This window comes from Cryptomeria japonica, chromosome 3 (genome assembly GCF_030272615.1).
Source record: "Cryptomeria japonica chromosome 3, Sugi_1.0, whole genome shotgun sequence".
Classification (NCBI taxonomy): Eukaryota; Viridiplantae; Streptophyta; class Pinopsida; order Cupressales; family Cupressaceae; genus Cryptomeria; species Cryptomeria japonica.
The window spans coordinates 773,248,209-773,320,297 of NC_081407.1; the positions used below are offsets into that span (position 1 = coordinate 773,248,209).

General features: G+C 37.7%; 1 protein-coding gene across 3 annotated transcripts; it reads left to right on the top strand.

The window, feature by feature from the left end:
• The first annotated feature begins 18,872 nt into the window (after window positions 1–18,872).
• LOC131033901 (pentatricopeptide repeat-containing protein At2g15630, mitochondrial) lies at window positions 18,873–35,861 on the top strand. 3 transcript variants are annotated; one of them, XR_009103703.2, is made up of 4 exons: window positions 18,873–20,818; window positions 20,918–21,074; window positions 35,319–35,418; window positions 35,535–35,861. XR_009103703.2 is itself a non-coding variant. In XM_057965208.2 (2 exons), exons 1-2 carry the CDS (start codon window positions 18,988–18,990, stop codon window positions 20,950–20,952), a joined length of 1,866 nt encoding a protein of 621 aa, XP_057821191.1. In that variant the 5' UTR covers window positions 18,873–18,987; the 3' UTR covers window positions 20,953–21,501. The 3 variants fall into 3 exon arrangements, 1 of the variants encoding a protein (XP_057821191.1); XR_009103702.1 differs by lacking the exon at window positions 35,319–35,418 and having other exon boundaries at window positions 18,874–20,818; XM_057965208.2 differs by lacking the exons at window positions 35,319–35,418; window positions 35,535–35,861 and having other exon boundaries at window positions 20,918–21,501.
• Window positions 35,862–72,089: the final 36,228 nt, after the last annotated feature.

The following is a 72,089-nucleotide window of genomic DNA, read 5'->3' on the forward strand; positions in this document are numbered from 1 at the left end:
TGAGGTATACCCTGCTGACGACTAAACTGTCTCAAAACTCTGGTCACCACAAACCTCTCTATAACAAATGGGGTCCTCCCGATCAGATATCTCATCATAAATACAAAAGGCATCTTCAGCCCGTCCTCTGCCCACACCTCACATCCTATATACGGTCGCCATGTGACCATATCGATATCATCCAACACTCTCCTCCAATGCTCTAGTTTGCCCAGCTTCCGCTGGACAACTAGACCCCTGTATCCATAAGCATATGCGCATCCCACAGGCCTATCTCTATCTGCTAATGGCCTCACAGCTAGAATGTGCTCCCAGCACCATACCTGTAACAGTGTCACGCCAGCTGACAAACTGTCGTAACCAAGGTATACCACCTCATGCAGGCCCCTGTACAGATGGGCCAGCATAGCTGATCCCCATGAAAACCTCCAGCCCTGTGTAACCATCTCCTCTAATACCAGCCCCCATCCCACAGAGAATCCCTTTGACCTGCGATCAAGACAAAGGAATCCACCAATGAACCCTGCTAGTACGGATGGAAGGGGTGCATAATCCAGGTCTAAGAACTCCTACCATGGGATCTCATATCCATAGACTATCTCATCGTGAAAGATGCAGCGAAGTGCCTTTGTACCACCATCCTCTGACTGCTCATATGGTAGTAGTGCACCTACTACGGGAATGCGCAGGATCCTGTAAAAGTCCTCTGGTGTGACTGTCATCTCTCCAGTGGCAAAATGAAAGGTGTTCGTGTCGTTGTGCCACCTCTCTGCCAATGTTGTAAGTAGCCCCTGGTTCACAGTGAACCGAGGCATATCTAATAGGGACGTCAAACCGCATCTCTCAATAATGTCCAAGTCAGCCTGGGTCAACCACGGTATTAATGTCCACGGCCTCAGAAATCGCTCCCGCAACTGAACCACACCCAAACGCTCCTGTCAACAAGCAAAACAAATCCAATATCAGTTTTCACATCAAAACAACGATATCAAAATCAAACTCACATCAACAACATGAAACAATTTGCTCATCTACATCAAGTTCAAAATCCTATCATTTCATATCAACTTGTAACACAACTCAAGTTCTCAAAAACCATATCAAAACTTGTAACACAACTCAAGTCTCCAAATCACATAAACTTGTAAAACAACTCAAGTTTCCCACCCATATCAGCTTGTAAAACAACTCAAGTTTCGAACCCATATCAGCTTGTAACACAAATCAGGCTTCACACATTGAACTTGAAACAGAGTGCAAACACAATTCATATTTTGATCCACACAACACATTGATATCTATGCATAACTTGACATATCACAAATCAAAACAAGTTATATCAACACTCATATTGGACAAATCCATAAAAATCATGACAGCACGACACAACAATTTCACAAATCAACTCATCTCGCAAATTTTTTTTGGATGCGCTAAAACAGATTCTCGCTGTGCTAAAATCCACCCACACGCTAAGTTGTTTTTCCTACGTGCTAATATATTCACCCTATGCACTAGACTGACTCTACGCACTAATCTTTCCCCCCATGTGCCACCTAACCTACCCTATGCGCTAACAAAAAACCGACGCGCTAATCTATACCTCGTTGGCGCTACCTATTTGACCCTATGCGCTAGGTCTACCTTACATGCTAAAACCCCTTACCCATGCGAACCCCTGCGGCCTCTATGCGCTAGGTCTACCCTATGCGCTACCCTGTTGACCTGACGCGCTACCCTACGTGCTGCATGCGCTATTTTCACTCGATTCGCTAACCTAGATTTCCTATGCGCTACCCTATTTTATTTCAGACGCAGCCCTAAAAATTGACTTGATGTGCTACTTCATTTTTTGTATGCGCTACTTTGCGACTTTAACACGCTAAAACGCTAAAACCGAGTTTCAAAAATTAAAAAATGACCAAAAACGACCAAATCAAAAATCCAAAAGGGGTCAAAAGTGATGACTTACTAGTGGTCCATACGCGGCAGGCCTCCGATACCTCCGAACGTGCTCAAAACAGTGCCTGGAATACAGAATAGGCATTTTGACTTTAGACCAAATTCTCTTTCTCCAAAGTCAACAATGCACAAATGAATCAAATTAAACCACTTTTCCCCTTTTATAAGAGGGAAAATGAAATTAGGGTTAGCCAACCGGACATGTAATGTGGTCGCGGTCTCCCTTATACCCTAAAATCTGTAACTTATCGGGAGATGAATCAATTCAAACATTTCACATAGACAAAATCATACACACCAAACACAAATCGCCAAATCAAATCAAAATTTTCAAAATATTGATTCATCTCCCGAGGGGGCATCACACATCAAATCAAATCTGGGACACGATTTGCAGATCATAAAAGCGACACAAAAATTGCATTTGATCATAAATCACGATAACGCATCATTTTCTTTGAAATAACATGTGCACACACGTCACTTCAAAGAGGGGCAAAATGTAGACGTATAAAAATGACCATATTCCTAAATGAATATTTTATGTTCATTTCTCTATTTAATTAAATCCAATTTAATTAAATTACCCACATTCCTCTATTTAATTAAATAAATTACTCAATTTATTTAAATTAAATTCACTATACCCATTTAATGAATAAATCATTTTATTCAATTAAATCCCCCCTATCCACTTTTAATTAAATTCAAATTTAATTAAATAGTTGTCCTAAATTAAATAAATCTAATTTATTTAATTGCAACCAAATTGAATGAAATTCATTAAATTCAATTAAATTCTATTATCCCTCCATCCACTTGCATTCTCCTACATTTCCCACTTGCATTCTAAAACCTATTTCTAATCCCTTCTAGACTCTTCTAATCGCTTCTAATTAGCCTTACCCATCTTCTAAACTTTGTCACATCCCTAAGCAAGGGAAGGTCACTTCTCAAAACCTTAAAGTCTTTGATAACCATTAAAAGCTTCAAATCTTCAACCACTTAATATCCCCAAAGTCTCCCAAACCATTAATAGTTAATTCAACCCTCTTACATGGTTAGAGACTTTTTGCCTAACTTAACCTTCATCCAACCCAAGGGTCTTATCAAGCCTTTAATGCTTTGACCATGATTATCTCTTAATCATTTGCACAAGGGTTTATCCTTGGATTAACTCTTAATCCAATGGGTAATCTTAACTTAAGCTTAACTTACCCTCTAGATAACCATAAGGTCTTCTCAAGCATTTAATGCCTCCAACCCCTTCTCTCAACCCAACCCTATGTTGACATTTGTCACCATTTCATTGGTGCAAATTGCAAACATGGATCCCCAACTTTCAAATTCAACCCTTGATTAACTCTTTCAATCCTGGCCATCCATTGCCCTATTTTTGCTATAAATAGAGCTCTCATTCCTCCATTTAAAAAAATGAATCCAAGTCTTTAGTATAATACTTATGCTCAAATACATTCAAGCTTTCATATATCATGTTTATGCTCACCATTTTAGCCTCTTTTAAATCAGGAATTAGTCTAAATATGCATGTTTAGAATACTTTCTATTATCATTAGCTTAAATCATTAAACTAATATAGTATGCTAGGATAGTATTCATACTAACCTTGTCATCTTATAAATCTAGTTTATTGCATTTGTAGAATCATGCATAGTTTAGGATTCATTTCATTCTAAATTCTATCAAAGCATCCCTCGTTCTTACATTTGCCATCCCTAAACCATTTTGCTCAGTGATCTGAGAGCAAAAACATTGGTTTGAGGGACATTGTAGGATAGAGAACCATGGGACCCACCTTGGGAAGCTGAGTGATACTTCATTACTCCATAACTTGCACCAAGAAGTCCTGTGTGTGTGTGTGGACAAGTCTTTTGGAATATTTTCACATATTGAGTTCTATCAACCCACTTTTCCCGCATACAGATCTAACCAAGCAATCTGTGCTATCTGATAGATCACACACTTGTTGATTACTTAGCTCTTTGAAAAGTCTGTAGCCCTTGACCGGGTAGGCTCAAAGTAGCCTTTGTAAAATCCTCTAACAAGGTGGTTCACCTCTGTGAATCTAAAATCCTCTAGCAAGGTAGTCCTTGATCGGACTTATCTCCTAATAGAGATTGAGATTCCTAACAGGATCTGTTCTGGTGAAGAACATTGTAAGACCTTAACCGATCTGGTTTCTATTCTGCAGATAGCGACTTGTGAGTTCCATCTCACCGTAGTTTTTCCCATTTGGGTTTCCACGTCAAATATCTTGTGTTATGGTTGTATTGCTTTTGTGGGTGAATGCTTTATTTGCATTTTGGTTTGCTTGTGTGATAACCGGTCTGTCTGTTAAGTTGTCTTACCAGTTTATCTTTAGACTATTTAAGTGTTTAAGTGTAGTGTTTTTTGGTATACTAATTCACCCCCCCTCTTAGTATTCATCATTTGCTTCATCCAGACTACCTGAGTGCAATTACCAACAACAACAATGTACTCACCTTCAGCAGTAGATAAGGACACTGAATCTTGTTTCTTACTAGCCCATGAAACTAATTTCTTTCCCAAAAAGAATACTCCACCAGTAGTTCTTCTCCGGTCATCTGCATCACCAACCCAATCTACATTAGTGTAGGCACATATAATGAAATCATCATTCCTCAGATACCACAAACCATAGTCCACAGTCCCTTTTAGGTATCTGAATATCCTCTTAACAACAGTGATATGACTCTCTTTCAGATCAACTTGATATCTAGCATCCATGCACACAACATGCATGGTGTCCAACCCAGTCTGAGTAAGATCTGTACAAACTTTGATTAGCTTTCGGAGATTCATCATTCTTAGACAATCTACAACTAGTCACCATAGGAGTTCCAACCAGTTTGGAGTCATCTAACCCAAACTTCCTTAGTAATTCATTCACATACTTAGTTTGAGATATAAATATACCTTTTCTAGTCTGTGAAATTTGCAAACCTAAGAAAAAATTCATCTCTCCTATCATAGACATCTCAAATTCTTTCTGCATATCATCATCAAACTTTATTCTCAAGTCATCATCACCTCCAAAGATAATATTATCGACAAAGAGTTCAATAATAAAAATATATTATCATTCTTTATCTTAAAGTACAATTTACTATCAACAACACCTTTACTAAATCCCAATTTTAACAAATATTTATCTAGTCTAGCATACTAGGCTCTAGGGGCTTGCTTCAATCCATAAAGAGATTTCTTCAATTTATATACCATGTCTCCATCATCTGATAATGAAAATCCATCAAGTTTCTCAATGTAGACTTCTTCCTCAAGATCACCATTCAAAAAGGTAGATTTGACATCCATATGATATACCTTGAAATCTTTATAAGTAGCATATGCAAGCAACATTCTAATAGCTTCAAGTTTGGCCACCGGAGCAAAAGTCTCCTCATAATCAATTCTTTCTTTCTGAGAATACCCTTTGCAAACCATTCTAGCTTTATTTTTGACAACTTCACTAGCTTCATTCAATTTGTTTCCGAATACCCATTTAGTACCAATAACATTCTTATCCTTAGGTCTAGGCACAATTTCCCATGTGTTATTCTTTTCAACCTGATCTAGTTCTTCTTCCATAGCTCTCATCCAATTTTCATCTTTACAAGCTTCAACAACATTTTTAGGTTTAAATTTTGAAATCAGACACACTTCTTCAGCAACTAACCTTCTTCTAGTCATTACACCTTTATTCCTATCACTAATAATCTGATTTTTAAAATGGTTCAATCTTACATACCTCGGAGTCTTCTGATTGTTCTAATTATCAGGTTCCTGCACCCCTTCACTGTCAGCAGCAACATCTGGATTAATTGTCTCTACTGGATCACTCTGTTTAGGTTCTTCAGTCTGAACAAGAGCTAAAACAATATGTTGTCCATCATCATAACAACATGCTCTGATCTCTTTCACAAGGTTCTCATCCACCTTCACATTTGCACTTTCCACTATCTTTCTCAGTGTCTTATTGTAGCACCAGTAGGATTTGCTCTTTGTGGAATATCCCAAGAAAATTCCTTCATCACTTCTAGCATCAAACTTTCCTATATCCTCATCTCTCTTTATATAACATTTTCTACCAAATACTCTGAAGTATCTCACATTAAGAACATGACCAAACCATAACTCCCAAGGATTCTTACCAGTATCACCTTTGATGTGAACTCTATTGAATGTGTAAACAACAGTGCTAATAACTTCTCTCTAGTAGATCTTTAGAACATTCCCTTCAATCAATATAGTCCTTGTAGCATCCAAGACAATTTTGATCTTCCTTTCAACAACTCCATTTTGCTGAGGGGTTTTAGGAGCAGATAATTGTCTTCTAATCCCATGCTTCTCACAAAATGAATTGAACTTACCAGAACAAAATTCTCCACCTATATCAGATCTCAAATACTTTACCTTCAAACAACTCAGTCTCCATCTTAGCTTTGATTATCTTGAATTTGTCCAATGCTTCTGATTTCTCCTTCAAAAAGACAACCCACATCATCCTGGAATAATCATCATTTAGAAGCATAAAGTATCTATCACCCTACATGCTTCTAACATTTGTAGGTCCACATAGGTCAGTATGCACAAGATCCAGTAATCCATCTTATGTATACTGGTTGCTCTTGAAATAAATCCTTGTTTGCTTACCTAACTAACATTCCTTACATACCAGATTAGTGGGCTTAACAATCTTAGGCATATCTCTGACAACTTGTGTAGAACATATCTTAATCATTGAATCAAAATTAACATGAAACATTATCCTATGCCACAACCATCTCTCATCAATCTGAGAAATCAAACAAATTTTCTCACCGACATTCAAATAAAAAATGTTACCCTCAGTCTTAGTTCCAGATACAATCTCTATACCGGAGGCATTTAGGATCTTGTATTTTCTATTCTTGAATTGTAGATCATAACCTTTATCAATAATTTTTCTAGCACTCAAAATATTATGCTTCAAACCTTCAACATACAAGACATCATCGGTGTTATGCTTACCATCAAAAGAAATAGAACCTCTTCCATGGATCACACATGCTTTGTCATTTCCAAATCTTACTATTCTACCATCATACATTTCCATACTCACAAATTTGATTTTATCACCATTCATATGATATGAACAACCATTGTCAATCACCCATTCATATTTCTCTTCAACTTTAGCAGCTAAAGTTTTCTCCTCAATAGTGCAGCTTCTGGAATCAACAGGTACCGGTCCATCTTCCTTAATGGCAATAAACACAACTTCATCTCCTTCTGATTTTACATATGTAACACCTTCATCAAAAACATAATAACAGTTCTTCTTATTCTTATACTTCTAGTTAGGCTTGTAGGGCTTATCATACTTCTCATGCTTCTCATATCTATCATTCCTATCATGCTTATCAAACTTATCATGTCTTTCATACTTAATCATTCTCTCTGAGCACCTAGAAGCAAAATGTCCTATCTTATTGCAAGAGAAACATTTCAAAGGCAGTTTTCCATCATACTTACAGACTCCTTTAGGCAATCTCCAGGCAATCAATTCTTTAAGCTCATCCAACTTTTTTTTCTTGCTCTTCCATATCTCTTCTATCTCTTTCATATCTAGATATTCTGCACTCATTAGGATCATATTTCTTCTTTCTAGATATAGATGCTAATGCTCTAAATGTTGTCTTAGACTTTCCATGTGATTCTCCTAATTCGCTTAGCTCAAATGCAGCAATCTTTTGATGCAATAACATCCCCAGTCTATGAGCAATCTTGCATCAACCAAAAATATTTCTCTTTTAGTTAGTTCTTGTTTAGTTCAGTGTGTAGTTTTATGTGTTCCTGTTGATGTGTTCTGGTAGTTGCATGCTTTTCGTTGTAGATTAGATTTTTGGTTTCTAGGATTGTTCATGTGCTTAATTCCAGATTCCCAATCTGTTTGGATTCTTTTCCGACAAGATATTACTTCTGGTTTGTTTGTTTTTGGGTTCCGAAGCAGTTTTTAGGCTTATCGTCTAAGTTGGAGATTTTGTCTTTTCCAAAGCGGTTTCTTGGCGTGTGGATCTATTTTGGGTCTTGCTCGATGTTCCTAAGTCCTTGGCCAACCTTCCTGTTCATCCACACATCTTGGTTCTTTTCCGAAGGGATTTCCTTTCATTCTTGAGGACGACCTATTTACATGTTTCATTTTCCTGTCTTGGTAAATGTGATCTTTTGTGGCCGACCCAATATGTTTCGAAGGGTATATATATGGTTTTATGTGATCATTTGTGAGGAAATCAATTAGTATGAGATTCTAGATTCAAGATTAGAGATCCGGATGACTCTGAGAGTTCCAGATGGATTGTAATCTGGCATGTTATCTTGCATGTAACTAGTTGATTACCGGATGTTCTATGATGAATATATGATGTAACCGGTTGATTATTGAATGTTCTATGATGAATATATGATGATGCAGATGTCTAATTATGTAATATTTCTATGTGTTGTTATTTCTTTTATTATGTTACCTTAGCTGCATGATCCAGTCAGTTCTATTTGAAGATCCACCGCGACATGGTTGCATCAAGTGGTATCAGAGCTAGTTATGAACCTGTTGTTGGAGGAAGAGCCAGTTACAAACCTTGAGGCATTCCTTTGGGTAAACATATCATCGATTGGAGGCAGGCTACGAGTGTGTTCAATAGATCACTGAGTGTGAGGCAATCAGAAGCGGTAGTCAGATCGTCGAGCTGAGGAAGTTCATCGAAGCAAAGGAGGAGATGCTACCTAGAAGGATGAACCCCCAGAGGGTAGAGTAGATGATGGCGAACTTCAAGAATTAGATGAGGAACGAGATCTGGAACACATTAGTTGGTTTGCGAAGGAATCCAAAGTTTTGAGGATGAATATGAAGAAGCTGGAGAGGAGCATGAGGTCGAAGAGGTCGATGTATCAGAAGATGGAAGAGAGAAAAGATTTCTTAGAGCAGTGGCACAAGTGAGTAAAGTTCATAAAGTAGAGGTTTCAAACTTTTTCAGGGCGTTGAATCTAGAAGATCTGATTGATTGGATCGAAGAGTTAGAGGACTACTTTGAGTTTAAGGATATCAAGGACCCACAGAGAGTCTGGTTGGCATATAATAAGTTGAAATGGCATGTTTCCTTATGTTGGAAAGAACTGCAAAAAGATAGAGTGGAGAATGGTGAAATAAAGATCACCCGATGGAGACAGATGGTAACAAGATTGAAGGCCAAGTTCATTCCAGGAGACCATGAGCTGGAATTATTCAAGAAGTTGCAGAACCTGAAGTAGAGAAACATGATTGTGAAAGAGTATGCCGAGGAATTCTACAAAGTGATGATTAGACCTAGACACAAGGAGATGGATAGAGAAAAGGTGGCGAGGTACATAAATGGACTTGCATTTAACATTCAGGATGAGATGAGTATGTTGAGGATTTCCACAATTGAGGAAGCTTACCAGTATGCTTTGAAGGCTGAGGAGAAGGTGAGAAGAAGAAAGCAAAATAACCCTAGAGGGAAGGAGAGATATAAGGGACAAATGAGTGACGGTTTATAGAAGCAAAATGTTGAAGAAGAATCAAAACCTAAGTGGAGTAAATAACCGAATCAGAAAACACAGAGGAAAGGGAGTGGCAGTAGCAACAAAGAATTTCCAGGTAGATGTTTCAAGTGTGGAGAAACTGAACATAGATTTTATGAATGTAAGAAAGGAATGACAAGAAGCTGTGTGGCAAATGAGGATCTGGAAGGTGGAGTTACCAGAACTGAATGTAAACTAGAGCAAGGTGAATCTCTTATGTTCAGAAGGGTCATGATGGAGCAGAGCAGTGAAGATACCAAACCTACTTAGAGAAGGAGTCTTTTCTGAACTATGTGCAAATCAGGTGGTAAGTGTTGCAAGGTTATTGTGGACAGTGGAAGTACTGATAATTTGGTATCTGAGGAGATAGTAGTGAAGCTTGGATTGAAGATGCTTAAGCATCCTTGTCCTTACAAGGTGAGTTGGTTACAAGATGATTAGAAGTTAGAGGTGAAAGATAAATGTTTGGTGAGTTTTAATATTGGGCCTTTTAGGGATGAGGTCTTATGTGATGTTTTATCTATGAGTGTTTGTCATGTCTTGTTGGGAAGACTATGTTAGTTTGGTAGAAGAGCTATTTATGATTGTAGAAGAAACCTAATCACTATTGAGGAGGGGCAGAAGTTCACATTGGCTTCTTTGAAGGAGAAAGAGAAGGAAGTGAAGAATTCGAGTCTTGAGAGAATTTGCAGTGTTGAGAAACTAGTTATAGAGGTTATACCGGAGGGTCGCATGAATTTGCAGAAGGGCCTAGTTGATAAGTTTGATAACAAGATGGAATCGGATGACCGAGAGCTTATGGTGATAAATCAGATGAAGTCTTGTTGTAGAAATAAGTCATTATTGCAGAAGAAAGAAAGCAGTAAACAGAGACAGTGTGTTGGTAAGAATTAGGGACATAAGAATAAAGAGAATCAGAAGTTAGAGAATCTGGTTGAGGTTCTGGAGAAGCCAAGGAAGAGATTTGCAGACAAGGAAGATGTTTGGATCAGAAATGAGCATGGGATCTGCATCTTGAATTCTTTAAATGCTCAGGAGTTTCCTCTCATGGAACATCTCTTTCTACCTAGGGTGTCTCATGCAGGAGCATCCCCGGTCTATGAGCAATCTTGCATCAACCAAAAATATTTCCCTTTCAGTTAGTTCTTGTTCAGTTCAGTGTACAATTTTATGTGTTCCTGTTGGTGTGTTCCAATAGTTACTTATTTTTTGTTGCAAATCATTTTTTTTTGTTTCTAGGCTTGTTCATGTGCTTAATTCCAAATTCTTAGTCCATTTGGATTATTTTTCGGCAAGATATTGCTTCCGGTTTGGCTATTTCTGGGTTCCAAAGCAGTTTTTGGGCTTATTGTCTAAGTTGGAGATTTCTTCTTTTCTAGAGTGGTTTCTTGGTGTGTGAATTTATTTTAGGTCTTTCTCGATGTTCCTAAGTCCTTGGTTGACCTTCCTGTTGATCCACGCATCTTGGTCATTCTTTTCCGGAGGGATTTCCTTTCATTCTTGAGGCCAACCTATTTACACGTTTCATTTTCTTGTCTTGGTAAATTTGATCTTTTGTGGCCAACCTGGATATGTTTTAGAGGGTATACATATGGTTTTATGTGATCATTTGTGAGGAAATCAATCAATATGAGGTTCTAGATTCAAGATTAGAGATCCAGATGACTCTGAGAGTTCCAAATGGATTGTAATTTGGCATGTTAGCCTACATGTAACCAGTTGATTACCAGATGCTCTATGATGAATATATGATGATGCGAATGTTTGATTCCGTAATATTTCTTTGTGCTATTGTTTCTTCCATTATATTATCTTAGCTGCATGATTTGGTCAGTTCTCTTTGAGGATCCACCGAGTCATGGTTGCATCATCAAGTTCCAACTTGCATATCTCTTGCCACTGTAGTCACACTCCAGATCTCATCAATAGCAACAACCTTATGTTTGTAGGCAGGAGGCAAAGATATCAACACCTTAGCAACAATTTAATCTTCCTCAATGGTTCCACCAGCACATCTAATACCTAGGAAAAGGTCATTCACCTTAGCCATGAAAGAGTGTATGTTCTCATCATCTCCCATCTTTAGCGTCTCATACTTTTCTTTCAAACTCTGTAACTTAGCAACTTTCACTTGTTTATCACCTTCATACAATATTTAAAGCTTCTCCCAGATCTCATGTGTGGTTTGAAGTCCCATTATATTTGTCATCTCAGAATCAGTCAAGGCACTAAGCAATGCTTCCTTCGCTCTAATGTTATGTTCAGCTTCCTTGACCTCATTAGGAGTGGTTGGTCCATTAGGAGGAGCAGAATAGACAATCTTTGTAATCTTCTAGTAATCTTCTACAAGACATTTCAGGTGCACTTCCATCCGGTTCTTCCATATAAAATAGTTACTTCCATCAAACCTCAAACTGTCCTTAAAGATAACACCTTGAGCTTCCATTTTGGATCTCCTCAAGTGGTTAAGCTCCTTCCAGAGGATCTAGATTTGATACCAATTGTTAGCAACAAAGAGGAGGAAGACTAAGAAGGGTGGGGGGGATTAGTTTTCATGGGATCTACAAAATTAACCACAAATACATATTTGATAAGCTACATAAACAACAAAGATAATCAAATTGATAGCACAACACACAACACCAAGATTTTGACATGGAAAACCCAGTTAAGGGAAAAACCACAGTGGGAACCTACCCATAATAAGATGATACTCTGCAGTAGTATGTGAAAATATTACAATGGGGAATGCACATGCATTCAGGCACACTACCTAGAGCTCACTGCTCAAAATATAATGACCCAGAGGGCTACAACCCTCAGGGAAGTCTCATTCACTTACAACAAGATTTAGACTACAATTCGGAAGAAATGAACTGAAGGAATATCATCTCCAAAATGTCTGATTACTGTTCTGGTTAAGCACAGTTATCTGATCAACAACACTAATCTCCACACAATCACAATACCGAAGGATAAATTACTTGTTCGCACATACACCACTCTTTGATAATGCAGACACAATATCGACGCCTAAATTACATGAATATATCGCCTATATACAATTCATCAACCTTGATAGCAAGGTCGGCTAAACCCTTAACCCTCAATTACAAAATTACATCACATGATACAAATATCGACCACTGGAGAAATATAATGATTTGCATGACATAACATGGTCCTAAAACAAATTCTCAAATGCTCAACTCTACCGAAAATCTCTCTAAGATCAACCACAACATGCTACACCACCAGAAATACTGCATAACACGAAAATCATCACCGATTCATAGGAACCATCAAAAAATCACACAACGATCAATGTGGATCACCAAAACAAATAGGACACGACTAGGAAACACCAACAAGCATGTTAGAACCAACAGGAACAACTGCACCAACACCACTTATCAAATCTTCATCTATCAACAACTGAAGCTCAAGAATACAACTAATCAACAACTGTCACAAAGAAAGATAACTTGCGAAGCACCAAATCACAATCCATCTGAAATGAAGATAGACAAGACCATCCCAAACAATATCCCAAAATCTCAGCACAAGATTTGATCACACCGAAATATACCGGAGGAAAGACTAAACTCTGGAATACAGTGATCAGTAAAACAACATTGCAAACCGGATCATAAGATCTTCCCAATCAGCACACACCAGAGCAAATCACAGGAATATGTTGACATCAATGACAACAAAATATCCTAGCAACAACAATGACCAACAATATCCAACAACCTACATATTCTTCTAGCTATGATATGCTTTTATATTATAATTCTTTTTGCGTATGAAATTATATGAATTCTATTATAGTAACTAATTTTGATGTAGATTGCAATATTAATGTAGATTATAATTCATGCCAATAAAGTAGTCTTAAAATGACACATTTTTTAATCTCGTTGAACCAATAGAAGTGAAAGTTCACAACTAATATAATTGAACTATTACTTAAAAAAAATAAGTAAAATTATTTCAATCAAAACCACTTTTACCTATGTAGTCATTTAAGTCTTTAATAAAATTTTCACCAAAAGCCACTGTTACACAATTTTTTCACCCAAAACAATAAGCCACATACCTTAAATTTACATCACAAAACTTAAATTGAATTTTGGATGAATAAATTTCAAGTGAAATATTTAGATTGAAATTATCCTACTAGCAACATATGTGGCACTTTTACCCATTCTTTTATAAAATTTTAGAAACCCTTACTTTGAGTCACCTTTTCTTCAATTATAAACAATTTTAGAATTTTTTTAAAATACTCTTTAGTGGATCTCACAATCTAGGTTTTGAAAACGTAACTTTTTTAAAATTTAGTAAAATATAAGGCTGATTGAAAATTCAAAAACTATAAAGAATTCATTTTTTTAAAATATGATGTCTTGAAGGAGAGATTAATTGTTTGACTTGAATATAATTTTTTTATTTATGATTAATAGTTGAGACATAAAATGAAGACTTGTCAAAATTGCTATATTTTCAATACATTCAATTTTAAATTTTTTTAATTTTTTAATTAAAATTTATTTATTTTCTTCTATACACTAAAATTTCAAGATTGAATGGTATACAAAATTTTTGATAAAAATAATTAAAAAAATGGAGCTTCGTCAACTTGATTTTCTATACTTTTTCCCAACAATTAAATTCTTGTGTCAGTTTTATTAAAAATCGATATCTAAATAATTAAAAAAATCACAAACATAAATTACACTAAAAATTTAAAATTTAATTAGTTTATATTATTTTAAAATTCAAAACATTTATGTCATTTTCATGTACTTCAAGCTAAAAAGCTAGATTTATGTTGTCCATTTCTCTATAAAAGTGACATACTACTTACATTTCACTCTAGGGGAATGCTCTCTGCATTGTTGACAAGATCATCATTTATTTGCTTTCTTGTGATATATCCCCCAATTGAAGCCAAAGACATGACTACTTACATTCCTCTTGGCACAATCTTATTATTGATAGGGGGGCTTTAATTTGTTGCTAGTTGGACAACCTTTTGGTTGGACTCTTCTAGATAGTTGCTAAGGTAGATGGTCACCATATGTTTACTACTCTTTGTTATCCTCTCATAGGTGTGGGTGAGCCCTTTACTGATCAAAGCAAATTTTACTACCTAGTGCTTAACATGTCCCCTTAGAGGAGTGCTTGTATAAAATTTGGGGTATACAACTCACAACTATAGGAGGGCCCCAATTATGGAGAAGACAATACTCTCATTAATTAGGAGTTAATGAAAGAACACAAAGACTTGCCTGAGAAGGGGTGGGATAGTCTAGACAATTGAGCCTTAGACACCAATCCACTCCATTACGATTTTTATTGCATTTAGTACTTAATTTTTTATTTATTGATGACTTTATTATGAACATATTACTTAGATCACAATTTTTGAAGATTTTGTGGATTTTGTTACTCCTTTGAAATCGTGTCTTCTAATTTAACCAGTTTAATTTTGGAAGGTGATCCATACTAATCACTTTTTGATGAATAGGTGTGTTTGATTTTGTTAATTATAAAATATGCACATATTCACAAAAAAAAAGTTAGGACACAAGATCACTCCCTAGAGTCACATGGGCAATGCTCATAAAGATAATAAACAACAATAACAATAAAAGTCACTGAGCGATGAGACCAACACTAGTGGGAAGTAGAGGGGGGTCTCGGTCATCTAATTTGCCCCATACATTAGTGAGGTCTAGGGTGATGATAGGAACAAACCACCCCTCATCTGTCTTATCTTCTCCCTCCTCTTTATTTGTTTTCATCCCACGTTAGAGGAATAGCCAAAGTCAGTTTTGAGGGACCCACTTTGAAGACTCTAGCCAACCACTACCACCACCAATCAACGAACAACTATTGCCACCACCATTGGTTGATTCTACCCCACTTGAGGGCCACCCTATGGTAGCATATCCAAGTGGAAGTGAGGCAGAGTAACACCGAGTCGAATTGCTCCTATCACTTGAGTTGCAACAAGGTGCATGAGATCCAAGGGATTGCGAGCACCGAGTCAAGAAGCTTCAATATCTAGGTAGAGAACGATTGTGAGAAGAAGAACTATCCGAAGGCATCCTAGCCATAGTACATGGGGCATTACCCCAATGATCCAACAATTCATGGAGGTGGGAAACTTCCAATGCATTTGTTGGTTTGAACTTGAATTTGGAACTAATAGAAGCTTTAATGAAAAGTGAAACAACAATAACAATAGATAAGTGAGAAAAAATACATCATTTCTTTCCATAAGTAAAATAAAATCTCCAGCCTGAAAGCATTCTAGGTTTAGGTATACTTGAAAGAGATGCAAGGCCAATACCCCAAAAGAGCCATATGCCAAGAGAAAAGTTCTAGGTGAAAGAGATGAAAAAATCATGAATCCAACTCCAGAGTTATTAAGCATGGTGACAAAACCAGAAGAGGTTCTTCGAGAACTCAGGTTGTCCACAAAATGGACAATGAGGGTCCAAAATACCCATATGGTGAAGGAGAGAGCCCATAGGAAATCCTTGGAAAAGAATACACTAGGCAAAATGGGTGAGCTTAGGCTCAATGACAATTGAGTAAATGTTGTGAAATCGACATTGCCAAATTGACAAAGGTGACTGCAAATGTCACTATAAATTCAAAGAAAGCAACATACAAAGGTGAAAAAAGTCCAATGGTACCCCAACGTGGCTTGTAGTTGTAAAAAGTGGTGTTGGGAAACCAAAACTTGTTTTTCCACCAAGGTATGACTATATAAATGTTAATCTTGTGAATCATATCCAATGGAAGAGCCAATTGGACAATTTTGAATCTCTCAATCTAGTTGAGAGAGCTAATACTATTTTTTTTATCTTCCCAAGAGTGGAGATTCATGGTATCTCTAAAAAAAAATCATGGGGAGTGAAAATGACTTTTTTGTGAACTCATAGGGTATGAACGCAAGACTAACAAGCTAGAGGGAGCCCTTGAATTTGAATAAGTGGAGACCACCAAAGATTGTGATCGTTAAAAGGCAATCCATCTTGAAAGCCATAACCAACCCACCGAAGCTAGGGCTTAATGACTTCCTAGGCATGTCAAATGCTTTGGGCAACAAAAGTGTCCTCGATATGAACTGCATCCTTCATGACCAAAAGGATTTGAAAGCTAATCCCCTTCCAAGTAGGATAATAGACTAGGAAACTAGAGCAAATGTAATGCCTAAGGAGAATTTTCCAAGCTTCATTTCTAGAAATAACACACACAATCCATTTAACATAAATAACTCTTGCTGTTGTGTGGAAAGAAGCCCAAGACCACTTTGAATAAAGCACATGCGACAACAAAACTTCCAAGCAACATAGTGAAAATCCTCGTGGTCTTCTGAGGAGGGCCGCAAAAAATGCAAAGAAGAGCTTTAGATGGTTCCCAACAAGAAGAATAATACGCATGAGTGGCCACAACAATTTTAGAGCAAACTTGAAATTTACTGGCTAGTGAAAGTGGCTTGGTGATCCAATAAGAGAGCTTCTTTGCAATCCTGGCAAGGACTCCATTCCAAAGGTCAATTGGAAAAGCTTGAAATGCAAAGAGAATGTCTAGAAATTGAGAGATTTTCCTATTACTAATCCACTTCTAGCCATAACTAAGAAGCCAAGGAGGTGTAGGAAGAATGGATTGATGATAACGTTAGTTTTATGCCCATTGAATGGATGAACCAAAAGCTAGGCAAAAAGTATCAAGGCATTAAAGAGCCTCTTTGATATTTTGCTTCTAAGTAAGTGTGAGAAATGAGTTGTTTGCAAAATGATCATTAACCAACTGGTTAGATGACTCAGGTTGGCCAATTCCTCTAACTTGCCTAAAGGAGATAGAGTTTTCCAACAAATAACCAAAGCCTTCAACAATAAGCACATACAAAGAAGGAGCAAGGGGCACCCTTGCTGGATGGATTTTTGGAGCCTAAAAGCCTAAGATCGATGACTATTAATAGTAGAACATGTGGAGGTATTTGCAAAAAACATTTTAATAGGCCAAATAAAGTTAGGGCCAAACCCTAGAGTACTAAGCATAGGAAGAATAACGGGCCATTCTATGTGGTCATAAGCCTCAACGAAGTCAATTTTCAAAAAAGATAGCTTGTTGTTTAAAGTGTCAACACCATTTCATGCTTTCCTAGAAGAAAATGGTATTATCCGGGATGATCGTAGATTTGATGAATCTAATTTGTTGCGGTCGAATAATTTGGGGCAACATATGACGAACCTTCAGAGCCAAGGCCTTGGCAATAATTTTGTAGGAGACATTCAACAATGTAATTGGTTTCCATTTACAAATGTTGCAAGGGTCTCCCAGTTTAGGTATGAATTTGATATTTCCTTTATTGATCACTTTACCTAAAGATAGGTTATGAAATGCTTCCAGAAAGATCTTATGAAGGTCAGAGCCCACACAAAGGCCATAGGGCTTTTGTATAAATCACAAGGAAAACCATCACACCCTAGCCCTGTCATTTGCCATGGAGCTAACAACCTCTTTTAGATCCTCAATGGAGAGCAATTACTCACAAAAAGAATGTTGAGCCTCATAAAGCCTACATGGGACAACCCAAACATTCTGCTTAGGAGAAACATCTTGGGCAGTGAAAACCATTTTGTAATGACAAACAAAAGCTTGAAGAATATTTGGTAGCTCAGATATCATTGTCTAGTCTTAATTTTTTTATGCCTAGTGAGGAGTGGCAAGTACGAAGAGCCAAAACAAATTCCTCAAAAGCTCGGTCACCCACTTTAAGCCAATGCATTCTAGCCTTGATTTGAGCCATTCTGGTTGTATGATTGTCAACAATATGCTTATGTTGATGAAGTTGAGCCACATGGACTTGCAAATTGGGAGAGAATAGGTTTGAAAAGAGCGCCTTCATGGCATGTTGGAGATCCGAGGTGGTAGCCTCATAAGACCACTGACAAACATAAATGTAAAAAAAATGAAACGTGCATTAAATAACACGATTCCACCAAATAATCCACCCAAACTGCTGAGTCAGATGACACTCCACATTCCAAACCTTATGAATCTAGGCCAGCGTAGACTAGTGACTTAACAGATAAATATTTAAAAAATAACTAAACTTTTTTAACCATAATTTTATTGTGTCAATCTAATTCATCCTTAGAAAAATAGAGTTCCTTTCGTTCAAACGAGAGAAGCCCTTCAAAGCGTAATTTTATTTTATTATCAATCTAATTCATCCTTATAAAAATAAAGTTTCTGTCATTCAAAACGAGAGAAGCCCTTTAAAGTTTGAAAGAGGGTAGAAGGCTTCATTATAGATTTCCAGATGAAGCAAGTGAAAGCGCGGTGGGGAAAATAAGAGTATCAGGAAGCAAAATGAAACCTCAATGGTTGCTTCCATGGGGACTGTTTTCACATATTCGAGGCAAAAGAGACTTGGGTGTGTCTGTTTCATCCCAAGGACTACTTCAGAATTATCAGCACTGGCACAAACATTCACTCAGTCACAACAGAGCAATGCAATACAATGAAGTGGCAGCAGCACAAAGCACTGGTCAGTTACAACCACCTACGAATTCCTCTAGATTATCAAAAGTTTTTCATCTCAACAAATGCAAAACCATTTCCGCATCTAATTCCATGGCCCTACCCAATCTAAGATCTCTTAGCTCAGAAGATCAGGAAATTATCAATAAAATCTACAAGACCCTTACAGAAAATGATGATCTCGAAATGGGTCCAGAAGTAAGGCTTTCTCATGTTGTTCAAGTCCTGATAAGACTTCAAACACACCCTGAATTAGCCCTGAAAATTTTCAACTCTATAGAAATTCAACTGAAATTGAAGCCTGATATTCAGTCATTTTGTATTGCGATACATATACTAACAAAGGCCAGAATGCCTACATATGCTCAAGAGCTTCTGCAACAAGTTATACATGCAGATTTTGGGGCTACCCAGTTAATTTTTGATACCCTTGTTGCCACTTACAGGGCTTGCAATTCCACTCCATTTGTCTTTGATTTGTTGATCAAGACATTAGTACAATCTGAACTGGTTGGAAGTGCAGTTGAGATCTTTAGATTGATTAAAAAATATGGGTTCATCCCTGAAATTGAGACCTGCAATAGTCTCCTTAGTGCTCTGTCGAAGGAAAACCAAGGGGAAACTCTTTGGATAATTTATGCAGAAATGCTTGGGCTAAATATTGTTTCCAATACATACACATTTAATATAATGATTAATGCTCTGTGCAAGGAAGGAAAATTAAAGAAAGCAAGAGAGTTTTTGAAGGATATGGAGATCATGGGATGCAAACCTACGGTTGTATCATATAACTCTGTTATTCAGAGCTTTTGCCAAAAAGGTAAGGCGGATGAAGGTCTTAAGTTGCTTCTTTTAATGACTACTAAGGACATTTTTCCTGATGTTTATAGTTATAGTTCCATCATCAAAGGATTGTGTAAGGAAGGGAGAGTTGAAGAGGCAAGTGGGTATTTGTCTCAAATGATGGAGAAGGGATTGGCACCAAACAATGCCATCTACAATACACTCATAAATGGTTACTGTATCAAAGGGGATTCTAAAAAGGCTTTTGAACTTCAAGATGAAATGCTTCAAAGAGGAATAAGACCCAGCGTTTGCACTTATAATCCTCTTATTCATGCACTCTTTTCTGAGGGAAAAGTTGAAGAAGCCGAAAATCTTCTGTATGAAATGCTGGAGATGGATTTGGCTCCTGACGAAATCACCTACAATATTGCAATCAATGGCTATTGCAAAGAAGGGAAACTAGATGAAGCATTTAAGCTTCATGCAGAAATGTGGGAAAAAGGTATACTTCCGTCTATTGTCACTTACACCTCTCTCATCTCCGGACTCTGCAAGGGAGGTAAGTTGTCGGATGCAGACTGGTTGTTCCAAAAGATTACTGAATGGGGTTTGGTCCCTGAGAAAATTACGTACAATACTTTGATTGATGGACACTGTAATAGAGGGAACATTCAACGGGCCTTAGAGCTGAAGCATGAGATGGACCAGAAAAATATTCCTGTTGACGATGTTACATATAATACACTTATTTGTGGTCTTTGCCGGAATGGAAAAGCAGAGGCAGCACAACAAATTCTCAAAGAAATGCAGAGAAGGGGTCTAGAACCCGATCTTGTTACATATCGTACACTTATTGGAGGCTACAACAAGAAAGGTAACATACAAGAGGCTTTAGGGTACAAGAAAAAAATTTCAAGGACAGAGATTAATCCAACTATTCTTACTTATTTGTACTCCTTCATGAATTTTGCAGGAAAAGAGATGGAGAAGAGGCAGCAGAAATTTTGAAAGAAATAGTAAAAAGTTTCAATACTCACATCTCAATGATACAGGGGCTCTTGGGAAAGACAACTTACATGAGATTCTCAGTGTGCAACATTCATTGAATATTCAAGATCAGCATGTGCATTGTGAGTAATTTCAGTTGGTTTATAGATCCTTAACGTGTAAAAGTTCAACAAATTGCTTATCATAGACGGTTAGACCGATGACTACCAATAGACTACAGTGATCTCTTTCTATGCAGTCTGGCTTTAGAGAGAAACTGATAGTGCCATTCTTTTCTTGAGTCAATAGTTCGAATGCATTGCATATGTGATGATGAGTGAGCTGGGTCTTTAAAGTTCATCTTATATCGTCAAAGTTGTGAATCATAGTTGTATCTGCTTTAAGATGCCATATCATGGGAGCATTATAATCCTTCTTATAACATGAGAGGCTTTGGCTTCGACACATAATTTTTTTTGACTGCCAAGCTCCTTGTTATTGATGGCCTTTGAGTGCCATACCTGTATCTTGAGTTTCAATCGAGTGATTTGTGTCTTTTTTTCTTGTTGATATTTCTGCAAGAAATGAATTATTCAATATCGTTCAGAATCTATGCCTTTTAGATATTTCATAGGTCACTTGGTTCTAGTTTTGATAACTGGATTTGATCGAGTACTCTATTCTCTTTTTTGCCATTGTTTGTGTCTGCTTTCTATTAATATTCTGCTGCAAACTCTTTTTCTTCAGCTGCTATCCAATATACTTTGAGCTAGTTTTGAAAAACAATCTCCTGGGCTTCCCACAAGGGGTTCTCGTTCATGAATTTGGTGCCTTGGTTGGAGATAAACCTTTATATTTATTTAGATTTTTCTCCTTGCTTAATTACGCACTGCATAAATAAGCATTAGGTATCTTTCTCCTGCAACTTACAGTGGTAAAATCTATAAAAATATCTTGATCAACCAAATATTTTAGTATGAGTGACATTAACGAGACTGTTTTTGAGGCCCCCATACCCCTGCCTATACAGTTTCGGCTCCGATACAAGTCTGGGTATCACAGGGCATGCCTTGGATACTTATATTATCCCAGACCTTGTGTACCTCTAAGGTACAGGTTACAACAACGTGGACACAGCTGTCAAAGGATAGTTATAATAAAAAGATGAAAAGGCAATGTAGCCAATATTCTTCGAGATGTGAAAAAATTTGAAAATGTTAAAAAATTAGTTGGTTTAGGGATGTGAATTTTTGCAGAAGTATGGGAAACCACCCAGGGAAGCAGAGAAGAGGAGCACAAACACAGGACGCATAGGTTTTTGATCGTGGAAGGAGAGTCAACATTGACAGGTGGGGAAACATCTCGTCCGACACCCCTGCCTTCGCAACAGGAGGAAATGCAATTCCATTGGGTGGAAGAAGATTGAGCGGAAATCAAGGGCTCAAACCCCCCTCCCAGAACAAACAGCAAGTGCCCCATCAGTCAAAGAAAAATGGGAATGGGTGGTTTTGGTATAAGGAAAATCCTAGGAATGGAGCAAACAAAGATAAGGCCCAAAAAAAGTATTGCAGCCATGGTTATATGATCAAAACTCATTTCACCGATATCAGAGTGCTACAAAGATCGTGCTCTCTTTGCCAAATGGAGTGGGGAAGGAGATCAGGCAGACAAAATCAAGGAATGGTGGATTCAATGATTCAAAGGCCGGGTAAGTGTGAGAACTCTACAAAACGGGCTTTTCTTTATTGAATGCATTGATTCAATCTTGAAGGAAGAAATATTATGTGGAGAACCCCTTTTCTTCGAAGAATATGTTTTCCTCAAAACAAACAAGACATTGAACTTTAATCCAATGAATCATAAATTCAAGACAAAGCCCATATGGATTAATTTGGTTGGGCTTCCAACTGAGTACTAGAGTATTGAAGCCCTAGCAGTGATTGGGGATGCCCTAGGAACTTTTCTAGGTATAGAGGAGGATTTCATCAATGGGAAAGCGGGCCTTTGGCCTAGACTGCTGGTGGAAATTGACTCTGACATTGGAGCCTTGGAGGATTTGGAAATCATTACAGAGCATGGTAAATGTTTTCAAAGGACAGAGGTGGATAAGAAACAGATAGGGGGTAAATGCTGTTTTCATAGGCATCTTGAACCAAGTAGTTTTGGGACACAACAAACTATGTATGGGGAGAAAGACCACAATCCAATCTCACCAAAAGAACAATGAAGACTGAGGAAACCCTTTATCTCCATCTAAGAAAATGCAAGATGTAGGAAGGAAAGAGCTGGATGAGGGACTGGCAAGTAAGGGTGCGCTCTGTCGAGATGAAAATGTTGTAGGCTCCTTTAAAAGAAGAAAGCTAGATGTCGCCTTGGTCACAAACGATGGGGTACAGATAGAGGTGGGGGCTCAGGCTGGCAAGCTCTCCAATTTGATGGTGGAAGGGCAGAATCAATTAGACATTAGGGAAGAGAACAACTGCTCAATTAAGCAACAAGAAAAGGCTAGCATGGAAATGTCACAGGCAGGGGAAGATAGGCAAGATGCAAGAAACCTTGAGATGGAGAACCAGCAGGAGAATGTAGAAAAGCCTATGATTGACGATAGTGGCAGATTCCCATCCCAGGTTGAACAAGAACCATCTATAGAAGAATGGAGGAACAAATCATGGATGATGCTTGCGAGATGATAGACAATGTCATCTTAAATTAGGAGATTTTTGAAGATGGTGTCGCAGTCTCGGATATGGGTGTATTTCCATGGGAAGATCCTTTGTTGGAGGTTTTGGAGGATGAGGAAATGGTGGAGATATTGAGAAATTAGGTTTATGCCAGACTCCAACCACCAAAATTGTTGGTGTTGGAAATAAGCCACACCTGGACCGACGATGGACTGGTCCAAGAGGGGCCAGTAGCTCAGTGGTAGAGCACTCCAGCAGCGTATGAAAGGTCCTAGGTTCGAGTCCTAGCTGGTCCATGTCTCAACATGGTATCAGAGCTATAGGCTAGATCAACTTTTAGATTTTAGAATTTAGTACTCCTTTATTTCCAGATTGTTGTTGCATTTGCAAGTCAGGTCAATGGGGCTGAAAGTTGAAGATAGGCTTGATGGGAATCTCAATTTTACTGCATGGAAGGTTCGAATCAAGTTGGCTCTAGAGGAAGAAGATCTTCTCCAATTCATATAAGCGAAAGAGCTAACTGAACCTACGGATGCAACTGAGCTAAAACAATTCAAAAAGGATGCTGTCAAGGCCAGGAAGATTCTCATTGATTCAGTCAAAGACCACCTAGTCACCTCTATTGTCTCATTTACTACTACAAGGGAAATGTTCAGTCATCTACAAGATACATATGAAGTTAACAATCTCAGTAGGGCAATTACTTTAAGACAACAACTACTTAATATCAAAATGGCAAAAGAAGATTCTGTTATTTCCTATTTTATGAGAATTTCAGAACTAAAGAATCAACTAGGTTTAATTGGTCATAACATGGAAGACAAAGACCTTGTCATGATTGCCCTAAATGGTCTACCTCACTCATGGGAGTCATTTATCCAAACCATAAGTGGCAGAACTGAGTTACCTACCCTTGATCGCCTTAAGAATGATTGCATCCAAGAAGAGTCTCGCCTCATCACAAGAGGGCAAACCAAAAGTCCTCATGTAGATGATCAACACATGCTTGCAGCCCAATGCAAGAAAGGGGGAAATTGGAAGAAGCTTTATCCAAAAAGAAATAGGGAATTTAGACCATTTAGTTCCCAGCACCCTTGGAAGAAACCAAGAGGTACCTCGTGTGTCCGATGCTTTAGGTGTGACAAATTTGGTCACTATGCTAAAGAATGTCAGAATAACCCTACCCAAAGAGAAGCCAACCTAAATGAAGTCTCAGAACAAAATGATGACTTCTTATTCATCTTCGCTCTGTCTAGCAGTATTCCTACAAATAGTAATACATGGTTGATTGACAGTGGTGCTTCCAGACACATCACAGGCTACTGTGATCATCTTTCAGACTTAGTAGAAAATGATACCAGCCTTTACGTGGTAATTGGTGATGACGCTCGTTATTCGGTAAGAGGTTCTGACTCTACTTTAAATTTAGACTCTGGTATTTCTCTGCACCTTAGTGATATCTTGTTTGTTCCTGGAATTAAAAGAAACCTAATTTCCATTTCTGCTCTAGAAGATAAAGGTTATCAAATTGCATTTTCTGAGGGAAAAGTTCTTGCTTGGCCTAAGAAATCCAGTTTTAAATCTGCTCGTATAATCGGTTATAGATATGATAGTCTTTATAAGCTCTCTACTAACCCTATTCAAGCCCTCATTAATGAGGCTCCTGAATCCTGTGAGCTATGGCATAGAAGACTTGGACACTTGCATTATCAAGCTCTTCCCTCTCTTGAAAAGTTAGTCAAAGGTGTGCCCAAACTTAGTCAAATTCATGATAATACTTGCAAAGGTTGTGCTATAGGTAAAAATGTTAAAAGTCCTTTCCATAAAAGTGAAAATAGAGCTAAAGACAAACTAGAACTTGTTCACTCTGATTTATGTGGTCCTATGTCTATAGCATCTCCTAGTGGATTTCTTTATTACGTAATCTTCATAGATGGTTTCTTTAGGAAAACTTGGATCTACTTCTTGAAATCTAAAGAATCTGATGAAGTCTTAAGTAAATTTAAAGAGTTTAAGGTATTAACTGAAAACTCCTCTGGTAAAAGAATTAAATGTCTAAGATCTGACAATGGAGGTGAGTACACCTCCGGTAGCTTTTATGATTTTTGTGTTGAGTCAGGAATTAAGAGGGAGTTTTGTGTTCCATACAATCCTCAACAAAATGGAGTTGCTGAAAGAAAGAATAGGACTATTGTTGAGGCTGCAAAGGCTATGATTCACGATCAAGATTTGCAGACCTTCCTATGGGCTGAGGCTTCTAGAACAGCAGTGTATATCCAGAATAGATGTCCACACCGTGTTCTAAAGAACATGACCCCTGAAGAAGCCTTCACAGGATCCAAACTAGACATCAGTCACCTCAGAATCTTTGGAAGTCCCGTTTATGTTCATGTGCCCAAGGAAAAGCGATCCAAGTTGGAACCCTCCGGAAAGAAAGGCATGCTAATCGGCTATAGTGAATCCTCCAAGGCATTGAGGATATACATCCCGGGTCAAAGGTATGTTGAGGTAAGTAGGGATGTTACATTTGAAGAAGACATTGCTTTTAAGAAATCAAAAGGTTCTTGTGTTATTGATGAAGCTAATGACAATCAAGATATGAATGTTGATACTAACCTTGAGATTCAGAGGGAGCTGGTTGAACCTCCACCTCAAGAAGAACATAATGATCCACCAGAGCCCATTAATCCCACTGATATTCCTAGTGACATTGTCGTTACCAAAAAGAGGCCTCTTTGGGTAAGAAACACCATTCAAGAAGCCAAAAGATTTGCTGCTCCCGGTGGCACCTTCCGTGAAACTAAGAGACCTCAAGTATTCTCAAACTACGTTGCATTGATGTGCAATCTCATTGAAACTGAACTTTGCAATGTTGAAGAAGCCTTGAATCATCATGCCTGGAAGCTTGCTATGGATGAAGAGTATCAGTCAATCATCAAGAATGATGTTCGAGATATTGTGCCCCGACCCAAAGGTAAATCTGTTGTTTCTTCTAAATGGTTATTTAAAATTAAACATAATGCTGATGGTAGTATTGAAAGATATAAGGCTAGATTTGTAGCTCGTGGTTTTTCTCAAAAGGAAGGCATAGACTATGAAGAAACTTTTTCTCCTGTTGCTAGATATACTTCTATTAGAACGATAATAGCCATTGCTGCTGTTAGAGGTTGGAAACTACATCAGATGGATGTTAAGACTGCCTTCCTTAATGGTGTCATTGAAGAAGAGGTCTATATTGAACAACCCGAGGGTTATGAGATTCAAGATAGATTAACTCATGTGTGCAGGTTGAAGAAAACTCTGTATGGCCTTAAACAAGCTCCTCGTGCTTGGTATGAAAGAATTGATAAATACTTGTTAAGTCTAGGTTTTTGCAAAAATGATACTGACTCTAACATATACTTTAAGTTAGCCAATGATAAAATGCTAATTCTAGTTCTATATGTGGATGACTTATTTCTTACTGGTAAAGATGAACTTATTATTAGATGCAAGAAGGAACTAGCTTCAGAATTTGAAATGAAAGACTTAGGTCTAATGCATTATTTTCTAGGTCTAGAAGTATGGCAAAGATCTAACGAAATCTTTCTAAGTCAAGGAAAGTATACTATTGACATTTTGAAAAGATTTAAAGTGATGGATTGTAAACCTATGTCTACTCCTATGAAATCTAACTTAAAGAAATTAAGTGTTTCTGCAGCTAACTCTGATTTTGCAGATCCATCAGAGCACCGACAGTTGATTGGATCATTGATGTATCTAGTTAACACTAGACCAGACATATGTTTTGCTGTGAATGCTCTCAACCAGTTTATGAGCATGCCCAAACATGTTCATCTTGTTGCAGCCAAGCACATCCTAAGGTACTTGCGAAGCACAGTTGGTTTTGGGCTGAAGTATCCACTTAACACTTCAATAACCTTGGAAGGTTATTCAGATGCAGATTGGGCTGGAAGCGTCAAAGACAGGAAAAACACCTCCGGTATTTGTTTTAGCTTGGGATCCACAGTGATCTCTTGTGCTTGCAGAAAACAATCCTCACTGGCATTGAGTACTGCTGAAGCTGAGTATATTGCAGCAAGTGTAGCTTCTAGAGAAGCAGTGTGGCTTCGTAAGCTTCTTGCTGGGCTGTTTGGTCAGCCTTGGGATCCTACAGTTATTCACTGTGATAATCAAAGTTATATCAAAATGTCTATCAATCCAGTGTTTCATGACAGGTCAAAACATGTGGAAACCCATTATCATTTCATTCGGGATATGGTGCAAAGAGGTGCTATTCAGCTGAAGTATATCAACATTGATGAGCAGATTGCACATATTCTTACCAAGCCTCTATCCAAAGTGAAGTTTGTGTACTTCAAGGACAAACTTGGTATTGTGGAAAATGAAACCCTAATTGAGAGGGAGTCTCAATCTCAGTGATGCATTGTGTTGTATCAAACCACCCTCTGTGGGCAATGTAAGGTGGTATTGTATTCTTCTCAGGGAGAAGTGTAATTATTAACCATTCTCTACGGGCAATGTAAGATGGTATTGTAATCTTCTTAGGGAGAAGTGTAATTATTAACCATCCTCTGCGGGCAATGTAAGATGGTATTGTAATTTTCTCAGGGAGAAGTGCAATTGTTAACCATCCTCTGTGGGCAATGTAAGATGGTATTGTAATCTTCTCAGGGAGAAGTTTAATTGTTGACCATCCTCTGCGGGCAATGTAAGATGGTAGAAAAGATCCTTTCCACCCTCTGCGGGCAATGTAAGGTGGATCCAGTCTATGCTTGTGTGTGAGCTGGAAGATTATATTATGTAATTCCATTCTTTGCTTGTGTGCAAGATGGAAGATTATAGTTATGTTTCTCCTCCCTTATTAAGAGGGAGTGTTGATGTTAATTAGGGAATGGCGGATTCCAATTGCCTTGGGCAACATTGGAATCCACCCAAAAAAGGCTGGCCCCTTTCCTCAAACGTGGAGGGCAGAGCCCTATACCTCACGGCAACCTTAAAACCTCGCCTCACAAACTTAAACACTCAACGTGTTGATAAATAGGGCCGACCCTATTCATAAGGCATTTAAGGAAAAATATAATTAAGGTTAATTATAAAGAAAGCCGACCTATCTAAAAGGTTTCGCTCCTCATATAAGTAAAGGTAAGAACTCATTATTATTCATTCAATTTAGTCAGCTCATTCATTCATGTGAAACCTACATGCCTGCCTAAATGCGAACTTCAGGGAGACACATGACATCTGCACTTACAACAATTTACATCTGCCATTAGGAGGTGCGAAATCCATCATGAGGAGTCAGCGAATTCCTTGAAGGTCTGCAATCTAGGTTATACACAGCAAATTCCTTGAAGGTCTGCACAACGAATTCCTTGAAGGTCTGCTCAGCGAATTCCTTGAAGGTCTGCAATCTAGGTTAAGGGAGTAGCAACACCCATCTCTCATATGACAGCAAGCAAATGTTGAAGGCAGCCATCTCAATCTGCCATACCTCTTGTGACAACAACATCTGAACCTACAAATACATGAGATAAGTGTTGTAATGATTGCATAACTATAATCCATAATCAGATCTGAGGATCTTTTCTGGCTGGGTTTTTCCTCCGAGGAGGTTTTCCCAGGGTAATTGTGCCTTGTCTTTATTTCATTCTCTTTCTTTACTATGCTTAAATCTGAAACTATAAATCTCCAATCCAATTAATCTAATCAGTAAACAAATTCTGATTTTCTGAGTTTTAGTTAATCTGAATGTGTTAAAATCAACATGATATCAGAGCCAGGTCCAGGCTAGGAGCCCCAAGCACACGAGAGGTGTGGCTTAAGGGGGGGTGTTGGTGTTGGAAATAAGCCACACTTGGACCGACGACGGATTGATCCAAGACGGGCTAGTAGCTCAGTGGTAGAGCACTCCAACAGCGTATGGAAGGTCCTAGGTTCGAGTCCTAGCTGGTCCGTGTCTCAACAAAAATTACTCCTGGTTGTGGGAAAAAGAGGTCACAAGGAAGGAAGTCTTTTAAGGAGAAGCGTGCTTTGGATGTAGAAGCTAAGGGTCAAGTCAAGATTTCATAGTTGCTCAGATCAGGGAAGGGAGTCCCCCTTCCCCAAGGGCCATAAGGCTCTTAATGTGGAATGTTATGGGCCTCAACACCCCTAACAAACAACGCTCGGTCAAGTGCAAGCTTAAATTAAGTTAGGGAGCTATTGTGCTACTACTAGAGACTAAAATGACCAACTCTGATTGCAAATTGTTCAAAAGAAAGCTAAAGATATGATATGGATTCTTTGTTCAAGCACAGGGAGCCTTTGGAGGTTTAGCTATATTGTTGAACCTTTAAATCGTGGGCTTGGATAAGTTAGGTCAAGGAGTAAACTGGGTGAGTTGTCTAGTGAAGAGCTTCATTTCCAGGCTCACCTTTGTGCTGGTAAATGCCTACATCAAAAAAAGAGAATTGTGGATGGAATTGGACAAATTTGTTAATTCCTTGTCAAACCAACACTTCATTTTTGGAGGATATTTCAATGCAATTCTGCAAAGTGAGGACAAGTCTGGGGGAATCGGAAGGGAGAATCAAGCTCATAAAGACTTTGTTGACTAGGTTGAAAGAAATAACGTAATGGAAATTCTTTTTTCCAATGGTAATTATACCTGGACCAACAGATGGTTAGGTTACAGTCATATTGCAAAAAAGCTAGACTGATTCTTTTTCTGTGGTGATCTTGCAGACTTTCATTATGGTTTTGAGTGCCAAGTCCTTCCATGCTCTAAGTCGGACCATTTCCCACTCCATTTAGAGATTTCAGGTGACAAGAAACCATATAGGAGTCCATTCAAATTTGAGAGCATGTGGATGAAAGATGCAAATTTCTTTACAATGGTGAAAGATTGGTGGGTCCAGGACAAGATTGAGTGTTCAAAGATGTTCATTTTTATATCAAAATTAAAAAGGTTGAAGCAAAAACTGAAACCATGGAATAAGGATTATTTTAAAGACATTTTTGAGACTAAATGTGAGCTTGAGGCAGATCTGCAAAACCTTGAGGAGATGGTTATCAAGATGGTATGATTCAGGAGAATTTCTTGAAGGAGACAGAGCTCATGTCTACATATGAGGACATATTGGCCAAAGAGGAGATATTTTGGAAGCAGAAGTCAAGAGAAACCTAGATCAATGAGGGAGATAGAAATACTAAATATTTCCACAATATCACCAAGCAAAGAAGAATGGCAGATTGCATTGCTGCCCTCAAATTATCAGATGGTTCAAGAATTGAGGATCTAGAGATCTTCGCACAGGAGGCTGTCTCCTTTTTCAACAATCTCCTCAACAATAAGGATGGCTTGGATTTGATAGCACAAAGAAAGTTAGTGGATAATTTCCCCAGCTTGGTCACAGTAGTTCAAAGTCACGGAAGCTCAAAACAATTTCCTCAATGGGGATTTCTCCTCACTAGAAGTAAAAGTAGCACTGCTCCAACTTCATCCAGAGAAGTCCCCCAAACCAGATGGGATGCCGGCTAGCTCCTTGTAGAAATGATGGGACATTATAGGTCATGATCAGGCTGAAGCTATTAATGCCTCTTGGCAATCAGGTCATCAGTTGAGGGAGATAAACAACACCTTCATTGCTCTAATTCCTAAAAAGAACACATTTGAATCATTGGAGGACTTCCATCCATATCCCTTTGCAATACAGTGTATAAGGTAATGACAAAGGTTATGGCAAATAGAATGAAGCAAATTCTCCTCAATATCATATTTGATGAACAAACAGGTTTTGGGCCTGGTAGGTCCATTATGGTCGGGATAATCATTGCTCAAGAGGCTCTACATTCCATTCAAACAATTAAGAAGCTAGGGATGATAGTTGAACTGGATATCAAAAAAGCATACAACAAGGTTGACTAGAGATTCTTGCTTAAAACAATGGAAGCCTTTGGCTTCGACACATGGAGGATAAACTGGATCTTCAAATGCATTGCCACTTCAAGTTTTTCAATTTAAGTAAATGGATCATCGAAAGGTTTTTTGAAGTCTCTCATGGCCTGCGTCAAGGGGACCCCTTGTCTCCTTTCCTGTTCACATGATGACTGAAGCTTTGGGCAGAGCCTTTTCCATAGAAGTAGATAGAGGAAACATCTAGGGCTTGGAAGTCACAAGCTCTTTACCCTCGTCGTCACATCAACAATTTGTAGACAACACAATGCTATTTGGGACTGCAAAGCTCAGGGAGGCTTATCACATGCATAACATCCTTACCTTATACTCTAAGGCATCAGGTCAAGAGTTAAGTAGAGACAAATGATTGATTTTTTTCTTCAGCATTACACCCCAACAAGAGAGAGACATCCTTCAGATTATGGATTTCAAACAAGGATACTTACCTGCACCTATCTTGGGCTTTCGCTTACTAAGGGCCTTAGGACTAGCAAATTATGGGATACACTGAAACAGAAAATGAATGATAAAATGTCCTCCTGGAAGGGTAAATGGTTATCTTGGGCAGGTAGGATCACCATGCTTGAATCGGTCATTTCTGCTATGCCCATTTACTTAATGTCATGTGTGGCTCTTCCTACTGGGGTTCATTAGATGATGAGGAAATTTTTTTGGCAAGGCTTGGAAGACAAAGATACAATTGCTGTAGTAGCTTGGGACAAGATTTGTAAGTCTAGGGATGATGGTGGTGTGGGGCTTAGAAACCAAGCTATCCAAAACAAGTTTTTTGGGGCTAAATTGGTTTGGAGGATGTATAAGGAGCCACAGAGAAAATGGGCTCAAATTTTGCAGCGAAAATATTTGGATAACGATTGTCCATCTTGCATTTTGACTACCCCCAACCCTCTGAAAGGCTCAAGAGAGGAATTTAATGCAAAAATGCTAATCGGTCATCATAGATTACATTTCATGGGATGTTCATGATGGTAGCAGAGCTCTGTTTTGGGTTGATCCTTGGGCGGAGTGCCCTATCCTTGGCAGTTTCCTTGAGATCTCCAACATTAGAGCCATGCTTATTCAGGGGCCCATATGTGAGAGGCTATGTGCTCTTTGATGCAACAGATAAAACACTTGGATGGAAATGGAAGGACTTTACTACTTTTGGATTTGATGAAAGGGAGATGGACCAGCTAAGAAATGTCTTATCTGGAAGAACAATTGTCTTCAGACAAGGGACATATGAATTGGTTTGGTGTGTCTCAAAACCGGGTATCTACAATGTCAAAGATGGCTACACAATGATCACACAGAGCTTGGAAGGTGTGAACACTGCTCTCCCTCTTCAATTATGTTGGAACAACTTTGCCCTACCCAAAGCAGGTATCTTTACTTGGGCTGCCTTGCAAAAGAGAATTCTAACTACAGAGAGATTTAGAAGAATGGGTTTTCAGGGACCTTAAAGATGTGCCCTATGAAAAGAGCATGAGGAATCAGTGGACCATCTCCTTTTGGGATGCCCTTTCTCCCAAAAGTGTTGGGTATGGCTCTGTGCCAAATTGGGCTGGGTAAGTGCCCTCACAAATGATATTTTACGTTTATTTCAGTCATGGCCAATCATCAAGATGTCTGCAGCCTTTTGTTGTCCATGGAGTGTATGCCCCTCTACCTTTATTTGGGGACTATGGAAGGAAAGAAACAGGAGACTATTTCAAGATAAAGAAACGACTTTAGCCTCCTTTCAGAATAAGGTTGAGGCTACCATTGTGGAAATCATTAACAACAGGTTGGGCTAGATTGTTCCAAAGAATACATCTTTCATAGAGTGGGATGCGAAGATGAGATTTAGTTGGAATGGATTGCAGATTCCACCATGGATCAGAAATGGAAACAACAATGATCCATCTCTTAAAGACAATGTGTCTTGTTTTGCTCCTCAATTTGGGTGGTATAAGCTAAACTTTAATGGATCATCCATAGGGAATCCAGGGATCTCTGGTGCTGGTTGCATAATTAGAGATTGGAATGGGCGGATGATAAGATCCTCACCAAAACCTTTATCCCTTGGGCACCAACAATGAAGCAGAATTTAAAGCTTTAAATCATGGCCTAAACATTGGCAAGGAGTTGGGGATTAAAAATTTGGTGATTGTTAGTCATTAATGCAATCTGAGTTGGCCACACTTCGAATTGGAAGTTGAGCGCCTTATTGGAAAAGGCAATGCAGATGATCCCAAGTTTCGATAGTTATGTCATTAACCACATCTATAGGGAAGGGAACAGAGATGCAGATAATTTGGTCAATGAGGCCATGGATGGGGTAGACATTCTTTTTTAATTTTGGGCAGTATGAACACCATGTTTCATGTCATTTCCAATTGAATTACAATTAATGGCAAAATACTCTGCCAAATTGGGATGTTTTAGTACTTCGCCATCTGCTGTAATTTTGAGGCGGGGATGCATGGTTCCATCCTAGCTCGCGAGGACAAGAAATATGAATGTCGACATGGAGCAATTAATGATCACTTGGCTGTTAATTCATGTGGAAGGGTTTTATATTCCCACTCAAGCCAACTACTTCAGCATTCGAAGTCATTTTGCTTTGGTTGCATTGAATTCTACATCAATCAATGGACACCCCAATTAGACTTTGCTGCAACAAAAGGCAAATGGCCTTCCTGGGGCTTATCTCAGACCTACGCCTGAAGTCAATATGTAAAAGCCATACGATTCCATGCATTAATCTTCTGGTAATAGAGGCAATCAAGATGGTACTAGGCAAAGAGTTCATGACAAATGCAGACAAATATCAGGTAAATACCAATATTTTGTCACAGCTTCTGGCATCTTTTCTGGTTCTTGGTGGCACAAAGGTGAATATTCTACTGCTTCTGAGGGAAGTTTTTGAGCTTGAGGTCTTGGTTGATAACATGGACATTGTCATCATGGCAGAAATTAGGGTTGGGATTCCTTGGCCAAAGTACATCCCGAAGCTTTTTCAGCCAGGTGCTGCGGTGGGTCGGCAACCCTTCATTTTAAACTTGGATGAACAGGTGCTTGGTCGACACCGCCATTGGGCCACAGTTGGTCAAGATTTCCTCTGCCGGGTGAAAGGGATAGACATGGAAGACAACCTAGACTGGCTGTTCCGTTTTGCAGATGTAATTTCTGATGATTTCTTTTATGCGGCTTGAGGTGTGGCCTTTTCCCTCAATTTTGATACCATATCTGTAACCACAACATGAGTAGGTGGATGAATATAGGAAATTAGCATCTATACAGCAGTGGAAGGAATTTCTACTAACAAAGCATATCATTTATAAAACAAGACACCACACACGAACACACATATAGAATGTTGAGTTATAGCAAACACTAGTGCAAATTAATCTGTTTCTAGTGCCAATTCATCTATTGTAACCTCTGATAATTATTGTTTCAGAGCATAATCTGTATCATTGGACCGGTAGCATGTATAAACAAGAATATGTCCCAGAACACCAAAATACTAATTGCATGCACATAGTAATCTACAGGGGATGCCCAAATTAAAATAATTGCCAGTTGAAACTCCAGTATTAGTTAGCTACCAGGTTTACTTTAAACCGTTTTCAAATCCTTGCATTCATACTATGTTCCCACAACGTGAAAGGTTTGTGTCATGATTGTTGAGTAACCTGAGCTGTAGAATTCTTGGTTCTAGATTATTTTATTAAAAGTAGAAGGATTCTAATTCTTCTGGTCTGAGGACGACCCAAAATGTGCAGGTTGTTCACAGCATCTTAAGGTGACGCTCTGCTTTTGCATTTAGTTATAACAGTAACACAACTGAAATTTGAAGCATATGACTTTTCTGTGCTGCATTAGGTAATCTTTTTTTTATAGATTTTAAATGAGCATGCGCTCTTGTTTCAAATTTGTTTTTTGATTCAGGCAAAAAATTATTTTTAGAAGGTAATGTTATTGCAAATGCTCTTTGACAGGTGCTCATGGTTCTGGTTAATGACATTGCCTTCTTGGAGTTTTGAATGTTTTTTCGGTGGACAACAGAAGTTTTGCCTCATTTTTGTAAAGAGATGAAGAACTGCTCTTTATCATTAGAAATGGTATATCAATTTGAAACATCAACTTTTGACCAGGAAACAGGTTCTGTGCGTATCCTCATAGTACACAATATTTTGGTGGAACCTGGTTTTCTATAGTTACAATAATGAAGAGAATTTGAGAACCAGAACATGATGTGCCAAATTAACAATGTCTCTATAGAATCCAGATTTTGAGCCATACAATAAAAAGCAATCTTATTTTTATTGATTGAATTCTGTTTTTTCTGTGCTTACGACGACATATATAAGCAAAAATTTTGTTAACAAACTTAAGGCAGATGTCTTTAACAGCGTCTTTCTCCAATCTGGGACCTATTATCATAGCATACCACCAAGATGATTTCTCTTCGAGGTCAGCCTACACTCCTTGGTTTTCCGAACTATCCACATCATCACAATTTATATGTTTTTGAAATTCTTAAACTTTATGATAGTTAATGTTTTCATGACCTCTGACCTTACAGCTTCCTATTCTAAATCCTAGAATGGCCTTACAGTCTAGGATGAGTAATCATACTCCTTTTCCTGCTATATAAACTCTCAGTACTCTCTCCCATGTGATCTATGCACTTGAGTGAGATAGTAATGAATATCTTTTGATGTATTTTACTTATTGTTTTTATCCTTTCAAATTCTCTATTAATTATCACATGGTAGTGTTCTCTTAAGGTAAAGTCAACTTTCTATTTTTTTTTTCAAAAAATAGAACTAGTATAAATTTGCAAACAATGGAAAACAAGCTAGCTAGACCACGTACAGCTACAGAGATTCGAACTTTATGCAGACATAAGAGTAGAAGTTGCAAGGGAGGATAAATAATATTTGAACTAGCCACTTTTCAAGATCTCATTAATCCATGTTTGGCTTAATAGAATCAGTTGAATATTTTTGAAGTTCTTGATGGCTAACCAATTTTGGTTTTTGACCTTCTTTGGGTGGAGATTTTTCCTGCTGAGTCTCCTCTTCTGTTATGTGCTTACAACCAGATTAATTTTCCAATAGGGCTTTGTGTTCATCATGTCAGGATCGTCGTATCCAATTCTTCCAGTCACTGTTTTGTGTTATTTATGAGAACTACTCCATCCAATTGCATTTTGGCCTGTTTTGGATGTTGATCTTCAAGTTGATAGGGTAATTTACATCAGGATTGTCCTTCAGATTTGTCTGCCAAAGTTTGGAATTGATTAAGTAGAAACTAGGTAGTTCTATTCTTAGTAGGTCACTTGTCATTCCTTATCTTGGTAGCAGATTTCCAATTTTGACTTTTAGATTTGGAATCATCATTCCTTAGTCTTGATGCTTTGTCTTTTCTCCTTAGCGACATACTAGCCTCAGTTCTGTTCGCTTGAAATCTAAGTTCAAGTTCAGGTTCAGGTTCAAGGGTTTGGTTTGTAGGTTCAGTCAAATTTCTTTTGGGGTTGCATTTGTCTATACAAAAACACAAAAAATAAAAAACAAATACATATTTGCAGCAATAATTAAGTTCAAATATACCGCAAATAGTATCTTATATTATATAATAAACAAAACCACCATATTAATAGTCAAATATTAGTCAAACTCAAATGCCATTGTATATATTAAAGTTAAAAATCATTGTGTCAACAATCGGCCATCATTAATAAAAAACAATCAGCACCCTTGTTTTGCTGCTTTTCTTAATAAAAAATAATCAGCCACCATTAATAAAAATCATATGGGTATTAAGAAATATTATCACCATTTGAAATAGATGATGTAGATAATGGTAAATTAGAAGAACCACAAAGTGTACCACCAACACTAGCATTGGCAGTAGCACTAGCTGGCTCGTCACCAACATTAAGTGCAATTAAATGGGAAGTGGAAGTATCCAAGACAATATGTTTTGGTTTGATATCCCACTTCCTTGTGCTCCCTTGTAGCAACTTTCTTTGTGTAAGTAGCCACAAGTTTGAATGCACATACACCGAATCCTCTGCTTTTTTTTTTGTATTTGGTTGCACTTTATTGAGTGGATGGAGTTTGTGCTCCAATTCCTTTAAGACGTAGATGAACTAGCAACCTATTAAGAAAAAAATATAGAGTTGAATTATAAAATTTAAAAATTAAAATATAAATAAAACTTAAAAGATAAACAATTTTTTTAATTATAAAACTTGCAAGTAAAGTTTTGATTGCAAAAGGTTGAAAATGTTTGAATGATTGACTATGGAAGTATTGTTGAACGCTACTGGATGCTAAGAGCGGGGTGGGTGGCGGTGGGGGGAGGAGGTGAATCAGCATATACTAAAACTTAATCAGATTTAATTGTTTACCCAACATTCATTCCATCTAACATACTCATGAAAGTAAATAATTGAAACCACAAGAGCAACAACACATGAAGACTAAGATTTTTACGTGGAAAACTCAAACTGGGAAAAACCACGGTGAGAACTATCTCACTATATGATAATCTGATTACAATGTTTAGGCCACAGGCTAAGGAGTTCACTACCTTTGAGATGACTTGCAAAGCTAAGGTGTAGAACCTTGGGGCAAGATACAAAATGTACTTGCAAACATTGAAGGTCACTTCTTCGAGGCAAGATACAATACTTTTAATAGAAATACATCAATATGGTTGAACTGTAAAGAACCACATTCACTGAAATACTAATCATAGTTCACAATTCATAACACATAAAAAACTATCTTCATCGCTGCTTTGATATACTTCCGGACCATTGTATTGCTTCACTTTTGCTTTGCACAACTCTCATAACTTGTCTATTTATTTTCACAATTATTCCATCCTTTATATACTAACCACAACTTCAATGACATCAATTAGGTTGGCCTAATTAGATGTAACATGTAAATGCAAAACTATCAACCCAAAAACAAACTCCAATGCAAATGTAGAAGGCAAAATGAGAGGTGTGAGGCATCACACCATGTTGGCACGCCACCTTGTCTATCCTAAATCATTGCCCATAGATCCACATGCAACTACATGGCCCAAAACATAATAGGTCAAGTGCAAAAGATAAACTGGTTAAGGTACACCAATTATGAAGAGGACCACCAAAGTCCCAAGCGAATGCCCAAGATGACATCATTGAACATCCACAACACTGAATAATCAAATCACATCACCAAAATACTAGTGGACATAGAAATGCAATGCATTCCTATACATTGACACCGAAACAATCACACATGATTGAAAATCAATTGGGTATCCCAAAAAACAATACCAAAGCTCCGAAAACATCATGATACAAATTTATAAGCCTTCTGAAGCATCCACAAATAGATTCCACACAATCATAGAGAAAGTTCACTGTTGTTGCACTATACTGTACCACATCTAGACCAAAGAATGTAAACAAGTTGCACATCTGGATCAAAAAGTTTGACATCAATGACAAGAACTCATATTTGCAACAAGTACCACCTACTATGAACATTGACCTATTGTGACGTATTCACACATCACCCCATTGCAAATGGGGACCCCTACTTTTTGCTTTTTGGGGTTTGTTTTTCTAGGTCTTTTAGGGTTTTGTCTATTAGCCTTTGCATGGTGAGTGTTGCCAGAGGGATCACTAAGATAACAGGCTCTGTTTTAGCTAAAGGTGAGTCAGTGGATGCTCCGGGTTAGGGTCATCTTTGAAAGTCTTCCTTAGGACAAAGTTTTGCTCTTGTTGCTAATTGTGTCTTGTTTGAGTTTGAGAAGGTCAATGAAGCTTGGTGAGTGAATATCATCTTTGAAGGTCTCAAATTGGTGAGTGATGAAGTTTGGAATATCATCCTAATTTTCAAATGTCTTGAAATTTCGCTGTCTGGAATGTCATCCTGATCTTGAAATTTGACTAAGTCTGGAAAATTGAAAAATCCTCCAAAAACTAGATTTTGCATTATAACTCCTGGAGGTCCGAAACCACTCTCAAACATCCTGACAGTATATATGGAATATAACTTAATGTATAAGATCTTTCTTCTTTCTTATACTTAAATGTTATATTCCATATATGAATCCTAATGGAGAGTCCAAAATGTCAAATTTCGCTCCTGACCCTTCCAAAGGGTCCAAAGCGAATTTCAATTTCGCTCCTGACCCTTCCAAAGGGTCCAGAGCGAATTCCTCAATAGGACATTCTACTTTGATCCAAACTTAGAACTAACTCATTCCCAAGCATTATTGAGGGCAAAACACTAATTTGGAGTGAAGAAATATGAAAATGAAGTCAGGATTTGAGCATAAGGAGGAATTTCGCTCTTGACCCTTCCAAAGGGTCCAGAGCGAAATTCATACAAGAGCCTTTTTTCTTCACAAAACCTTGAAGTGAATGCTAACTTGGACTGGAGGATGATCAGGAGAAGCCTATTGAGTTATATCCAAGCCAAAGAAGGGAGGAAAAAAGTGAAAATGAGCATAGAAGGAAAATTTCGCTCCTGATCCTTCCAAAGTGTCTAGAGTGAAATTCATTTTTTCTTAATTTTGCTCTTTAACTTGACCGAGTTTGGAGCTTCTAAGGAATGATTTGGGGGACTTGGATGCATATTTGCCTTGGAGAGAAGGTTTGAAGCAATAAAATGATGGAAATAAACCTGGAAGGAGAATTTCGCTCCTGACCCTTCCAAAGGGTTCGTTCAGAGCGAAATCCTCCATTGACCTTCTTTTTTGCCTTAAGCCCTAGGTTGGCCTTGTGTGGAGCTAGTTTGATGGTGGATTGCCTAGATTAGGGTGGAAGGAAGTTGAATTGATCACATTTGAGGAAGAATTGGATGGATGAAGTGGAAAATTAACCAAGAATGAGGATTTTGCTCCTGACCCTTCCAAAGGGTCCAGAGCGAAAATCCCCATAGCACTCATTTCCTTCCTAGTTTTGGCCAAGTGTTGGTTTCTAAGGCATGTTGGAAGGTGGATTGATATGTTCTTGCCTTGAGAAGTGGTCGAAAGCATTGAAAGATGAAGATTTTGCCTAAAGGATGAATTTCGCTCCTGACCCTTCCAAAGGGTCCAGAGTGAAATTCTTTATAAACCTCATTTGCTCCCTTGCTTAGGCTACAAACCTTGTTCCTTGGGTAAAGAGTGATGTATTTTTGCCTTCCAGAGTAGATTGGAGTTGAAGAGATGAAGAGTCAAGCCTAGAGTTGGAATTTCGCTCCTGACCCTTCCAAAGGGTCCAAAGCGAAATTTCACAAAACCACTCTTTTCTCTCAGTTTTGTGCCAAGTCTAGTGTGGGTCAAGGTGAATTAGGATTGGAGATGTCCTTGGGCATAACTTTGGGTTGCTAATAATCAACAAATATGAAGGAATTAAACAAAAACTAGGATTTCGCTCCTGACCCTTCCAAAGGCTCTAGAGCAAAATTCCTACGATCACCTATTTCCCCTTCAAAACAAATCAAACTTTTGGTTCTTATGGCCTAGAAAGGAATGGAGTAACATTTTCTTGGCCTTTGAGGTGAATTGAAATGGAAGAATAAAGGAATAAGCTTAAGAGCAAGGATTTCGCTCCTGACCCTTCCAAAGGGTCCAGAGTGAAAATCCTAAAACCTATTCTATCTTCCAAAATTTGTGCCAAGCCAAGCCTAGACCAAGGTGAGAGAAGTTGGGAGATGCCCCTAGGATTGCCATTAGATGGATTTTAGCCACCAAAAATGAAGATTTTGAGCTAGGACAAGGATTTCGCTCCTAGCCCTTCCAAAGGGTCCAGGGCGAAATCCTAAATAGGTCCTGTCCCTGGCCATGATTCTTAGCAAAATTCTCCTTTCTAGCCATTTTGAGGGTCAAGCAATTTTTGTCATGTTGAGAGAGGGATTCAAAAATGGAAGTCCAAGTATGAAAAGTGAAAAGAGTAGACTTAGGTGAAGGAAAACAAGCAAGTCAAGAATTTCGCTCCTGACCCTTCCAAAGGGTCCAGAGCAAAATTCTCAATTTCACCTAATTTGCTCATGATGAAGGTCAAGAGATGGATTACCAGGCCTTGGTGGAGAGAAGACTAGTGTATGCTTGCCTTGGAAGACATTTTGGAGTGGAGAAGTGATAGAACTTGAGCCTAAACAAGAATTTCGCTCCTGACCCTTCCAGAGGGTCCAAAGTGAAATCCTTATAGGGCCTGTCCCTGGGGAGAATCTTGAGCAAACTTCATTTTAATGTCTTCTTGTTGATGATTTAAGGTAGGAAATGCTATGTTAGAATTAATTCATTATGTGTCCTTAATCACCTTTTGGTTGGTTTTGCAGATGGAAGAAGACCAGGCTAGGGCAAGGATGACCTCTTCCAGTCCATCATCATCAAGGGCGTTCCACATGCAAAAAGGGAGGACTCAAGGTGCTTTGAAGATTTGGAAGACTAGGGGTGTTCAAGGAGTTCAAGTTAGCCTCAAGACCTCATTCTACCACAAGATGACAAAGAAAGGCTTTGCCAGCACTTCAGGGCGAGATATGCTACTGGAGAAGGAAGACTTGACAATAAGGAAGCCTGGTCAAGCAAAGGAAGTACATCATTCATCATATCAAAGACAGAGGAGGATCAACCAAGTCACAAGCATTAGGCAAGGTGGCATCCCAGTCATCATTCCTCCAGTCGGATTGGTCCACCTCAGTAGGACCAAATTCAATGTATCTAATCTATTGGGGGCGACACAAACTTCGGTGTACCTACTCATGCTTCCTATTGGTCCTCACTCTTGGAATGTAATTTTCTCATTGGCTAGAGGAAGTTTGTTGTAACAAACCCTAATTAGGGTTTCTATCTTGTAATCCTAGCCATTGATTCTAAGACAATCAGAGTCGTCTGTTTGTAAAGGGTTCTCTATATAAAGCCTTGGCTCTTCATTTGTAAGGGTTAATAGTTAATAGTCAAAGATTAGTTAATAGCTAGGAATTAGCAAAAAGAGATAGAGATAACATTTTATAGTAGAGTAGAAAAAGAAGGCAAAGATTGCTGCCAAGACATTGTTGCAAAAGACATGTAAACTTCATTGAAGGAATGGTGAATTCTATGTGTCGATTCTACAATTTGCATGGTCTCTATACTTCTCAAATTTAATTTCATGTTATTAGATGAATGAAAGAAATTTGTATGATCAATGGTGAAATTTGTATATCCATACTACTAGCTGTTTGTTGATTGCAAACTTGCCTTGCGTAGTCAACTGGAATCATTCAGCTTAAGCTTAACTTCAATTATCGCTTCTTCATTGATATGCATCAACCTGACGGTGTCTATGCTTGTAGCGGTGATCTAAACATCATAAAGCTTTCCTTAGAAGATCACACTAACCTCGTAGAGATGATCCTAGCATGTCAAAGCAAGACTTAGTTAAAGTTTCATCAAAGGTCATCCATCGCTCCTACATTCTTAGTGTTAGAATTAGATCCTTCTCCAAGCCTTATCCTTTTCCCTTTTTTAAAAATCAAGGATTAGTAAAGACCCACGTTCCAGTGATATCCAAAGCAAATTAGATGCTCAGGTCATCGAATGTAAGTCCCCTTGTGATTCCAGCAAAATCACATCATACCACAAGAGCTTATCCACACGTAGAGAACCTACAATCAGAACCTTGGAGCTACTTCGATTGATCCTTCGGCGAGATCTTCAGTATTCGGAGAAAATTTATTCAAGAGAGGATAAGGTACCTTTAGGTATTTTATTCTGTGTTTGGTCGTGTACAAAATACACATCAACATGACCTTATACTTTTCATAAAAAGCATCAAGACTAAAGTCATTGGAGCATGCAAACCCATGAACTTAACCCTTTTTGCATCTTGCATGTCACGATTAATAAAGAGTCTACAAAGTGCTGCCTTATACCCTTGAATCACTCTAGCATCTCTTTATGGGGCAACTCTTGTTAGGGAAATGAGGACTTAATACAATACTAATTTTGTTCCATCTCTCTTCTATAATTGTGAAATTGTTTGAATAAAGTTTCTTTAAGATCTTTGCTCTTTTGCATTTATGATAACTTACATCTTCTCAATCATTGAGTCAATGTCATCATATATCTCATACAAACAAAGTCTATCCATTTTAGTGTAACGAAACGTTCTCAATATGTGCTAAGCGAAACTAAGAAGATATTCAACACAATCCCACCAAATGTCATATAGAATCATTTCTTAATCTTTGTTGCCCTTGTAGTGCTAGATTTGCTCCATATGGATCAAATTGGGTTGATGACTAGGTTAGAAAGTGCCTCACAAACCTTCATATGTTGTCTCAACTTGTTTGAAAACCAAAATTAAAAAAATCAAATATACAAAAATTAAAATTAAATACACTAAAGTGAAAAATATTTATTATTTAACTTACTTTTGATAACTCTAATTTTGAGAATGTTCTATATATGCCTTGTGAAATATAATGGTTGGTGGCGAACATTTGAATCTCTTTAGCCTAAAAAATGTGTGAATAATTTTCAACCAATAACCCAACCGCTCTGTAATTTTTGGCATTGTTTATTATTACTTTCACAACACTTTGAGGGCCCACTTCCTCAATGGATACAACTAGTGGATATAGACACAATGATGGAGGCGAAACAACGGTGGAGGTTGTCAGCCAAATGACTACAACTTCTAGTGAAATAAAGGGTGGAATAAAGAGGGATACAACTAGTGGATATCAACCACTGTTTGGATCCTGCTTATGGATGGATATTTTTCAGATGCATATACAAGTCTTGGAGTACTTATTTTTTCACCATTCGAAGTGAACATGATACTCTTCTTGGTGCAAGCATAAGGTGTATATCTGTCAATAAAATTTCCTCCTAATAACACATCTACAAGCATGCGTTTCATGGCAAAGAAGTCACATTTAAATTTCTTTCCTTCCAATTCTACTACTTGTTGATGACTGTACTTTTCACAACTGAATCCATTCCCTTGAACACCACAAGCAGTGTATGCAGTTTTCTGAGTCAGTTGTTCCCAATTGTTGAGAACTTGTTCTTTACAAAAGGATAGAGATGCTCCAGTATCAATCTGAGAATCATACCATTTGCCATTTATTATCACACTTATGTACTGAGAAAATTATCCTGTAAGATGTACTAAATATTGTGGCTCTAATTGTGGCTTGGGTTCTGGTAGGACAAACATAACCATTCAAATATTTGCAAGATCTTCTATAAATGGAGGGAATTGTTCATTTTCATCTTCATATTCTTCTTGGATGCCAGAAATAAATTGATTATGGTTTAGACCAGAGTAGGATGTACTAGGGACATCTAATTCTTCTTCAATAATCACAGATGGACAAAATTGAATATCACAGTCATACATTCTAAGACATGGTTGTTCTTGAGAGAATTGAGAAATAACTCGTATAATAGGATGTTCACGTATAGATTTTTTATTGAATTTCCTTTATCCTCTTTTTGCTATTAAAGGAGTAAACACTAATGGTTTTATACATACTCGGGGAATCTCTTCTTCGAAAGGGTTGAACTCTTGAAATTCTCTTTAGAGGTCTTGATATTGCAGGGTTGAGTATTGGAATGGTGGTTGGTAAGTCATGATAGGAGGCCTTGGTCGTTGTTGCTGAAAAGGTAAATTATGTTGGCAACAACAATGAGGGAAAACTGAGAAGGGGGGGTGAATCGGTTTTCTACCAGATCTACAAACTCAACCATAAATACAAATCTGATAAATTGCAGCAACAACAAAGATAAGTAGATAAACAACACATCACACAACACCAAGATTTTGACGTGGAAAACCTGGTTAAGGGAAACACCATGGTGGGTATCTACCCACAATAAGATGGTACTCTGCAGTAGTATGTGTAAATATTACAATGGGGAATGCACCAACATTTAGGCACACTGCCTAGAGCTCGCTGCTCAAAAGATAATGACCCAGAAGGCTACAACTCTCAGGGAAGTCTCATTGACTTACAACAAGATTCAAACTACAATCCGGAAGGAATGAATTGAAAGAATAACATCTCCAAATGCCTGATGACAATTTCGGTTAAGCACAATGTCTTCTCTGCAACATCAATCTCTACTCAATCACAATGCTGAAGGATGAGTCACTTGTTTGCACATACACCATTCTCCGATAATGCAGACACAACCATTATACCTAAAGTACATGACAAAATCATCTATTTATACAAATCATGAACCTTGACAACAAGGTCGACTAAACCCTCAACTCACAATTACAAAATTACATCACACGATACAAAGATCGACCATCGGACCAATATAATGATATACATGACATAACATGGTCCTAAATCAAATATCCAAATGCTCAACTCCACCGAAAAGCATGCCAAGATCAACCACAACACGCTACACCACCAAGAAAAAAAACATAACACGAAGAACATCACCGGTTCAACAAAATCACCAAAAACTTGCACAATGATCAATGCGGATCATCAAAGCAAATAGGACACAATTACGAAACACTAGCAAGCATGTTAGAATCATCAATATCGGCTGTACCGACACCACTTATCAAATCTTCATCAATCAACATCTAAACCTCAAGAACACTTAAACAACAACAATTGTTACGAAGAAAAGATAACTTGCGGAGCACCAAATCACGAACCATCTGAAATAAAGATACACAAGATCATCCCAAACAATATCTTAAAAGCTCAGCTCAAGATCTGATCACACTAGGATATACTAGAGGAAATACTAAACTCTGCAAAACACTGATCAGATAAAAAAACTACAAAACCGGATCATCTAATATGATCAATTAGGATTCCCAGATCACTAAAACCAATACAAAGGAATATAATGATACTAGAGATACTCCATACAACAAACCATGATCCTAATAAACCAATCTGCAATCACCCAAGCATGAATATGTTGACATCAATGACAACAACATATCCTAGCAGCAACAATGCCCAAAAATCTCCCCCTTTGGCATTGATGACAACATATGAATGTGAAAAACAATCAATGCAAAGAAAGAAAACATCTCCAACAAACTCCCCCTAAGATCAAGCAGATAAAACAGTTTTTCACATGCTTCTCTCCCCCTTTGACAACACTGCCAAAGACGGAATACAAATTATGCTTCTCTCCCCCTTAGGATAAACTCACAACTGATCACCTGAAACACTATTGACTACTTTGGCTGAGTAGTAGCATCAACTCATCAACCCGGATAGAAAGATAAGGCTCTGAAATCCACCAGATTGATGTAGCTCAATGCATCTAGTTCTCATAGGGAGGGGTAGATACCCCTAACTTGTCTCTCAAATAGACAAATGTATCTGTAGGCAAAGGCTTAGAGAAAATATCATCAATATGTTCCTTTGTAGATACATACTCCAACTTCACTGACTTTTTCTCTCAAGTAATGATATTTGATTGACACATGTTTAGTTTTTGAATGTTGCACCAGATTCTTTGACATATTAATAGCACTAGAATTATTAGAGTATATGACAGTAGGCTCATCATAGATAACTCTGATATCCTTCAACATTTGCTTCATCCAAACTACCTGAGTGCAGTTACTAGCAGCAAAAATGTACTCAACTTTAGCAGTAGATAAAGACACTGAATCTTGTTTCTTACTTGCCCATGAAACTAATTTCTTACCTAAAAAGAATGCTCCACCAGTGGTGCTTTTCCATTCATCAACATCACCAACCCAATCAACATCAATGTAAGCACATAACATGAAATCATCATTCCTTGGATACCACAAACCATAATCCACAGTCCCTTTCAAGTATCTAAATATTCTCTTCACAACAGTGACATGACTCTTTTGGATCAATTTGATATCTAGCAGCCATGCACACAACATGCATAATGTTTGGCCTAGTCTGAGTAAGATATAACAATCCACCAACCGTAGATCTATACAAATACTGATTAGCTTTCAAAGATTCATCTTTTTTAGATAATTTGCAACCAGTCGCCATAGGAGTTCCAACCGGTTTGGAGTCATCCAACCCAAACTTCTTCAACAATTCCTTCACATACTTAGTTTGAGATATAAAGATACTTTTTCCAATATGTGAAATCTGCAAACTAAGAAAAATTTCATCTCTCCTGTCATAGACATCTCAAATTCTTTCTGCATATCACTAACAAACTTCATACTTAAGTCATCATCTCCTCCAAAGATAATATCATCAAGAAAGAATTCAACAATCAAGATGTTATCATTCTCAATCTTAAAATATAGATTACTATCAACAGTCCCTTTATTAAATCCTAATTTCAGCAAATATTTATCCAATCTAGCATACCGGACTCTAGGGGTTTGTTTCAATCCATAAAGAGCTTTCTTCAATTTGCACACCGTGTCTCCACCATTTGATAATGAAAATCCACCAGGTTGCTCAATGTAGACTTCTTCCTCAAGATCGTCATTCAGAAAAGTTGACTTGACATCCATTTGATACACTTTGAAATCTTTATAGGCAACATATGCAAGCAATAGTCTAACAACTTCAAGTCTAGCTGCTGGAGCAAAAGTCTCCTCATAATCAATTCCTTCATTCTGTGAATATCCTTTGCATACCAGTCTTTCTTTATTTCTAACTACTTCACCGACTTCATTCAATTTATTCCTGAATACCCATTTAGTACCAATAACATTCTTATCTTTAGGTCTAGGCACAAGCTCCCATGTATTATTATTTTCAACCTGATCTAATTCTTCTTCCATAGCTCTCATCCAATTTTCATATGTGCAAGCTTCAATAACATCTTTAGATTCAATTTTGGAAATTAAACACACCTCCTCAACAACTAGCCTTCTTCTAGTCATCACACCTTTATTTTTATCTCCAATAATCTGATTTTCTGAATGATTCAATCTTACATACCTCAAAGTTTTCTAATTGTTCTGATTTTCAGGTTCCCGCACCTCCACCGACAGCAACAACATCCGGATTAACTCTCTACCGGATCAATCTGCTTCAACTCTTCAGTCTAAATAAGCGTTATAATAACATGCTGACCATCATCATATCTGCATGCTCTGATCTCTTTTCCAAAGTTCTCATCAACCTTCACACTTGCACTTTCTATTATCTTCGTCAGTCTCTTATTGTAGCATCAATAGGCTTTTCTCTTTGTTGAGTATCCCAAGAAAATTCCCTCATCACTCCTTGCATCGAACTTTCCTATATCCTCATCTCTCTTGATATAACTCTTGCTAACAAATATTCTGAAATATCTTACAGTAGGAACATGACCAAACCATAGCTCACAAGGAGTCTTACTGGTATCACCTTTAATATGAACTCGGTTGAATGTGTAAACAACAGTGCTAACTACTTCTCTCTAGTAGATCTTTAGAACACTCCCTTCAATCAACATAGTCCTTGCAACATCCAAAACAGTCTTGTTCTTCCTTTCAACAACTCCATTATGTTATGGGGTTCTAGGAGCAGATTATTGTCTTCTAATCCCATGCTTCTCATAGAATGAATCAAACTCATCGGAACAAAATTCTCCTTTTCTGTCAGATCTCATATATTTCACCTTCAATCATGTCTCAGTCTCAACCTTTGCTTTGAATATCTTGAATTTGTCTAATGCTTCAGATTCTCCTTCAAAAAGACAACCCACATCATCCTAGAACAATCATCAATTAGTATCATAAAATATATTTCACCTTGCACACTTCTAATATTTGTAGGTCTACATAGGTCAGTATGCATAAGATCCAGCAATCCATCAGATGTGAACTGCTTGCTCGTGAAAGAAATCCTTGTTTGCTTACCCAATTGACATTCTTTACATACTGGATTAGTAGGCTTAACAATTTTAGGCAAATCTCTAACAACTTGTGTAGAACTGATCTTAATCATTGAATCAAAATTAACATGACACATTCTCGTATGCCACAACCAACTTTCATCAATCTGAGCAATCAAGAAAGTTTTCTCACCAGCATTCAAATGAAAGATATTACCTTCAATCTTAGTTCTAGATGCAATCTCTATACCAAGGCATTTAGGATTTTGCATTTACCATTCTTGAATTGTAGATCATAACCTTTGTCAACCATCTGTCCAACACTAAAAAGATTATGCTTCAAACCTTCAACATACAAGACATCATCAATATTATGCTTACCATTGAAGGAAATAGGACCTCTAACATGGATCACACAAGCTTTGTCATCGCCAAATCTCACTATTCCACCATCATACCTTTCCATATTCACACATTTCCTTTTATCACCTATCATATGATGTGAACAACCGCTGTCAATCACCCATTCATCTTTCTCTTCAACTTTAGCAGCTAAAGATTTCTCTTCAATAGTGCAGCTTGTGGAATCAATAGGTACCGGTCCATCTTCTTTGATATCAATAAACACAACTTCATCTCCTTCTAATTCTTCATCTATAACACCTTCATCAACAACATAATAGCAGTTCTTCCGATGCTTATACTTTTGGTTAGACTTGTAATGCTTATCATACTTCTCATGTTTCTCATATCTATCATTCCTATCATTCTTATCAAATTTATCATGGCTATCATATGTAGACATTCTCTTCGGGCACCTAGAAGCAAAATGCCATATCTTATTACAAGAGAAACATTTCAAAAGCAATTTTCCATCATACTTACCGGCCCCCTTAGGCAATCTTCAGGCAATCAATGACTCAAGCTCATCCAATTCTCTTTCTTTCTCTTCCATCTCTCTTCTCTCTCTTTCATATTTGGATATTTTGCACTCTTTAGGACCATACTTCTGCTTTCCAGATACATATGCTCTAAATGTTTCTTCAGACTTTCCATGTGATTCACCAAACTCGCTTAGGGCAAATGCAACAATCTTTCCAGCTAGCATATCTCTTGTCACAGTAGTCACACTCTGGATCTCATCAATAGCAACTACCTAATGTTTGTAAGTAGGCGACAATGATATCAACACCTTAGCAACAATTTCATCTTCTTCAAGGGTTCCACCAACACATCTGATACCTAGGACAACATCATTCATTTTAGCAATGAAAGTGTTTATGTTCTCATCTTCTCCCATCTTCAACATCTCATATTTCCCTTTCAAACTCTGCAACTTTGACTTGTTTATCTCCTTCATATAGGGTTTCAAGCTTCTCCTAGATCTCATGTGTGGTATGAAGTCCCATTACATTAGTCATCTCTAAATTAGTCAGGGCACTCAACAATCCTTCCTTCACTCTAATGTTATTTTTAGCTTCTTTGATCTCATCAGCAGTAACTGGTCCATTCGGAGGAACAAAATAGGCATTCTTTTTAATCTTCTAGTAATCTTCTCCAAGACATCTCAAGTGCACTTCCATCCGGTTCTTTCATATAGCATAGTTACTACCATCAAATCTCAGACTCTCCTTCTTAAAGATAACACCTCCACTTCCAATTGTCATCCTAGATCTCCTCAAGCGGTTAAGCTTCTTCCAGAGGATCTATCTTTGATACCAATTGTTGGCAACAATAATGAGGGAAAACTAAGAGAGGGGGGCGGGGGTGAATCAGTTTTATATCAAATCTACAAACTCAACCATAAATACATATTTGATAAATTGCAACAACAACAAAGACAAGCAAATAAACAACACAACACACAACACCAAGATTTTGACGTGGAAAACCTAGTTAAGGGAAAAACAACGATGGGAATCTATCTACAATAAGATGATACTTTGTACTAGTATGTGTAAATATTACAATGGGGAATGCACTAGCATTTAGGCACACTGCTCAAAAGATAATGACCCAGAAGGCTACAACTTTCAGGGAAGTATCACTAATTTACAAGAAGATTCAGACTACAATCCGAAAGGAATGAATTAAAAGAATAGCATCCCCAAATGCCTGATGACGGTTTCAGTTAAGCACAATGTCTTCTTTGCAACATCAATCTCTGCTCAATCAAAATACTAAAGAACGAGTCACTTGTTTGCACATACACCATTCTCTGATAATGTAGACACAATTGTGATGCCTAAATTACATGACAATATCACCTATTTATACAAATCATCAACTTTGACAACAATGTCGGCTAAACCCTCAACTCACAATTACAAAATTACATCATACGATACAAAGATCGACCACTAGACCAATATAATGATATACATGACATAATATGGTCCTAAATCAAATATCCAAACTCTCAACTCTACCGAAAATCATGCCAAGATCAACCGCAACATGCTACACCACCAAGAAAAACCACATAACACGAAGAACATCACCAAGTCAACAAAATCACCAAAAAATTGCACAACGATCAATGAGGATCAACAATACAAATATGACACAATTAGGAAACACCAGCAAGCACGTTAAAATCACCAGTAACAACTGTACCAACACCACTTATCAAATCTTCATCGATCAACATCTAAACCTCAAGAACACTCAAACAACAACAACTATTATGAAGAAAAGATAACTTGCAGAGCACCAAATAACGAACCATATAAAATAAAGATACACAAGATCATCCCAAACAATATCTCAAAAGCTCAGCTCAAGATCCGATCACACCAAAATATATCGAAGGAAATATTGAACTCTGCAAAACACTGATTAGATAAACAAACTACAAAACCGGATCATCTGATATAATCAATTATCCTTTCCGGATCACTGAAACCAATACAAAAAAATATAATGATACTAGAGATACTCCATACACCAAACCATGATCCCAATAAACCAATCTGCAATCACCAAAACATGAATATTTTGACATCAATGACAACAACATATCCCAGCAGCAACAATGCCCAACAAATTATATCTGTTGTTGTGCCCTCTTCCTTGATATCCCCTTCTTTTTTCTTCTCTTGTCTAGTTCATCAATACAATGGGGAATTCATCAGGATTTCATCTTCTAGTTGTTTTTCAGTTTCTTGTAGTGTAGTAGCAAGATCGTCTAAAGCGGTTTCATCTTCTTCATCTACTTCTTTTTTGATCTCTTCAATAACAGGTTCATAGATATTATCTTGCAGATAAAGATCTTCTTCTTCATCTACAACATCCCACCATGCTATTGTTGAAGGATAAGAATATACTGCTTTTACTGCTTTGTTTTGACAAGAACAATTTGGTGCTTTGTGCCTTGGTTTGTTACAGATATAATAAATAATCTTTTGGCTATCTGGGTGAGGATGAGAGCGTTTTCACAAATATTTGTTCTTAGGTGCATAAGAATTTCTTTTTCTGAAAGTCTTTTTTTGGAAATGGACTTTGCTCTTCCTACGTTGTTTATGGATTTTGTGCTGTGATTTTGTAAAAGGGTTACATCCATAGGAATCAATAAAAGTAGGGGCAATCCTTTGTGCTTCATGTTTTGTAATATTTTGTTGATATTTACAATCATCTATAAATTTCAATAATTGATCTCTAGCAAATTGAATCAAATTGGTAACAAGACAATCTTGTATATGAAGATTGCGTAAATCAAGCATCACTCTATCTGAAATATTGTATGGCAGTCCTTCAAGATATTTTGTTTTTGCCATTTCAATATGCTTTTCATCCCTCAATTGATATAGAAGTTGTCTGAAATCATTTGAGTATTCTGTAAAGTCTTTTAGATCACAACATTTCATCTACAAAATGTTTGTTAAAATTCTTTCTTTTTTGTTGATAGCTTCATGATAAAATTCATTAACCATTTCATCCATTAGGCACTTAAGAGGATCAAGATGTTCTTGCCTATGGGTAGTTTGCCTTGTTGGAAGATCAACACCTACTTGGGTTATGACCTTTTGAAAGACTTTTGCATCTTTTTCTGCATTAGATTTATTGGTCCACCAATCTCTAACAATACCCCACAAATAATTGGTAGCAAATTTACAAGTAGTTGCTTGATTAGTTCTTGAAATAGTTCCTATTATCAGAAATGTATTGGTCCAAGCTTCTATTTTTCGGCGAGTATTTTCATCTTGGTCTATGCCTAAATACCATGGTTGTATGCTGCATCTTTTCCTCATCATCATCAATCTATCAATAGACTTTTTGGCTCTTTTTTATTGAATTTGCAAGAGATTTGGAATTACTAGAGCAATTTTTTTTTTCTCTTGATTTATCAACCAATCTAAAGAGACTGTTATATCATTCAAAGAATGATCTATGCCATCATATCTACTGATCATTGTTTCATTTATGGCCTCAAAATGTTGTACATGAGTAATTACGGTCTGCATATCATCACCTGACTTATGAAAATTATTTAGAATATGATCAAACTGTAACTTTAGTTGTTCTAGAGATATTTTTGTATTTTGGAGATATATTTTCTGTGTACATTATTATGTAATATTATCATTAAATTCATTAGAGCTAAAATATATGTACAAAAATCGTCTACATTTTGCTGCAAGTATTCACAAAACCTTGAAATGTAATTTCTATGCTTGACTTCATTAGATGGCTCCTTTTCTTTGGAAGTACTTGGTTGGAATGCATACTGAAAGAGAGAAACAATACCATGTTCTATCTTGAAATTACCTCTAATGGGTGGCCATCTTCTATTTTTATAATAGGTTGCTTCTTTCTCTTTATACCATTCTAGTGTTTCATCTCTACGCAAATGTATAAACCATGTGACAAAAAGGATGATTCACCTTTTGCTTTCCTTTATTTTGTGTTGTCATAGGTTCTAAAATTCCCCTTAAAGGATTCGGTCCCTTGTTGAGGGGGACATCATCATCTTCTAATTCCACAAATAATTGAGCCTTCTTTCTACTAGAAGATGCATTGAAAGATCATCTAGCACTTTGAAATGTTTCCTCAAAAGGCTTGTAGCTACTCTTGGTTGGTAGAGATCCAGGCAGCATGGTTATGTGGTTCTGAGACACATCGTGAAGAAACTTAGTAGCTGCTAGCAATCTAGGAGCTACATGTTGCATCCAATCAATTTTCCATCCTGCTAGAATATCAATAATATTGATATGTCCTCTTTGAAACTGTACTTCTCCATTGAATGTTCTAGCATAAGGGAAATTTTCTAGAATAGCAGGACTGTTTGTGTTTGTCATACTGTAGAGGATTTGGAGTTGGACAAAAGCATATTTGAAATTATCAAACATGTTTAGTCCATATAAAGAACTAAACACTCCCCAATAGTTTAATGAACCATATTTTACTTTTGTACTTGACTTATCTCGAGCAACAACTGTAAGATTAAGGAAATAGGTGAAACGAACAGAGTTCTTTGTTAACCTAGACAAACTTGACAACTGTCAGGCATGATTGTAATCTACTTGCCTCCAATCATATAGTGCTACATATGATACAAACCTAATATTTTTAGGAACTAATAACCCAACAGTGACTTGAATGACACCAAAATGAACAAAATTTACATCTTTATGTTGTCTATTATATTCTATTTCTTCAATTGGGAAAATAGACAACATCTTGGTCTTGAATGTTTGTTGGGGGTCATATTCTAATGTGAGCTCAACAATTTTCATGTGAGGCACAACAAAATGCTTGAATGTATACTTAGAAATAAAATTCCTTAATTGATTTGGGTTCAAAATACTCTTCTTATAGACATATTTTGCTTTTAACTGAGGAGGTTTATAGATGCTTAATTATCCTTCAATTGTATTTTCTAAAGTATTGATTTCTGGAATATCTTTTTCAATCATCAAGTCTCCAACTGTTGGTTGGATGAGTGGAATATCAAATAATCCTTCCATGCTTGCTTCATTGACATGGTAAATGCCATCTTGGGTAGCAAATCTCTGGAACTCGGCCATTTTATTTTAAGAGTGAGAAGTTAGGATAATCTAGAGACACTTACATGGGTTTTATGAGACAGATGAGTGGACTTTCAGAGTCACAAATGAACCAAGAAAAGAGGGTAAATAGAGAAGAAAATTCTCAATCTCAACACCAAAAGTGAAACCCTACAGAGATGAACTCTTCGTACTCTAGATAACTTCTCAATTTCTCTTTACTGGAAATGGATTGATTTATAAGACTAATGACAATGAAGGAGTTAGGATCTGATACCAGTGAAATAAAGAGTGGAATAAAGAGGGATACAAAGTAGAATAAAGAGGGATACAACTAGTGGATACAAACACAACAATGAAGGTGAAACAACAGTAGAGGTTGTCAGCCAAATGGCTACAACTTCTTGCTATTATTCCCCAAAATCAAAGTTACACAAGCATATGATCAAAGATACATAAGCACATGCCAGTCTGATTTTTGATATCTGTAATGGAAGAGATAGAGCATACTCTCTATGGCAGATCCTATTGACATAGACTTAAAGCACTTACAACCTATGAAAACTCTAGACTCTTGATGCCCACAATGCTTCTGCTAAGACTTATTTATAATAGATAAGTGACCGAAATAAGCAATAAAAGGGAATCTAACTTAGTATACCAGGTAAACCGGTTATAAAAAAAGGAGGTATATCAACCATAAACCACCGACATTGACTGTCCTTGTACAAATATTCCCTTTCATCAAAATTCCTTTAGTCACTATAGACATGATATTCATCATTACTTGTTGATGATGAGCTGGAGGCTGGTGAAGGTAGTGGTGGTGTCACTTCTCCATGATCAAATAGCTGGTCCTAGTTTAATGGTTTCCACTTGGCAAGAATTTGAAATTTATGTCGTATGTTCAAATCTTGGAGATTATTGCCATATATTAATAGTAGGGAAAAAAGGATTCCCATTTTAGTCTTGTCTTAACAACAATCCTTGTGACAATCTCCCTTCTAAGTGAATATTCAAGATCTGGATTTACTTGGTCTGGTCCAACACAAGTAAAGAAATCTAATATTTCTTGTGTTATTGGTGCATAAAAACTAACCACCAATGTGAAAAAGGGTCTTCCGATCAAGTCTAACAATGACAAATATTGGTGTTCTATTTTAATTCTCATAATTGATTTTTCACCATAATTTTCACCGGTTATAACTAGTTCAGAAATACACCCTAAGTGTGATAGTGTGTCTGCTGCATAAAGTGCCTGATCCAAATATTTCTTATTAGTACCTTTTAGGAGCATGATTCTTTGGACACTCGGATTTATTGTTCGAAAATAGACATCAAATTCCTTGTTGATCAAGAATCCTAGATTAGAAGAAGGATTAGTTGGATTCTGCATGAATACTCCAAGTACTTTCTTGTTGAGATAATTAGCGACAATATTTTCTTTCCCTGGGATATGTTGAGCTTCATAGTTGAATTGATTTAAATATTCTTGCTATCTAACATATTTCCCTCAACCATCCTTTCTACCATGGTCCTTTTCTTTGAATGTTAGGAATATGGTGCAATCAATTCTGATTATGAGTTTCTATAAGTTCATCAGTTTTAGGGCAAATTTCTTCATATTCCTAATGATCCCATAGATTTATTTATCAGAATAAATTCAATTTCTAACTTCTATTGGAAAAACACCACTAGCATATTCTGCAATTGTAATGATGGGACAAGATGAATGAATGAGAGATCTAGAGGAAATCTACCCTTTCCCTCCAAGGAGAGAGGAGAGTTTCACTACAGATTTCCCTTGAAACACTTTTCACACATTACATTGGAAGAGGGGGGAAAAATCACTAGATTCAATCTCTAAAGGAGAAGATTGAATTCTAAATGAAAGGATATGAAAATGATAAGCAAACCCCTCTTCTTGGAATGGAAAGGAATTGGTTGAATTTATGTACTAAGACTAAGTGAAAAGAGACGAAGAACTGATTATAACTTAGGATAAGAATGTGGGATGAAGTTGTGCACTTGGATTTGGCAGTAATATGTTGAGGCGAAGATGCCCTGCAAATTTGAGGAAAAGTTGCACGGACAATGGTGAAAGTGTACACGGTCCTCTGAAAAATCCGCAAAACGAAAAGGGTTTTTCTGCCTCTGTAAATGGAGTCCAAATCCGAAAGTACAATTGTGCACCTGCAACCTACACATAGAAAAGAGAGGAAAATGGGTTGGGATTGGGGATTTGCCTTCAGGTCAAACCCCAGTTTTGGAATTAACCAAATGATGAAAGAAAGTACTTGCAAGTAAATGTAAATGAAAGACTAAAATGTAAATCACCTCAAGGGAGGTTGTGATAGAAATTTTGATAGAAATTATTGTATGAAGTTGAATGTAGGAATGGATCTCCTCTTCAATGGTTGAATCCTTGACTTGAATGCAACACCTAGCCTTGAAGTAGACTTGGGATGCTCAATACTTGAAAGATATGCTTGAATGCTCTTGAATGCTTGATCTCATGACCTTATGGAAGCTTCTTGTTATCCAAAACTCATGGAAATGAGAGGGTAAATGCAACTTTTATACTTGTCAATTAGGGTTAATAGGGCTGATTTTCATCATAGGCCGACATTGGGGAAGTTTTCCCACTCACTGCACAAACTTCAATGAGACTTAGGAAGGATCCTGCCCCAAAATAGGGTAGGGACAAGGGTGCCACACCTCTATCCTAGGGGGACAGGGGAGCCACGTCCCTGTTCTGCCCTTTTTTCCAGGATAGGGTGCAGACAGGGTAGTGCATAGGACAAGGGAGAAGCAGATTTCGAGGGTTGAGCAGTCTCCGATCTCCAATCAGGATTGGGGATTCAATTTCGCATGCGTGAGGACCCTAATGTGGTCAAAAATTGTGAGGGTCATGATTTTATGACACTACATTTAGCCCCCACTTTAGTAGGAGTATGAGCGTACACCAATACTACCGGTAAAGTACAAGGAAATGAGATTAAAAGACTTCGACCATGTCAAGGAGGAAAGATGCACCAAGCCCCCAATGGACTTAGGATCTTAAAACTTCGATTGAAAAAGTAAAAGGGAAGATCGATAAGGGGAAAACCATGATTGCAAGTAGCAAGGTTTCCCTCACTATGAGTCATGAAAGCAAGGATACCAAAGATTACAAAGTGGAAAAAAATTCACTAAGTAACTCTAAGTATCAAGAAGGAGAATATAAGCAGAGTGTATGCCCCCACATTAAAGCGATCATGCATTCCTTATCGAGAGCGATTGCTTTAAGGTAGGATACACCCATGGGAGAAAAGAGAGGGAGCACGTTATCACAATGATTTATCCCCCAATCGAGGAATAAACCCAAGGATAATAAATGCAAAACATGAAGAATGAGGTAGTTTCACTTTCCTCAGGGTCAGTATGCTATATGATAACTCATGTATATCATATATGTATATGCATATAATAATCGTCATTGCCCAAAGAAAGGAAACTTCCTTGGAAGAAAGAGAAGAAAGGAGTCTTTTGAGTCAACATGAAAGAGACCAAGAAAAGATCTCAATGCTTTGCATCATCCTCAAATAGACATTAAGGGAATAATAGAAGAATAGGGATACACATAGAAGAATAGTCACGAAAGAGCAAGATAGGAGAGAGCGAGAGAAGATCTATGGTGCTAATGTTACTAATGTAGCATGACATCCTCCTCCCGAGCTTGTTGATCACTATTTCGGGAAGGTGGGCAACATTCCAAAGGAGAGATATCAAGCACAACAGGTGGAGCTATCACAAGATCCAAACAAGGACTATGCTCGTGTGATAAGTCACTTTCCTCAGCTCTAGGAGCTAGGATTAGGGCTTTGTAAAATTCAGCAGATAAATGCTTGTCAACATCAACATATTCATAATCACTATCAGAAGCATTAGGAGTTGTACTTCCATCATGAATAACATCATTACTTATTTCCTCATCAAGATTTATAGAAAGAGGAGCTCACACATGAATAGAAGAAACCATCACATATTTTTTGCAACTTATGTTTAGGAGATTTCAGTTCAACATCTTGTTTAGGAGAAAAGAGAATCATGTCAATTGCTGGAGTTTTAGGAGATTGAATAGCTTGAGGGATAGCTTCACAAGCTCGAGCATGACGTCTTTGCCAACGTTCTCTCGCACAACAATTTTGTCGAGTCTTAATGGAAGACTGAGAAGGAAGAGGAACATTTGGTGAAGGAGGAATATTATCCTCTTTGATAGTTGAAGGTTTAGGTTGAACAAGAGGAGAAGCATACCTATTTTCTCTATAGGAGGAAGGAGGTGGAACTGCACCATACAAATGAGAAATATTAGGTGTAGGAAGTAGACCATGTCCATCATGAGGAGGTGGTATTGGTCTAATCTTAGAAGGAATATTGTTTTTTTTGTTAGGAGAAGACATAGACATATCCATAGAAATGGGTTGAGGATCTTCCTTAGGAGGAAGATTAGTTCTATCTGTTAGGGGAAGAAATTCATCTTCAAGAATGATAGGAATGTCAAGTGTTGGAGATCTAGGTTAGCTTAAGGATAAAATCATATCTTTCTTCCACTTTTGATAAGATTGAAAAAGAGAATCACTCCTTCATGGAAGAGATTGAAATTATTTAGGCCAAAATAAATCAATAGGAATGCCAAGGATTTTTTCAAATGGTTTAAATAAGCTATGGTTCACAGTTATGATTTCACCATTGTGAGAAAATTTCAAACACTTGTGGATTGGAGAAGCAATTTCCTTCATGGAAGATAGCCAAGGGTAGCCCAACTTCACATGGAATTGCTCGAAAGAAGGAATGATAACAAAGTCAACATCCATAGATTTATTATGAACTTCAACAGGAAGGGTGATAGAACCAATGGAAGGATAAGATAATCCATCAAATAACTTCACAACTACATTAGAGTCATCATATATTGGTTTATGCAATCATAAAGTGAAAAGAAACTCTTGAGTTATGACATTAACCATGCAAGAGGGATCAATAAGGGCACCACAGAAAGGTATAATCTTAACCTTCACAACTATGTATAAATGGCCATCAGGTTCTCTAATGGTCTCACTAGGATTAAATGTAATACAAGGATCCCTAGGTGTATCTTGTTTCTCTACTGTGCTCACCAAGTTCAGAGCCATAGAAGTGAATTCCTCAGAGCAGAAAGAAGTAGGCACAGTCTCAATCACATTAGAGGTATGAGAAGGCAAGGGATCAGTGAAAGTCTTGAGATTTTGATTAGGAGGAGCTACTGATTTATTTCCCTTATAATTCACACCTGCCACAGATATAGTATTATTATCAATCAAATCTTGAATCTTACTTTTCAATGCAAAAAATTTCTCATTATCATGACCAGGCTGATGATGAAATTGGCAAAAGGAATTGCTATCAAAATAAGGGGATGCTACCTTAGAGGGATCAACTGGTTTTATAGGACATAGTTTTATAACATTTCTTTGTAACAACTAAGACATAATACTATATAAAGATTCATTTAAAGGAGGCACACCTTGTTGGACACAAGATGCCACTGAGAGGGGGGGGGGGGGGTGAATCAATGATTTCCAAACTTTACCCTTTTTATTCTAAGGTGTATTTACTGGTTAACAACCTTATACCAATTCAACCTACTAGTAAGATAAGGCAAGACAAAATAATGCAACCACACAAAAAGAGCACACCACATAACACCAGTTATACGAGGAAAACCCATTGTGGGGAAAAACCTCGGTGAGAAATGTTGCTGGAGACTTTCTGCTCCAATCCAATATCACAATGAAAAACTGTTTACAATATTTAGGGTACCAACCCAATAAGCACCAACCCCTGATAGTTTAGGGAATCAACCCAAGGAGAACCAACCCCTGATAGTTTAGGGCACCAACCCAAGGAGCACCAACACTTGATAGTTTAGGGCACCAATCCAAGGAGCACCAACCCCTACACTGAGCTCCAACTCAGTGATCATAATGACATATATCAATATAAAGTAATAACCTGGTTACAAATGGATTTTGTAACCTCTCACACTTGTCTTTCCACCGATTCACCTCTATTCAATTCTTTGTCAGTTCTCTGCTCACCCTCTCTCTACTGCAACCTCACCGATTCAGCCTCTTCTTCTTCTCTGCCGGTACTCTGCCTCTTCTCTGTCGGTACTCTGCTTCTTCTCTATCGGTACTCTTCTCTCTGTCAATTCTGATCTCTCCTCTGCTCAATCTCTGCAGTGTATTACCTTCTCTGACATTCTCACCGGTTCTCTTACTGCTGCCTTCTTACCGGTCCTAATATTATCGGTTCACACTTATGTCAAACTCTTTGACAGTCTACTAGTTGCCTTACCCTTGTCAGTTTAGCTCTTCTTACTAGTTTTCTCTCTCACGTACTTAGTATCCTTTGTGATCATCCATGGGCACTTGAATGATTAACTCTCTGGATTGCACTCACTTCACCAACGACATTCTCTTGTGCAGTAGCCATAGATCTGGTCTTCGATCTGCATGTTTATATTATGCCTTCCCGCCAAAATGACATTCAAACTTCTGGTGCACTAGGGTTTCTTCATCGACCTCGAGGCAAACCAAATCTAATAAGATCTCCTTCTAGAGATCGACCACCTGCAATAGATCAATCAAACTCTGCCAATCTCGCGGCTTCCAATACACATTTACTATGTTTAGCAAACATGACCCTATTCCTCGACCTACTTCTATCAATCATATTGAATGATCCCTTGGTTGTCTTCTCTAGGTCAGATCTGCAATTGGATACCCTTTCTTGGTTGTAGCATCACATAGATCTTCATTCTTCATCGAGCCACAAATCACTAGAACATATCCTGTCATATTAATATCGACCTACCACCATCTATTTCATTGACAAACACTTCACTGACCTTCTGCATGCTTGCCACATAAACTCCACGTGGAAACATAGTTGGTATCCACCTTAGATAGACCTTTGTGTTGGTCCAGACAATATCACTGACTAACCACACCACCGGGTTCATCTACCGGTTTACAAACCCTGTTGGTTTTACCCTAACTGGTTTTTCTTCACCCTTGCACTTTGCTTCTCTTTCGGTGGAACACCTAAACCGGTCAGCACTCTTACCAACCTACCTCATGCACATCTTCAACAGATGGGAGCCTTCTGAAACTACACTTTTTCAGCTTACCGGCTGTCCTCTATACCAGTAGTATCTTCTGCATGTATACTGGTAAGATACCATGCATACCGGTGGCACCAAACTTCATCTATATTCCAACAACATCCTCTGTCTGCAACTGCTCAACCTTGCCTTCTTCATCAATAGACCGATTCTCCTATCAATTGGTTTGCCAAAGTGATAGACTCATTTGTCTAAGTGACAAATTCCTCACTCTTCATTTGTCTTGGTAACCCATCATTCCTTCTCTGTCGGTCCAGTGCATATCTTTGATTTCATGCACTTGAGGCATCTTTGTGATTCACCGGTAGATCCGGTGTGAGCCAACAATCTCCCGCCTTCAACTTCTTGGCTAACTTATCCCTTAGAGTTATAGTGCATTCTATGCAGGTTGGGGATAAGCTTCACTTACCGATGGGAGTTAGTCCTTGACATTTCATTCTTCTTCCGACATTGCACTGGCATGTATTAGCTGACATCGATCATATACATCTTCAATCAGGCACACACGATTTGATTGGGCACACTCATTGTCAGTCTTTACTTCATCCGGTGGGAGTTCTATAGATTGACATCAAATATCATACTGGTGGTCTGCACTTACTTCACCTCCAGTGTTGATGTGATTTTTATAACATTTCGCCTCTTCATCATAATCAATATCCCAACAAGTTACTCTATTGGCGATTGGCAACAATGCACTACCAACATGTCACTTACCAGTCTTATACCATACTGGTCTCCGGTCCATGTCTTCAACACAAGTCAACACTAACTTGTGTATTGGTGACTCTAGTGGCCATTGTGCTGAATGACATTCTCTTCCTTATCGGTGATCTTCTAAGCTAGGTGACATCAAAGACATCACATCCTGCATGCATTAATGACAATGTTGCACATAGATCTCCCATACCGGTTGCCATCGTATACTGGTTGACATCAATGACAACACAATGCCAACAATCTCCCCCTTTGGCATTGATGTCAACACATGTAGTATCCAACATACTACAGATTCTTTCTCCCCCTTTGACAATAATGGCAAAGGGTCTTGACATCCAATAGACCACAAGCTCATTCTCCCCATTTTCCAATATGTGCTGCAATATTATCTCTCCCTTTCTATTGGTTGCACCTTCCCTTTTGGTCACTATGGTCTGTAACCTCTCAACTAGCAGCACATTGAGATGGAGGGATCACACACCAACTGACACCAATTGTGTATATCGGTCTGATACCAATTGCAGAATCAACCGATTGTTGAAAGCTGTGTTAGTGAATACTGCTTACCTGCCAGTTAGACTGCATCTCTCTCATTTATACCAATTGTTTTTAAGAATAAAATGTGATTGTACTGTGAGTGCTACCAATTAATACCAATTTCTGATGTAGGCACTGATACACCCTTGATATCAGTGATATGTCCTTCCTCTGTGGGGGTTGCACAGACACCAGTCTTATTCTCCCACTGTGCAGCTAGCTCTCCTTCTTTGCAAGCAATTCTCCCAAAGCCCTAGATCTCAGGTCATCTTTGCCTGATGGAATGTAAACCAGAGCTTTAACCTTCACCTTATACCGGTTGAGTTGTGCATATGTGATCAGTCTGGTGATCTATCAACTCCATTATATCCACCACAACTTAAAACATGATCTTATATGACCATAATGTCAAGCTATATCATCATCATGTCAATCACTCAAACCGGTTAACTCATACTAATTGCATGCCCATGAGGTTGATTACCGGGGAAAAACTTTCATCTCTTCAAGCCACAAGGACCACTACAATGTCACCAGAATGCATATAGTCTATAGTGCCAGTTAACATTCATACTGGTAGCATACTGCTCATATCGGTTTACCATACCAGACCAACGTATTATCAGTCAGAGCTTCTCCAATTTCACCTGAGACATAATTTCATCACTCCATCCCATTGGAGTTACTGCAATCATCCCGACACACATTGTCTCACCTAGTTTGCAATACCGGTTGACCCTATACTGATCTACTATCTTTACCAAGACACCTTTTCCATCAACCTCTATCTTCTTGTGTCAAGTGCTTATGATTCCAATTGCAAATAAGTCATCCATTAACACATGCAACATTAGTTCATCTCATATGTGTGAGTGTGTAGTCAAGGCAGTAACCACACATACTGCTATCTTATCTTCTTCCTCTTATCGACATAAGCCTGCCTTCTCCTTTGTCCTTTTCAAGCAAGGGGATGAATAATGTGATCAATAAGTGACTCCCCTAAGGTCCTGCATCTCCTTTAAGCCTTAGGAGATATCACTTGTGCATTGAATGCAAAATGCCGGTCCATGGTCCTACTCTCTTCCTTCTTCCTCTATACCTGCTTGATCTCATTACTCTTCTCATTTGCAGTCATGGGAGTAGGTCTTACCTTCTTATGCCGATTTTTCCTTTCTCTACCAGGTTCTACAACATGACCAGAAACATTGTTCAGAAACATTGTTGTAGAAGCAATCTACGTTCATGCCAAACACATGTTTGGAGGACCTTCTGTCAAACCGGTGTGACCATCTTCTTCTAGTCAGGCTATTGTGGCTGGCTATAGGAATGGGTGGAAATATTGATCTTGTAGGAAAAAATATCCTTTTGCTCCATGTAGGTCTTTAACCTCCATATGCTCTATATCCATTTTTATGTTGATCATAGCTGCTATACCGACTGCCATATGATTGCAAGTTCTTCTTCCTGCATTCAAACTCTCTATGGTGAAGTCCATTGTAGTTATAACATGAATAGTTTACATTTCTTAAGGCAGCAAATGGACTCTTCTATTATGCATAGGAGCATATCTATGCACGTTTCTACATCTGGGCATACTATGGCCATATGCATTACTTCTTGGAAATACTACATTCTTATTTCTAGGTCTCTTTATGCATTCATCTACCCTATGACCATAATCTTTGCAGGAGAAGTAGTAACCGGTAAAGGATGACATATGACTTACAAATTTATTCTGCCATGCATGAGGAGATCTTACCAGTTTAGTATCTCCATTTCTTCTTCTCCGGGTATCGATCCTGGGTTGTCCACACTCTGCAACTCTTCCATCCGATCCCTTATTTTTCCACACTCATCTTGACTTGAGGATATCGCCATTTCTTTGTACTCTGCCAGTAGGTGGTCTTCTAGACTGTCTTTTCAAGTTCTTGCTACCGGTGAAGCTGTCTTCTCTCAGCTTCCCTTTTCCTTTTGCATCTGCATTATCCCTCCTTGTAGTGTTAGTCTTCTTCTTCATGTCTTCACCAGTTGTAATCAGATCAATCTTCTTCTTTGGAGCATTTCTAACTATGAAGGTCTGACCCTTGTTCTTTCCATTTGACGAGATAAAAACAATATCTTTGTTGGGGGCAGCCTTGCTTGTGGAGAATTCACTAACAACATATCCTAATCCTCCGATATCCTTGGAATGTTTTTGTTGATTCAACATTTTGTTTAGGGCCTCAGTGCTGCCATCATACATGTTTCTTACCTTGAATTCATCCTTACACTTATCAAGATCTTTTCTAATGTTCTCCATTTCATCTTTTAGGTTCTGTCATTCTTTTTTCTTTGTCTCCACTTCTAGCTGCAGTTCCTCACATCTTCTCTCCCTTGTATCCAAGATTGATTTCAATTAATTAGTCATTTTTTGGCCTCTTCAAGTTGGGTAGTTAACATGCAAACATTTTTGTTTGACTCTTCAAGGCATGTTATCAACCAGCTACATTCTTTAGGAACTGTTTTCTTGTAATTCTTAAACTCATTCCTAATAGTTCTTAGTTTATCAAGGGCACTTAGAAACTCACCTTCTAGATCAACTTCGGCTTCTTCTTCTTCTCCATCTTCTTTATCACTACCAAACACATCTTGCCTATGGGATCTACTTGCCTTATCACCTTCTAATGTGTGCCCCTCACTTTATGTCTCTTGGGCCATGAAGAGATGAGTTTTCTCATCATCAATAATGTTGCAGATGCTAACATATCTTCCTCTATCATCTGCACAATCATTCTTCTTACTTTCAAAAACCGACCCTGTAGTTGTAGGCTCATTTCCATAGATATTCTTCAATCTATCCCATAGAATTTTTGCAAATTTTCACTTATCCACCTGTGAATAAACATCACTGGCAAGTCCACTGAATTTGGCCTTCATGGCTTCAACATTGCACTTAGATCTTATTTCTACTTCAGAACTAGTGGGAGGACTAACATGACTGGGGAGACCATTTACAACTGTCATCCAAACATCATACCCTAGGGAGGATAGGTAGACTTCCATTCTACAACTCCAAATAGAGTAATTTGACCCATCAAACATAGGAGTCGGGATTGACTCAAACTTAACCATTATGTCCTAATAGAAGAATCTACCCAAGATGGAGAAAGATTATCTAACTGGGAACCTAGGCTCTGATACCAATTGTTGGACACAAGATGCCACTGAGAGGGGGGTGAATCAATGATTTCCAAACTTTACCCTTTTTAACCTAAGGTGTATTTACCGGTTAACAAACTTATACCAATTCAACCTACCGGTAAGATAAGGTAAGACAACACAATACAACCACATAAAAAGGGCACATCACATAACACTAGTTATACGAGGAAAACCCATGGTGGGGAAAAACCTTAGTGAGAAATACTGCTGGAGACCTTCTGCTCCAATCCAGCCTCACAATGAATTTTTTTACAATATTTAGGGAGCCAACCCAAGGAGCACTAGCCCAAGGAGAACCAACCCCTGATAGTTTAGGGCACCAACCCAAGGAGCACCAACCCCTAACTGATTTATGGGCTACAACCCAAAGGAGCACCAACCCCTACACTGAGCTCCAACTCAGTGATCACAATGACATATATCAATACAAAGTAATAACCTGGTTACAAATGGATTCTGTAACCTCTCACACTTGTCTTTCCATTGATTCACCTCTATTTAGTTCTCTATCAGTTCTCTTCTCACCCTCTCTGTGCTGCGACCTCACCAGTTCAGCCTCTGCTTCTTCTCTATTGGTACTCTGCTTCTTCTCTATCGGTACTCTTCTCTCTGTCGGTTCTGATCTCTCCTCTGCTCAATCTCTGTAGTGTCTTATCTTCTCTGACATTCTAACCAGTTCTCTTACTGTTGCCTTCTTACCAGTCTTAACACTATTGGTTCACCCTTTTGTCAAACTCTTTGATAGTCTATCGGTTGCCTTACCCTTGCCGGTTTATCTTTTCTTATGGGTTCTCTCTTTCACGCACTTAGTCTCCTCTATTATTGTCGATGGGCACTTGACTGTTTAACTCTTTGAATTGCACTCACTTCACCAACAACACTCTATTTTGCAACAACCACATATCTGGTCTTCGATTTGCATGTTTATATTATGCCTTCCCGCCAAAACTAAATTCAAACTTCTGATGCACTAGGGTTTCTTCATCAACCTTGAGGCAAACCAAATCCAATTAGATATCCTTCCAGAGCTTGACCACCTGCAATGGATCAATCAAACTCCACCAATCTTGTGGCTTCCAATACACATTTGCCATGTTTAGAAAGAAAATGACCCTATTCCTCAACCTACTTATGCCAATCACATGGAATGATCCCTTGGTTGTCTTCTCCAGGTCATATCTAAAATTGGATACCCTTCCTCAGTCATAGCATCACATAGATCTTCATTCTTCATCGAGCCACAAATCACTACAACATATCCCGTGATATCCTAAGTCGACATTAATGTCGACCTACCACCATCTACCTCACTGACAGACACTTCACCGACCTTTGGCATGCTTGCCACATCAACTCCATGTGGCAACATAGTTTGTATCCACATTAGCTAGACCTCTATGTCGGTCCAAACAATATCACTAACCAACCACACCACCAAGTTCATCTATCAGTTTACAAACCATGTCAATTTTACCCTAACCGGTCTGTCTTCACCCTTGCACTTTGCTTCTCTTCCGTTGGAACACCTAAACTAGTCAGTACTCTTGCCAACCTACCTCATGCACATCTTCAATAGATGGGAGCCTTCTGATATAGGTAGTATCTTCTGCATTTATACTGGTAAGATACCATGCATACCAGTGGCACCAAACTTCATCTATATTTTGACAACATCATATGTCTGCAACTTCTCAACCTTTCCTTTTTCATCAATAGACCGGTTCTCCTATCAACTGCTTTTCCAAAGTGACAGACTCATTTGTCTAAGTGACAAACCCCTCACTCTTTATCTATCCCAGTAACCCATCATGCCTTCTCTGTCGTTCCAGTGCATATCTTTGATTTTATGCACTTGAGGCATCTTTGTGATTTACCAGTAGATCCGGTGTGAGCCAACAATCTCCTGCCTTCAAATTCTTGGCTAACTTATCCCTTAGAGTTATAGTGCATTCTATGCAGGTTAGGGATAAGCTCCACTTACCGGTTGGAGTTAGTCCTTGACATCTCATTTTGCTTCTGGCATTGCATTGACATGTCTTAGCTGACATCGATCATATACATCTTCATTCAGGCACACATGATTCGATTGGACACACTCATTGTCAGTCTTCACTTCATCCGATGGGAGTCCTGCAGATTGACATCTAATAGCGTACCGGTAGCCTGCACATACTTCACCTCCGGTGTTGATGTGATTTTTATAACATTCTACCTCTTCATCACAATCAACAGCCCAACAACTTACTCTCTTGGTGATTGGCAACAATGTACTACCAACATGTCACTTACCGGTCTTATACCATACCAGTCTCTAGTCCATGTTTTCAACACAAGTCAACACTAACTTGTGTTCCAGTGACTCCAGTGGCCATTGTGCTAGATGATATTCTCTTCCTTACCGGTGACCTGCTAAGCTAGGTGATATCAAAGAAATCACATCTGGTATGCATTAGTGACAGTGTTGCACATACATGTCCCTTACCGGTTGACATCAGTGACAACACAATGCCAACACACCCGTTGTAGCATTCACATTGTTGTTGATTGAATCATTGAACTTAATGAAGACTTTGTTGGTTTGAACTTTACAAACTGTTGTTGAACACTTTCCCGTGCATTTATCGATCTGACTCACATCTAGTTGATAATTGTGGAGTGTTGCACACAACTGTGGAAAAGAAGTAAACCTAGACAAAATAAGCTTTTCCCTAATATATTTTTATAAATTAGAAATGAAAATTCTTTGAATATCATTATCAGGTATAGGAAAATAAATTTGAGCACACAAATGCTTATATCTACCAATGAAATCAATCACTTTTTCTTTAACACCTTGTTTACAATGCATTAAATCAGTCGAAGTGATTTTAGGACCAATGTTATTTTGAAATTGTTGGATGAAAGCATTTGCTAGTTGTTGAAAGAAGTGATAGAATATGAAGGTAAAGAGAAATACCATTGTAAAGTCTTATCTCTTAGTGTTCTTGTAAACAGTTGTGCAAGCAATCTTTGATCATAAGAAAAGTCAGTACACAAGGTTTGAAATGTTTTGACATGCATAAGAGGATCACCTTTTCCATTATAGAGTTCTAATTGAGGGACCTCTACATGCTTAGGTGGCACGACTTTAAAAATATCAAGAGAAAGTGGGCTCACAACATCAAAGGTGGGCACACTAATCTTGGATTGACTCATAGAAGCAATTTGTTGTTCTAAGGAAGACACAGTTTGATCAAGATTGTGAAGAATAAGGAGGTAGGACATTATGATAAGTAGGCATAGGTGAAGATTGCGTAGGAAACAAGACACTTAAAGGAGGAATAAAATTGTTGGATGAAGTGTCACATTGATTGGTTGAGGGATAATAGGAATGCTTATTGAAGACATAGGTAAAGATGGAAAATTAAATGAAGAAGAGGGATTGCCCCCATGACTAATTGTTGTAGGAATAACTTGTTGAGTTGAAGTAGCCATGATGTTGGAAGTGAAAGTAGGAACACTAGTCATATGAGTAGTCAAAGGAATAAAAGGATTGACTTGTGTTGAAGGTTATGAATAACCTAGGGTTTCATCACAACTCTTGATAGGCATGACATTAGAATCCACAATATGAGCAATACCACACAATATATCAATTCCATTCTTATCACTTTAAATCATGTGTTTAAGGCCTTCAATTAATGGAAGAGCTTCACTATTAGGGTATTCTTGGGACATCCATTGTTGAAAGTTATCAAATTGATTATCCAATTTGGAAAGTTGATCTATAGAGAATCAAGTTAAAGCTTCTTCATCATGAGATTAATCAATGGGATAAATAGGGACATGATTAGGGTAAAATGAATTAGCATTATCCTCATTAAAGAAGTCACCCAGATTAGGCTCCATCTCCTCGGTAATTAAACCTTGGGAGGCCTTAATTCTAATGCTTCCTCTAACAGGGATAGTGTAGGTAGGACTAATGGTGGTAAAACTCATGCACTAGAGGTAAAATTTGAATTTTGAATTTTGAACAAAGCTTACAAAATTGAGGAATGCAAAAGGTAAGCAAACAATGATTACACAATTTGAACTTTGTTGGAAGAAGAAAAATGACACAATTTCCAAAAATAATCAAAGGAAATTGGAATTTTAAAATTAGGGCCAAGGTTACACCACTTAATTTTAAAATTAACAGAATTTTTAAAACTAGGGCAGATTAAAATTAACCTCTTAATTTTAAAAATTGTCTTGAAATTTGAAATGTTGAGTTTTGGAGGCATTTTTTATTCTAGAGGGACCAAAAATTGACAAAATCAGCCAATCTTATGGATTTAGGTTATTAAATATAGTCATAACAGTCTCCCAAAAATTTGGGAAAAAAGCCGAGGACCATGGTGGGAATGCACATGGTCTGACCAACTTTTTTTGAAATTTTCAGGGATGAATATTACGATGATTTTAAAGATAACCCCCAAAAATTGGCGAATTTTACAATTTCTAGGTAGGCGAAATTAAGGCTCAAATATGAAAATAAGATCCTATTACGGTTTTGAAGAAAAATAGGAATTGAATTGCAAATTTGAAAAAGGTCAAACCTAATGGATAGGGACACCTTGGAAAATGTTTAGAAGTATGAATTTAAATGAAATTGATTGAAATTTGCACAAAATCCAATTAAATTTGAAAATTAGGGTTTTATGACATAACCACTTAATTTTGAAATTTGATTTTTGAGAAAAATGAGAGAAATTGAAAATTTGAATTGTAGGAATGAAGACAAGTCCGAGAACAATCACAAATCTGAAAATTAAATAGAAATCCAATTTTTACAGAAGTTCAAGATGATTTTTGAAAATTAGGGTTTCAACAATTAACCACTTAATTTTAGAAATTTGATTTGTAAATTGAACAAAACAATGAGGAAATTAAATTTGACAAACAAAACAATTTTCAGATCTAAGATAAAAACAAACCATTTTTACAAATCACAAGTTCAATTCCAATTTTAAAAACTAGGGTTTTTAATGATTTAACCACTAAGTTTGCAGAAAATTTAAACTTGCAAATGACAAATATGCAATTTTGTTCAAAGG

What these genes read in the sequence shown, in the direction of transcription:
- LOC131033901 (XM_057965208.2), top strand. Translation starts at nt 18,988, where the DNA reads ATGAAACCTCAATGGTTGCTTCCATGGGGACTGTTTTCACATATTCGA. An exon ending in TGGAGGCTACAACAAGAAAG is followed by an intron (nt 20,819 to 20,917) that starts GTAACATACAAG and finishes TGAATTTTGCAG; the next exon opens with GAAAAGAGATGGAGAAGAGG.